This window comes from Apostichopus japonicus, chromosome 15, assembly GCF_037975245.1.
Source record: "Apostichopus japonicus isolate 1M-3 chromosome 15, ASM3797524v1, whole genome shotgun sequence".
NCBI lineage: Eukaryota > Metazoa > Echinodermata > Holothuroidea > Aspidochirotida > Stichopodidae > Apostichopus > Apostichopus japonicus.
This window is the reverse complement of record NC_092575.1, coordinates 24,408,342-24,480,430: the sequence shown is the minus strand read 5'-3', so window position 1 is coordinate 24,480,430 and position 72,089 is coordinate 24,408,342. Positions and strand designations below refer to the sequence as shown.

The following is a 72,089-nucleotide window of genomic DNA, read 5'->3' as shown; positions in this document are numbered from 1 at the left end:
TTAACTACTAGTTAAAATATCCCCATGTCAACGTGGGCCTTAAAACCACAGGGGTAAGTGCTTTAAGTTTTGCAGACAACAAAGGGCACTGTGTAATTAGTGTCAACTTCCTATGGCAACCTTGGCGGTAACAATGTTCCCCCAAAGACGATCTCTCTTTCGTTAAATATCCTTCTCACTAACACATCCCTGGCGGTGTGAGGTTTAAAATTTAAAAAAAAACACCCCTGCAATATATTTATCAATGATAATGAGAGATGTCTGAATCATTGATCTGCCTTTTATCAATCAAGTGTCTTAAACCACATATTGTAGTCATGGTGCTGTAAATGAGCAGGTCTTGCCTTTATGATGTGATTGTGTAGAGAATTGGTCATGAATCAAATATAATGTTTTAGTGATCATGTATCTCACCTTATGATACATCTGTAAAACTCTGAAATGACTGTAATCCATAACATGTCTCAAACATATAGTGAAATGTTAAATAACTTTATATATTTTTTATAATTTGCAAAATATGAACTATCTGAAAGAATATCAAGTTTTATTAGACGCAGTTATAGGTTCGGTGATTAAAGTTATCATGATGGTGTAAGTGTGTGTGTGTGTGTGTGGGTGTGTTTAGTCTGTTTTTCATTTCAATAACACTTTCTTATGGCTGCGTTTCTGTTTGTGTTGCAAAGAAATTATATTGAATGTAAATTCTGCTATCCCATGCAAGCCATTTGCGTCACCATTTTGGCTGTTTACATTATCCAATATGTGAAAGGACTCCATTGTGTAAATATTACCTCGCCCGTATGGAAAGCCATTTTAACATTTAATTGGGAATTTCAGATATCTTAAATTGTTTCTTATTTTAGATATCTAAAATTCTATTTCAGATATCTAAAATTAAATTCGAGATATCTTAAATTTAATTCGAGATATCTGAAATTTTATTTCAGATATCTGAAATTGAATTCGAGATATCTAAAATAGATTTCGAGATATCTGAAATTCTATTTCAGATATCTGAAATTGAATTTGAGATATCTGAAATTGAATTCGAGATATCCTAAATTTGAATTCGAGATATCTGAAATTCTATTTCAGATATCTGAAACTGAATTCGAGATATCTGAAATTGAATTCGAGATATCTGAAATTGAATTCAAGATATCTGCAAATCTAATTCGAGATATCTGAAATTGAATTCGAGATATCTGAAATTGAATTCGAGATATCTGAAATTGAATTCAAGATATCTGCAAATCTAATTCGAGATATCTGAAATTGAATTCGAGATATCTGCAATTGAATTCCAGATATCTGTAATGTAAATGCAGAAATTCCCGATTAAATGTTAAAATGGCACGTATGGAAGGCCATTTTAACATTTAATCGGGTATTTTCAGATATCTGTAATTGAATTCGAGATATCTAAAATTCTATTTCAGATATCTGAAATTGAATTCGAGATATCTGAAATTGAATTCGAGATATCTGAAATTGAATTCGAGATATCTGAAAATGAATTTGAGATATCTCGAATTCAATTTCAGATATCTGAAATTCCCTTGTATTTCGAGATATCTGAAATTGATTTTCAGATATCTGCAATTATTTGTAGATATCTTAAATAAATTGGAGATATCTGTAATTTAATTTGAGATATCTGAAATTATTTCGAGATATCTGAAATTCCTTATTAAATGTTAAAACGGCTTTCCATACGCCCGGCGCTGAACTCTACGTTGCATGGATGCGTCTGTGTGTGTGGAATTTTGCTGGTGTTAATATGGTGCAGTCTATTCATGTATGTTAAAGGGATCTGTCCTTTTAATGTATAACACAACAGAACAATGGAAGATACATGTGACTCACACAACTCTCTACGCATCAGAAACTTTATTAACAGTAGAAATAATCATCATGAAAAAATAGTCATTTTTTAATTATTTTATTTATTGTTTTATTTTATATTTAGGACTACCAGCAATTGGAGCAATACTCATATATTTCTTGGATCATGGTCATGATTACGAGGAATCAACAGATTAGTAAGTATTATTTAAAAAACAAAGACTTTCTTTTGTTTTCATGGCTTTGTTTCTAAAGGTGACTTACTTTACCACGTCAAATATCTTACCTTCACACGACAAGATGAAGCAACGATTTATGGGGCGAACTAACAATCAGAATGGTGTACTAAAATCAATAGTCAAACAATGTTAAAACGATATGTGTTACCCCTCACTATTTTTTCATAACAAGCAACAAACTCATATTTTCATATCAAATGCAATATTTTTTTAACAACCTACATGATTAATTAGACACATTAAGTGCATACTTGAACACCGAAATCACATCATGACTAGAATATAACCCACAAATGTTGGGTACTACCTTAACTATGAATATGCAAATTAAAAGTGTCCCGATGTATGTTAATCGATACAGAACGGTTATAAAGTGTAATTGTTCATTCACAAACAGGTTAAATAAACGAGTATCAAGTAATTATTCCCACGGTTAAACACAATTTGTTCTTAATTAAGGTTAAGCAATTGAAAGTGCTGTTCTCATTGTTATTTTACGACCAATGCTGAATGTTAATTCACGGTATTATGGTACTAATACGTCCATAACGTCCTGCTATTTTACAGATCGAGCAGTGAATGTAAGTTAACGATCAAGCACACGCTACATAACGTTTTCCTGTTATTTTACCCATTAAACACTGTTATACTGTAAATAAAAACGGCGTGCCACAGTAATATTACGTCAACAGTTCACCTTTTATATACAAGTTTTGTTTTAAACAGTGCATACCTTCTTGGATAGATGACAAGGTTGTCTATTCATGTCACATTTAATTTATAGGATCAAGACCATGAACATATTTGGTAACCATGAGCCCAAAATTTAAATTCTAACGCCACGACAATCGGTTGCAAAGAATCGTGTTAGGTAACATATCTAAAAGATGCCCCGCTGGGCGGGCTTTCCCTAAGATATGAGTGCCTCTTTAACTGATTGATATACTGAGACTTTTGAGGTGGATTGGGACCAAGGCTACCCTCTCCAGACCTCCATAGTCAGTCGAGGAGTTTTCACAATCAGTCGGCGAAGAATGAGATTACTAATCCGGGTGTAGACCCCCCCCCCTCACCCCGTACCCTTACTTCCCGCCTACTCATTATCAACCTAATAACAATTCAAGACTTATTACTAGTCAGTGGGTATAAGCTTGCCGATTTAAACAACCCCAAACCCCCTCCGGCCTTAAAAGGGATACCTTTTCAGTCGCCTCTGGACCCGCTTAACATGTTGATTCCCCTACCTTAATCAGTCGTGGGGGAGGTAGAACCGCCCCCCCCCCCTCCCCACATACATACATACATACATACATACACGCACACACACGCAGCTTTGTGAATAATATGTAGGCCTACATCTTTATACGGGTTAACAAAATGTGTATAGTATGTACATTGCACCGTCCAACCCCAACCTGTCGTTAAAAACTTGTTGAAGTACCGTATACGTTACGGCTTTAACATCATGTGATCATATACACGCAACGCGTTTATGTTCTTTCATCACGTGAAATGACATTCTTTATTTTCCTCCTTTTCACAGTTGCTTTCTACATCCCGGACCAGTTCTCTATTTCGGATTTCTGCTAGATATCTTATTACTATCTGTCTATAATCTCGTGATATTCGTCTTAGCGACATATCGCGTCAGCTGTCGTAAGATCAGACAATCGGACAAAGTAGAAAAGAAGAAAGAGATTATTATTCGAATCAAGAGTACTTTCCTCTTCTGGGTTCTCCTCGGTATGGCGTGGACCTTCGGATTTCTGGCCACATTTCAAAACCCTCTCAGCCTTGCTTTTCAGTTACTCTTTTGCGTTTGCCTTTCTCTGCAAGCGTTCTGTATGTTTTATATGCTCTTTGCGCAAAATCCTGAAATGCAGAAAAGCATAACAAGCACTGTTAAGCGAACCAACACTACTTCGTACCAAGTTGACAGCGGTGTAAAGACAGCCCGTAGTCCGGATCAGTCTGTCGACATGCACGATATCCCAGTTAGCTCCAGTAGCAATGATTACAGCCCTGTTGCACCTAAAACTGGTGAAGAAAATGACGGAATTGTTTCGGAGTGATTCTAGCAATGATTTTGAAGAATTTTTGATTTTTGAATACGCAATTTACCCATCACTGTATAGTTTCTTTTTCTTTTGCAGACCATGTATATATATATATATATATATATATATATATATATATATATATATATATATATATATATATATATATATATATATATATATATATATATATATATATATATATATATATATATATATATATATATATATAACTCTAAATTAGACCGTTGGGCGACATAGGATAAAAAGAGCACTTAGGGCAACATTGGCAATTTAATGTTATTGTGACACACTGGACCATTGTAAAGACTCCAGTTTGAGTGCTTTTAAAAATAATCCTTTTGCAAAATACAAATACCAAGGATTTTAATTAAATAATTAATTAATTGTACACAAACACACTTAGGGCGACATATAGATGTCGCCCTAAGTGCATCTCAGTGAATTTAACTGTGAAACAGCACTTTGGGCGACATCGCATCAAATAACACTTAGGGCGACATTGGCAATTTAATTTAATTTCATCACATTGAAGTCCAGTATGAGTACTATTTATAGTAATCCCTTTGAAATATATATTTAGGAATTAAATTAATTAATAAATTAATTACACATATACATGTAATACAATACTATTTTGTCACACTGGACCACTGTATAGGACTCCAGTGTGGGTACTATTTATAGAAATCCCTTTGCAAGACAATAAACCAAGTAGTTTAACTAATTAATTAATTAATAACACATATTCATGTTGGCATATGTGAATTTAGCTCTTTTCACAACACTTGGGCAACATATCATAAAAACAGCACTTAGGGCGACAGTGGCAATTTAATGTTATTCCATCACACTAAACCACTGTTAGGACTCCAGTATGGGTACTATTGATAGTAACCCCTTTGTAAAATTAATATAGAAAATAATCTAATCAACTAAATAATTAATTACACTAATACAAGTTGTCCTATGTGAATTTATCTCTTTTCACAACACTTAGGGCGACATAGAATAAAAACAGCACTTAGGGCAACATTGGCAATTTAATGTTATGCCATCACACTGGACCACTGTTAGGACTCCAGTATGGGTACTATTGATAGTAACCCCTTTGTAAAATAAATATAGAAAATAATCTAATTAACTAAGTAATTAATTACACTAATACAAGTTGTCCTATGTGAATTTATCTCTTTTCACAACACTTAGGGCGACATAGAATAAAAACAGCACTTAGGGCAACATTGGCAATTTAATGTTATTCCATCACACTGGACCACTGTTAGGACTCCAGTATGGGTACTATTGATAGTAACCCCTTTGTAAAATTAATATAGAAAATAATCTAATTAACTAAGTAATTAATTACACTAATACAAGTTGTCCTATGTGAATTTATCTCTTTTCACAACACTTAGGGCGACATAGAATAAAAACAGCACTTAGGGCGACATTGGCAATTTAATGTTATTCCATCACACTGGACCATTGTTAGGACTCCAGTATGGGTACAATTAGTAGTAACCCCTTTGTAAAATAAATATAGAAAATAATCTAATTAAATAAGTAATTAATTACACATATACAGGTTGTCCTATGTGAATTTATCTCTTTTCACAACACTTAGGGCGACATAGAATAAAAACAGCACTTAGGGCGACATTGGCAATTTAATGTTATTCCATCACACTGGACCATTGTTAGGACTCCAGTATGGGTACAATTAGTAGTAACCCCTTTGTAAAATAAAAATAGAAAATAATCTAATTAACTAAGTAATTAATTACACTAATACAAGTTGTCCTATGTGAATTTATCTCTTTTCACAACACTTAGGGCGACATAGAATAAAAACAGCACTTAGGGCAACATTGGTAATTTAATGTTATGCCATCACACTGGACCACTGTTAGGACTCCAGTATGGGTACTATTGATAGTAACCCCTTGTAAAATAAATGTAGAAGATAATCTAATTAAATAAGTAATTAATTACACATATACAGGTTGTCCTATGTGAATTTATCTCTTTTCACAACAATTAGGGCGACATAGAATAAAAACAGCACTTAGGGCGACATTGGCAATTTAATGTTATTCCATCACACTGGACCACTGTTAGGACTTCAGTATGGGTACTATTAATAGTAACCCCTTTGTAAAATAAATATAGAAAATAATCTAATTAACTAAGTAATTAATTACACATATACAGGTTGTCCTATGTGAATTTATGTCTTTTCACAACACTTAGGGCGACATAGAATAAAAACAGCACTTAGGGCAACATTGGCAATTTAATGTTATGCCATCACACTGGACCACTGTTAGGACTCCAGTATGGGTACTATTGATAGTAACCCCTTTGTAAAATAAATATAGAAAATAATCTAATTAACTAAGTAATTAATTACACTAATACAAGTTGTCCTATGTGAATTTATCTCTTTTCACAACACTTAGGGCGACATAGAATAAAAACAGCACTTAGGGCAACATTGGCAATTTAATGTTATTCCATCACACTGGACCACTGTTAGGACTCCAGTATGGGTACTATTGATAGTAACCCCTTTGTAAAATTAATATAGAAAATAATCTAATCAACTAAATAATTAATTACACTAATACAAGTTGTCCTATGTGAATTTATCTCTTTTCACAACACTTAGGGCGACATAGAATAAAAACAGCACTTAGGGCAACATTGGCAATTTAATGTTATGCCATCACACTGGACCACTGTTAGGACTCCAGTATGGGTACTATTGATAGTAACCCCTTTGTAAAATAAATATAGAAAATAATCTAATTAACTAAGTAATTAATTACACTAATACAAGTTGTCCTATGTGAATTTATCTCTTTTCACAACACTTAGGGCGACACAGAATAAAAACAGCACTTAGGGCAACATTGGCAATTTAATGTTATTCCATCACACTGGACCACTGTTAGGACTCCAGTATGGGTACTATTGATAGTAACCCCTTTGTAAAATTAATATAGAAAATAATCTAATTAACTAAGTAATTAATTACACATATACAGGTTGTCCTATGTGAATTTATCTCTTTTCACAATAATTAGGGCGACATAGAATAAAAACAGCACTTAGGGCGACATTGGCAATTTAATGTTATTCCATCACACTGGACCATTGTTAGGACTTCAGTATGGGTACTATTAATAGTAACCCCTTTGTAAAATAAATATAGAACATAATCTAATTAACTAAGTAATTAATTACACATATACAAGTTGTCCTATGTGAATTTATCTCTTTTCACAACACTTAGGGCGACATAGAATAAAAACAGCACTTAGGGCAACATTGGCAATTTAATGTTATTCCATCACACTGGACCACTGTTAGGACTCCAGTATGGGTACTATTGATAGTAACCCCTTTGTAAAATAAATATAGAAAATCATCTAATTAACTAAGTAATTAATTACACATATACAAGTTGTCCTATGTGAATTTATCTCTTTTCACAACACTTAGGGCGACATAGAATAAAAACAGCACTTAGGGCGACATTGGCAATTTTATGTTATTCCATCACACTGGACCACTGTTAGGACTCCAGTATGGGTACTATTGATAGTAATCCCTTTGTAAAATAAATATAGAAAATCATCTAATTAACTAAGTAATTAATTACACATATACAAGTTGTCCTATGTGAATTTATCTCTTTTAACAACACTTAGGGCGACATAGAATAAAAACAGCACTTAGGGCGACATTGGCAATTTTATGTTATTCCATCACACTGGACCACAGTTAGGACTCCAGTATGGGTACTATTGATAGTAATCCCTTTGTAAAATAAATATAGAAAATAATTTAATTAACTAAGTAATTAATTACACATATACATGTAATACAATACTATTTTGTCACACTGGACCACTGTATAGGACTCCAGTGTGGGTACTATTCATAGAAATCCCTTTGCAAGACAATAAACCAAGTAGTTTAACTAATTAATTAATTAATAACACATATTCATGTTGGCGTATGTGAATTTAGCTCTTTTCACAACACTTGGGCAACATATCATAAAAACAGCACTTAGGGCGACAGTGGCAATTTAATGAATATTTCATCAAACTGGACCACTGTTAGGACTCCAGTATGGGTATTATTTATATGTATCCCTTTGCACAATACATAGAGCAAATAATTTAACTAATTAATTATTTAATTGCACATACACAAGTTGTCCTATGTAAATTTATCTCTTTTCACAACACTTAGGGCGACATAGAATAAAAACAGCACTTAGGGCGACATTGGCAATTTAATGTTATTCCATCACACTGGACCACTGTTAGGACTCCAGTATGGGTACAATTAGTAGTAACCCCTTTGTAAAATAAAAATAGAAAATAATCTAATTAACTAAGTAATTAATTACACTAATACAAGTTGTCCTATGTGAATTTATCTCTTTTCACAACACTTAGGGCGACATAGAATAAAAACAGCACTTAGGGCAACATTGGTAATTTAATGTTATTCCATCACACTGGACCACTGTTAGGACTCCAGTATGGGTACTATTGATAGTAACCCCTTGTAAAATAAATGTAGAAGATAATCTAATTAAATAAGTAATTAATTACACATATACAGGTTGTCCTATGTGAATTTATCTCTTTTCACAACAATTAGGGCGACATAGAATAAAAACAGCACTTAGGGCGACATTGGCAATTTAATGTTATTCCATCACACTGGACCACTGTTAGGACTTCAGTATGGGTACTATTAATAGTAACCCCTTTGTAAAATAAATATAGAAAATAATCTAATTTACTAAGTAATTAATTACACATATACAGGTTGTCCTATGTGAATTTATGTCTTTTCACAACACTTAGGGCGACATAGAATAAAAACAGCACTTAGGGCAACATTGGCAATTTAATGTTATGCCATCACACTGGACCACTGTTAGGACTCCAGTATGGGTACTATTGATAGTAACCCCTTTGTAAAATAAATATAGAAAATAATCTAATTAACTAAGTAATTAATTACACATATACAGGTTGTCCTATGTGAATTTATCTCTTTTCACAACACTTAGGGCGACACAGAATTAAAACAGCACTTAGGGCGACATTGGCAATTTAATGTTATTCCATCACACTGGACCATTGTTAGGACTCCAGTATGGGTACTATTGATAGTAACCCCTTTGTAAAATTAATATAGAAAATAATCTAATTAACTAAGTAATTAATTACACATATACAGGTTGTCCTATGTGAATTTATCTCTTTTCACAATAATTAGGGCGACATAGAATAAAAACAGCACTTAGGGCGACATTGGCAATTTTATGTTATTCCATCACACTGGACCATTGTTAGGACTTCAGTATGGGTACTATTAATAGTAACCCCTTTGTAAAATAAATATAGAACATAATCTAATTAACTAAGTAATTAATTACACATATACAAGTTGTCCTATGTGAATTTATCTCTTTTCACAACACTTAGGGCGACATAGAATAAAAACAGCACTTAGGGCAACATTGGCAATTTAATGTTATTCCATCACACTGGACCACTGTTAGGACTCCAGTATGGGTACTATTGATAGTAACCCCTTTGTAAAATAAATATAGAAAATCATCTAATTAACTAAGTAATTAATTACACATATACAAGTTGTCCTATGTGAATTTATCTCTTTTCACAACACTTAGGGCGACATAGAATAAAAACAGCACTTAGGGCGACATTGGCAATTTTATGTTATTCCATCACACTGGACCACTGTTAGGACTCCAGTATGGGTACTATTGATAGTAATCCCTTTGTAAAATAAATATAGAAAATCATCTAATTAACTAAGTAATTAATTACACATATACAAGTTGTCCTATGTGAATTTATCTCTTTTAACAACACTTAGGGCGACATAGAATAAAAACAGCACTTAGGGCGACATTGGCAATTTTATGTTATTCCATCACACTGGACCACAGTTAGGACTCCAGTATGGGTACTATTGATAGTAATCCCTTTGTAAAATAAATATAGAAAATAATTTAATTAACTAAGTAATTAATTACACATATACATGTAATACAATACTATTTTGTCACACTGGACCACTGTATAGGACTCCAGTGTGGGTACTATTCATAGAAATCCCTTTGCAAGACAATAAACCAAGTAGTTTAACTAATTAATTAATTAATAACACATATTCATGTTGGCGTATGTGAATTTAGCTCTTTTCACAACACTTGGGCAACATATCATAAAAACAGCACTTAGGGCGACAGTGGCAATTTAATGAATATTTCATCAAACTGGACCACTGTTAGGACTCCAGTATGGGTATTATTTATATGTATCCCTTTGCACAATACATAGAGCAAATAATTTAACTAATTAATTATTTAATTGCACATATACAAGTTGTCCTATGTAAATTTATCTCTTTTCACAACACTTAGGGCGACATAGAATAAAAACAGCACTTAGGGCGACATTGGCAATTTAATGTTATTCCATCACACTGGACCACTGTTAGGACTCCAGTATGGGTACTATTGATAGTAACCCCTTTGTAAAATTAATATAGAAAATAATCTAATTAACTAAATAATTAATTACACTAATACAAGTTGTCCTATGTGAATTTATCTCTTTTCACAACACTTAGGGCGACATAGAATAAAAACAGCACTTAGGGCAACATTGGCAATTTAATGTTATTCCATCACACTGGACCACTGTTAGGACTCCAGTATGGGTACTATTGATAGTAACCCCTTTGTAAAATAAATATAGAAAATAATCTAATTAACTAAGTAATTACTTACACATATACAGGTTGTCCTATGTGAATTTATCTCTTTTCACAATAATTAGGGCGACATAGAATAAAAACAGCACTTAGGGCGACATTGGCAATTTAATGTTATATCATCACACTGGGCCACTGTAAGGAATCCAGTATGGGTACTATTGAAAGTTATCCCTTTGTAAAATAAATATAGCAAATAATTTAATTAACGAAGTAATTAATTACACATATACAAGTTGTCCTATGTGAATTTATCTCTTTTAACAACACTTAGGGCGACATACCATTAAAACAACACTTAGAGCGACATTGGCAATCTAATGTTATATCATCACACTGGACCACTGTTAGGACTCCAGTATGGGTACTGTTGAAAGTTATCCCCTTGTAAAATAAATATAGCAAATAATTTAATTAACTAAGTAATTAATTACACATTCCATTGAATTGATGCATTTTCACTAAAAATCAACTTAAGGTTGCAGCCATTTGAGGAAGATATTTGATATACATGACAGATAAACTACCAAAAACAGGTTTCACCTGGCTTATAACGTGTTTCTCCTCACTGCAGCATGCATTTAACTGTCAAGTGCTGCAGGAACGAAAAATTAGCAAAATTTCCTAAAATTCAGAGTGCCCCTTTAATAGTTGGCATGATTCTAGAAATGACCAACTTTGTTTTGAGTATGAAAGTCACCTTGAGACCTTTCACCTTCTGCAAAGTTACAGGTGTCTATACAAATAGAAGTCTTTGTGTGATTTCTTGAAATAATGAGTGTGGACATGTCCCATCAGTAACAGTTTTTTAACATTTGTTTTAGTCATAAGCCAACAGAATGATTTTAGCTGTTGTTGGGGGTCCATCTATCTAGTACTACTCAAGGCTTAATCTGGCATGAGCAGAGATTCTTCAATTGTGTATAGGGTTATGTGCAAGACAACCTGAAACTTCTGTCCCATCAGTCACAGAATTAGGCTGCATGTGTGGTGCAATGCAAAATGGGGAAATCCAGTGCTGAAAGACAGCGAAACAGGAGGGAACGTTTGAAAGCAGAGGGGAAATATGATGCATATAAAAAAACACAATCAGCGTATCGCAAACAGTGGGCCCACAAGAAGAAGCGGGAGATGTCTTCACAACAGAAGCGTCAAGAACGTGAACAAAAACGCAAATCAGAATACAGGTACAGTATATTTCTTCAAATTAATTTGTTAGACCATGTTATTGAAAGCAGATTGTGTCACTGACATGATGGTGACATGATGAAGTGTTCATTGACCTGTGAAGGTTATCCTGAATCAAGATTGGTATACATGTCAGATCTTTGGATTTTACTGTCCCATCAGTCACAGTATATGGTTCAGATAGTATAGCCTATATTGGACAGTTTGCAATGCCTAAAAGTATTAGTACAAGAATAGTGTCGTTCCATTCATACCTAATTTCCTAAAAAGAAATGACATAACAACTATTATCATCTACAGCAGTGGCATGCACAGAGGTTTGTAGAGAGGGCTGGATCACTGCATACAGGCCCTTCTGTCCAAAATTTGAGGAATGCAATATTCTTGGATCACAGAACAATGAGGCCGAGTTGAAGGAACTGGTGGGTCTATCAGGGGGAAAAAGAACCTGAAGCACTGTACAACACACTCCTGGTTGGCAGTATCACCACAGGAGTACCCATCACACAAGTGAATTAGTTTTCACAGAACCACTAGGCTGTAACTTAAATGATGTAAGGTCCAATCCAATCATTGGTAAGGCCAGGTGGATCCTTTTTAAAGTATATGTATGCCCCTTTGCCTATTAGTTTTGGCTCTTTCCTCATGGGACGTTGACCACTTTAGTATTTTGAGGGGAAATGGAGAACATGGCTCAAAAAATTTGTATTAGACTTTCACTATATGATGGGCAGATTGGACCCTTTAAATCCACAGTTGAGAGTATCTCGGTACTTTTGCTGCCCAGGGTTTAGCTCAGCATATTGTCAAAAGCTCATGTGACTTAAATGACTTCATCAATGTTGTATAATTAGTATCCTGTTCATTATCAATGTTTGCATGTTTCAAGGCTCAGCTCATTCTATTGTTGTTAATTAAATAAAATGCAAGTTTCAAATGCATACAGATTGTGTTTCATTTTTCCAGATGTCATTACTTGATACACCGAAGTGGGATGACATGAGTCCCATACATGGACAACATACCTCACCAAATATGGGCCCAAACAGCTTTCCCAGTGAGGCCCCAACAAATCACACACCCATGACTCAGTCATATGGGGCTATATGAGACAGCAAGTGTGGAATGGAACAGGTTTTCCCATGGGCCTGTGTCTGTTCTACATATGCCAGTTGCTTCTATGGGATGCTCATATGGCAAACCATTGTGGGACCCACACCCCCATTGGCCAACTCGAGTGGGCCCTACCTGTGATGACTATGGGTGGCTAGAGCCCAGATGACTCAAGTTTAATGCTAGTTGGCACCATATGTGGATGCAAACTGAAGTTAAAGCAAAACAAAATTTGCTATAATTTTGGAGGAGATACTGTAGCGTCCCATCAGTCACAGAGCTTCTGTCCCATCAGTCACAAGGGAAATGCCACTGTGTGAAATAGTTAATGCCAATATTCTCTCAATGGTGGTGCTCTGATATAGCTACATTAAGTAGCTACCAGGAGGGGTATTCTTTTCATTCTGAGATAGCGCTTACAAGTTAACTAAATGTACCTAAAAATGGTGGTCCGCAAATGTCCCATCAGTCACAGGGCTACTCTAAGTGCTCCCTATCTAAAAGGAACATACTTATGTGAACAGTTCTTCAATGATGGACCACAGGACAGGGGCATGCACATACTCAAAAACCACTGCAGTGGTAGTCCAAGATGTCTAATTTGTTAATCATAAAATATCTTTTGATACCTTCTTAAAAATAACAGTGACCATAATAATGTGAACATTTGGTGTAAGTATATACTGAGAATAAAAAGCTTTGAAGAGGTTCAATCCAAATCATAATAGCAAATGAGGAAAAAACCTGTCTTTATGTTGATGTGACAAGGACTTACAGAACCAAAATAATGGCAAGTTCTTCTCAATGTCAAGAAATATTTAAAAACTTCTTGAATATGCAAATTCCTGTCATACCCATTAAACAATATTCAAAGAACACAATTGTTAGAGGAGATACTAGTTAGGCTTTTTGAAAATCTAAAACTTGAGCACATGCTTGAGTATAAAGTGCAAGAATGCCTTCACTCAAGATGTTTTCACTGAAAAAGATTATAAAAAGAGGGAGCACCAACCTAAAAATTACTGAGTTTATAGATACATTTATTATCTATTACTATTGTTAAAACATTATGTTGCAAAGGTCCCTTTGTAAGAAAAGTAAACTGTGACCTTTGGGTGCATGCCCAAAGAAATTTCAATGATAAAAAATGTTGAAATTCATATCGAAAATATTTCCAGGTATGTTCTTTATAAAGTTGTATGAACTGGTCTTCTTAACCCACCCCCTCCCACCCCCATCCACAAGACAAGGTTTTTTGGTGGGGTGGAAGTAGATCACTTTTGCATATTTTAGTGGAGCTATGTTATGTTTCTCAAAGAATTGCATAAAAAGTTCATGTTTTGGTCCCTACATTCACTCAAATGTCCAATGAATTCTAAAGCGATTCTAACACCTGACGTCACACAGTCACATTCTGGAGGCAAGGGTGTCAATGGAGCATCAATATAGACCGGGAGCCCATAGGGTTTGGTTAGCTGGGAAGGTAATCAATTGCCTTGTACATCACAATGTTCACAGTGTATTCCTGTATATGAAACCAGGCGACTGGCAAACCGGCTGTGGTGGGTGCGGCTGGGAAAGCAATTTTAAAGTCACCTAAAAGCTAACCTACATCAGCTTTCATGGTAACCACATCAAAGTAAATACAATGTGTCAGGTATGGCCCCATGAGCAACAAATGGCCATCGCCAGTAATTATTGGTGGTGGGGTAGCTTTGCCAGCCTCACGGATGACCTAGGTCAGCTCATGAGGTAACCACTTGAAACCTATTGTAAAATGATGGTCAGGACTTCAGTTACAAGGGATGGGCATTTCCAGTCATTTTTATTGGTGGGTACCCCTGCCAGTAGACCCCCAAAATGCCCATCCCGTCATTGACCTAGGTGAGCTCATGAAGTAACCAGTTGAAAACTACTGGAAAATGATTAGCAGGACTCTATATGTGAGGGATGGGCAATTCCAGTAATTTGTATTAGTGGGGTACCCCTGCAAGTAGACCCCCAAAATGCCAATCCCCCCTCATTGACCTAGGTGTGCTCATGATGTAACCAGTTGAAACCTACTGGAAAATGATAGGTATCACTTGATATGTAAGGTTTGGGCATTTCCAGAAATTTCTATTAGTGGGATACACGTGCCAGTAGACCCCCAAAAAGCCAATCCCCTCATTGACTTAGGTCAGCTCATGAAGTATCCAGTTAAAAACTACCAAAAAATAATTAGCAGGACTCTATATGTAAGGGATGGGCAATTCCAGTAATTTATATTAGTGGGGTACCCCTGCCAGTAGACCCCCAAAAAACCCATCCCCTCATTGACCTAGGTCGGCTCATAAGGTAACCAGTTGATACCTACTGGAAAATGATAGGTATCACTCATATGTAAGGGATGGGCATTTCCAGAAATTTCTATTAGTGGGGTACCCCTGCCAGTAGACCCCCAAAAAGCCACTCCCCTCATTGACCTAGGTCAGCTCATGAAGTATCCAGTTAAAAACTACCGAAAAATAATTAGCAGGACTCTATATGTAAGGGATGGGCAATTCCAGTAATTTATATTAGTGGGGTACCCCTGGCAGTAGACCCCCAAAAAGCCCATCCCCTCATTGACCTAGGTCGGCTCATAAGGTAACCAGTTGATACCTACTGAAAAATGATAGGTATCACTCATATGTAAGGTTTGGGCATTTCCAGAAATTTCTATGAGTGGGGTACCCCTGCCAGTAGACCCCCAAAAAGCCCATCCCCTCATTGACCTAGGTCTGCTCATGAAGTATCCAGTTAAAACCTACCGGAAAATAATTAGCAGGACTCTATATGTAAGGGATGGGCAATTCCAGTAATTTATATTAGTGGGGTACCCCTGGCAGTAGACCCCCAAAAAGCCCATCCCCTCATTGACCTAGGTCGGCTCATAAGGTAACCAGTTGATACCTACTGACAAATGATAGGTATCACTCATATGTAAGGTTTGGGCATTTCCAGAAATTTCTATTAGAAGGGTACAAGTGCCAGTAGACCCCCAAAAAGCCCATCCCCTCATTGACCTAGATCTGCTCATGAAGTATCCAGTTAAAAACTACAGGAAAATAATTGGCAGGACTCTATATGTAAGGGATTGGCAATTCCAGTAATTTATATTAGTGGGGTACCCCTGCCAGTAGACCCCCAAAATGCCCATCCCCAATCATCTCCACCCAAACTACTTTTCACCCAAAATGTTATATCTATAATTATATATATACATGCAAGGCATACTTAAAGATAGGATATAACAAAGTTTTGTGCAGCTTCAGCACTTTCGGAAATATATTTTTAAATTCATATCAGAGTCAATACAATATTTGAATGTTTGTTAGCCAATATATTAATATTTATGGTATTAAATAATAATAAAAGTCCAAAACCAACATAAACTTTGCTTACAAAGTAATGACCTTCAGTACAATACAACATTTGTGTAATCAGGGCTCTTATATCGCTTACTGAAATATTCAACTTGTCTCAATTTTGCCAACCAACAATTCTCCAATTGTGCAGCATCAGCCAATACTGCAATCCTTATCATCCACAAAAGTATGTGACTTTGTGAGCTTCGGAATTATCATCCTGGCATTTTTTAAAATTAAAGGTATAATGTCATGAAATTCAAGGCAAAATGCAGTCAAGTGTTAGTTTAGTTTCTAATTATTGGTTCATACATCAGCATCCTAAACACATGTGTTTGTTGTACCATTTATGTTGCATGATCATGTGCAGTGGAACAGGCATGATTGCACAGGAGAATACTTGTCAGCCTACAGCTGGTTTACAAGCACCACTTGTTAAACGCTCATACTGGCATTACTGTTATTGAAAGAAGATGCAATATGAACCACAGAAAATGATGCATATTTTTTTCATTAGATGCAGACATTGAAGAATTTCATTGATTTCCAATGCATATTTATATACTCTCTTCACAACATGTGAAAACAATATTCTGTATGTATAATTTGTAAAGGTGTTGTAGAACTAGGTGTTTAGCATTAGCAGTACATCAGTTAGGAATGCATTATTATGGGCTCTGTTTTGGTGTCAACACAATAACAGACTAAAACCTGCTAAATGTAGCACTTTATCATCAGGTTTCTAGTGCAATTATGTTGAAATGACAACCAGCTAAAAACTTGGGTTCTAAATTAAACTGCATAACTTTACCTTTACTTACTTACCCTCAACCATGTACATGCCCCTATTCAGTATTGTGGGTAATGTCAAATTTAATACACATCAACCAGTCACTAGTCAACAACTTCACACATCAACTTCCAGTTGCAGTATTATTGTACTTTCCATAACCTCATTATTCTTTTTGAAATGAGCGCCAAATGCAATGTGGGTTCATCTACTCAACCATCTACTCACCAAGTACGAGAACAGTCTAACTGACATCAGATGCAAATGCAAATACTATACTGTACATATGAGATTAACTACTGGCAGTTGTAACACATATTTTAAGAGAAGTCAATTATAAACTACTTTGAAAATCTATCTGCTTTAGTAGAAGATTCCAATTCGGGCTTTTTGTTCAGTGTATAGTAAAGGTTTTGAAATTATAAAAACAGAAAAAGAGCATCAATTCAGTTTTAATATGCAATACATTTTTAAATTGAAGTAAAACATTATTTAAATTCAATACAACTCATCAAATTTGTAATATAAACCTGAATGCAAATTGGTATAAAAGGGAGTTCCAATGCCCTAATAATGAAGTTTTGTAGATAAAAGGCAATAAGGATCATTAACTTAATATGATCAAATATGAAATATGACATTGTGTTTACAATTTAGCTGTATCTGGCTTACTTCTCTCTGGTGCAAACTGTTCATAAATTATTATTGAGATGATGCTGTCCCCCATAAATGGAAAAGTGCAGGATATTGACATTTTATTAATTTGGAACAAGAATTTATAATGATGTGACATGGCTTAATACTCCTTAGCCAGGTACAGTAACTCTCTTTTCTCTGCAATCACATGGTATTACAGGGCTTCAGGTTCAATTAACATACACTTAATTTGGAATACTAGTTTGTAGTATAGGTAAGTTCTTTTTCATTTGCAAAAAGGGACATCTAGTCAGGGGTAGCATGATCTATGCAGGGATTGCTTGATTTGTAATTTGAAGTTGTAACAACATTCCATATGTATGCTATTGAAAATGTACAACCTAAGCAAATCAAATATCATTTTGTGTTACTATTCTGTTTTAATAGGAGACCTGTTCAATCATGGCTGAACCAAATTGCTTAATAGTTTTCCAAAACTACAAAGAACATGAATAACGCTTATCAATTTGAAAAAAACAAATAATGTACATGAATACAGTGGTTCAGTTTCACCTTAATTACTTTGTGTTAGTGGTTGGTAATTTTGAATTGGTGTCGATAATATGACATACTTCTCCAGTTTTCCAAAAAAAATAGGAAGATTATCTCATTAATTTCTTCTCTCACTAATTGGTTGTTTTCCTGAGACTATAACTTTAAATCTTTGTAATATTTTACAGGATCAACACACAAGATTAAATTAATCTGCCAACATACTTAACATTCTTTTCTCTGCCAGCTTCATTTATAATTTTGGTTTCACAATAAACCAGTTGTATGGGACATCTTCGCCCTGTGTCTTTAGGAAGTCATTAATCTTTTTTTGATCTAGGTGCAAAAAGAAACATCAGCAAAGTATTAGCGACTTCTTAATATACAAATAAAAAAAAATGGGAAAATCACCCCCTACCCCAGCCGACAAATTAAAAAAAACTGACTGAGGCAATCCCCCATTACTAACATCCTAGTAAAAACACTGCACAACTCATGAATAATTGATGACATAATGTCCTTTCCCATATGATCAATTGTATATCATTATTCACATGAATATTTAACAGTTTAATTCAAGTGGTTTTCCACACTATACTTAATTTTTACATATGTTATCAGAAAAGACTCGTAGATGACCTCGTTCTTTAACATCATAGATGAGCCACTACTTCATCGGCCATGTTAGGTAAGAAGCATTTGCAAAACGACATTTGACCTAATATTCATGTAAAATAGCTGAATTAAATATTATAACTAGGCTAACCATTATGTTTCAATACATGCCAATAATTAATATCAACACAAATGTCCACAAATCATCTGATCATGCACATTTCAGGGTAACATAGGGATAATTTGACACATTTGTTTACCAGAATAATAACAACATGGGTGGGTGCTAAAATATCTGATTGTGACTCATCTGACAAATCTCTCTTGCAAGTTTCCTTCTGTAGTGAGGGTGTTAGATTAAATTTTGAAAAGGAATGGGCTTGAGAAGTTAGCCTATGTTGGCAAAGGCTCTTACTATGTATATCCACCCCCCCCCCAAAAAAAAATGTGAAACACTGACCTGTTCTGTGAATTTTGACAGATTATTAACAATATGAACTATACAGTGATGTCACTGAACCCCACATGGAATATTGTTGCTACTGAAAACTAGCTTACTCTAAGATACAGATACATGCAGTAGTCAACAGTATTGTGCCTGGCTAACCATAATTATGATATGATGGTATACATATATAGCAGACACAGTTGTCAACAAAGTTCTTGTTATTGAACTCTTTACTGTCTAGCTTGTGACTAATATGCCTAATATACATGATTACAAATTGAAACTCATGGTTTTAGTAAGTGGAATGCTGGAATGAATGATTAAAAGTAAATGGTCCATTCCATTAATTGAGGTTCCAGTTACTGACATTTTATGTGCCATTTTATGTGCCATATAGTCTTCCATATTGTTATGCTTTTAAGCTTTATGGAAGACTTCCCTCCACTTTGTACTTTTGTGGCAAACAAATAAATAAATAAATAATTAACTAATACTAAAGTCAAACATGGATCCACAATTGATTGAAGGTTTGATAAGACTTCCTGTGATTTAAGCAGATTTTTCTACCTTGCATCGTCTTTGAGGTTCCTGTGATGTATTTTCTTCTCATGGTTCTTTTCCTATATGGTATACTTCCTTACTGTAAGAAATAATATCATATTACATCAAATAGTAGAAGGTACTCAGTACTAGTAAATCACAGTGAAAACTTACAAAAAACACAAACTATTTTGAACTGACGTACAAGTGACCCTTGATACAATCTATACTCTCCTGCACTTCCATGAACAGGCATCTCTACACATGGAAGCACTTTCTATAACTAAAATGTCATGATTACTATAATTGCCCAAATTCATGCAAAAGCATTCAGCTTTGATATTATATGATATCACAATGCACAAGTGCTTCATCTGTCCCCACAAAGAGAGACACTGAACAGACACGGACCCATATTTAAGTGATCTTCAGCAGACCACAATAAGAGCTGGGGTGGAGTCTAGAGTAATATCTATTTGCTAGAATTGAATGTGTAGGAAAATTCCTCTTGACAAACCATCCCTGGTACTGTTGTACCACAACCACTTTGGGGTTGATTGGTCAAGATGCCCAAACAAACAATAATTTTGGCATCGGTGGGTAAGAATGAAGTACAACTGGTAGTCTGGTAACCAGTGAGATTTGGCCAAATCTTTATCCTTATATCACTATGTGTAGAGAACCATAAGATGGTAAACTATGTTCACAGTGTTTCAAAATAACAATTTCAGAGCACCAGATTGGGATTGAATGTCCATACAACAAACAACCACCAGTCATTGCCTATCAGTTGTTAGCAGTGGAAGACTAAAACCTAATGAGCAGCACTGCTAAAATATACTTTGCATGTGATGAAATGATATGTGATCTAAAAATAATTGAGTAAACATAAAAGGAATTAACATAAATACTTCCATCACTCCTATATATATATATTGTAGTATAAATTTTTGCTTTAATGCAAATGGTAGAGATTGCAGTCCATACCTTTTTGACCCTTTGAAGTGTTGCGACGGTTGCAAACAGGGATATGATCTTCATCTCCATCACTCTCCTCATTAGTTGTTACAGCTAAAATTCAAAGCAGAAGACAGAGCTGGTTTACAGCATTATATAAAACAATATACTGGCAAGATAGTCAGAAATGCATGTTATTTGCTCATATATTTATGATCAATATCAATTTTATGTTTTCATTCCAATATTTAGCAAATATGCCCAATACAGCAGAACTTTGTCATGTGATTGTTTATCAATTGATATGCCATGTCAAGACCAGCTGTTGCACATAGGTGTAAACAGGTAAATCTTACTTTCCTTAACAATGCATTCAATTTGCTGTAACAATTGAGTGGAATATATGGTGTAATTATAATAGCACCCATACTACCTTGATTTGTCTCCACCTCTCCCTCACAATTTTTTCCAACATGGGTTAGCCATATCCATAACATAACATTCTTCATTCAATTAATTTCCAAATGAATAAAGACATTCCAAATGCAATGATCATGTCACAAGTTGAAATATTTTAATGAAAAGAATATTAAAAATGTGGATAATTCACATTGGAGCTTCATGGTGGAATGTTGGCTTAAGTCAAAAGTAAAGGCAATTGATTCCACTGGTCCAATTTAATGAAAAATGATGGTACAATTGCTCATACAAATTCAACAAAGCATTACAGTATGTATCATGTACACAGTAATAGATGCATGTAGACATACACATGCAAAATGCTTCAGACAAGTGACAGCCTACAGTACAGTACAGTATATAATAAATATAGATCTGAAATGCTCTTAGTTTAATAATATTCTTTCATACCTGTAAAATTGTGCTTCCCGTTAAGAAATACAAAAAGAAATTTTACACTCTAAGATTTTTCTGAAAGTGCATCTTTTTGTTTTTATCAAATCTATTGTGGCCCTTGCTCACACATCTCTGGTCTGTGTAATGTTCCACTGGGACAAGTCCAAATTTTCCAAATCAATTATCAATAACTTTTTAAGTGTGTAGTGTACTTGATATGAAGTTGTTGAAAGTTTAAAATCTGTTCAGCTATTCAATGTATACTAGGTTGCTGCATGAATATGGAAGAATTCTCCTTAACCTATTCTCACATGTCCAACAAAAAGGACGGACTGCCTCCAGTTGACTATTCACACCATGCGCATGAATCTGTCTTGAATAGGTCTGTTCATTGTACAAATCAACAAAACACTCATTGCTGCAGGAGTATAGCTCTCGAAAGTTATTGTACAAATCTCACAGCCCCACACTGAGACGGACCTACTGTACCACAGGTACAAGTACCATCGATAAACAGCTCTCTAAACCACCATGCAACAGCTCAAACAATTTGTTTGTTTCCTTTTGACAGATGAGATCAAAACCTATGTTCAGTTTTCCCCCTTAACACAGAATCCCACCACGCATACAGCCTCACACAGGTCTAAACAAAAAAAGAAGTTTCAGAGCACAAGTAAAGCAGGTTGGAAGTGAAAGTCCTAATAAAAAAAAAACAATGCTAATTGCCCATTAGGTGTTGTCGGTGGATAAAACTACATGCTTATACCTCTGATAAGTAGTAAAGTTGTAAAGTTCTGTATTTTGTCAGGGAGTGTCACTACTCAACAAGCCCCATAGGGTTTTTAGTACACTTCCTTTCACAGGTTTTGGTTCATATCTCCTATGTTGTTACTGTATATCATACTTATGTTATAAAACAATATAAATGAAATGAAAAAATGAAAGAAGCACTTCAAAAATATAGTTGCTCTAAAAATTACTATATGTGTGAAATAAGAATAAGCAAGATATCAGGTGTTCGACACATTCATCTACTTCTCTCCTGTATATGTGTACTATTAATTGTGGTTTCAATGCAAATGGCAGAGATTGCAGTCCATACCTTGTTGACCCTTTGAAGTGTTGTGACGTTTGCAAACAGGGACATGATCTTCATCTCCATCACTCTCCTCATAACTTGTTACAGCTAAAATTCAAAGCAGAAGACAGAGCTGGTATAGAGCATTATATAAAGCAATATACTGACAAGATAGTCAGAATAACGCATGCTACTTGCCCAAGTTCCTTCAAGACAGTTGAGTAAATATGATGGGTGACAACAGTAATAGAGGGTATTACTATATGTGTGAAATAAGAATAAGCAAGTTACCAGGTGTTCGACACATTCATCTACTTCTCTCCTGTATATGTGTACTATTAATTGTGGTTTCAATGCAAATGGCAGAGATTGCAGTCCATACCTTGTTGACCCTTTGAAGTGTTGTGACGTTTGCAAACAGGGACATGATCTTCATCTCCATCACTCTCCTCATAACTTGTTACAGCTAAAATTCAAAGCAGAAGACAGAGCTGGTATAGAGCATTATATAAAGCAATGTACTGACAAGATAGTCAGAATAACGCATGCTACTTGCCCAAGTTCCTTCAAGACAGTTGAGTAAATATGATGGGTGACAACAGTAATAGAGGGTAGAGCAGGTAACTATGATAATGGAATTAGATGAAAAGCAGGACTGCATTGAAAAGCTATGAAGAAGGAGAGGGACAAACAGTAGTTGAAACTGGTTGGAAAAGCCTTAGGGGTTGAGTTCATTATAATAAGCACTTCACTTTTATCATGCCATACTCAATGGTATCAATCCTAAAATACTGTACAGTATTACAAAATGGGGTCTATGGCCTCAGCTACTCTACCCCATCCTTTTTCCTCATGGTACACCTTTTCCCTCTTCAGAGCTTCCTTGTGGGAAATTAGCTCTCCACAATATTCTACTAGGAACTCCCCTATGATGAACTTCCTATGTGCAATACTCCATAACCTGTAACCACAAAATATGCAGTTACAGTTGGTCAAGTTAATATCATTTTCTGGCCATCATAGTACTCACAATAATATGAGAGTTGATTACAACATGTAATTGACATTTAAAGGCATTCACAAGTAAAGCCCTGTCAACCTAATAATTTGGAGACATTTTTGAATCATCTGTTGTACCTCCAGGTTTACGTTATAGTTTGTACCCATGCAATATGACATAAACCTACATGAATGACCCACTTTCAATTATTTTTTGTACCTGTAGCTGACTTAAAATGATTTTGTGCAACAACAGTTAAATAACTAATGACATAATGTGTTGTCCTACCTAACACTATCAACTACTAGTTTGTACCAAGTAATCTATGTAATATATCATGCTTGCAAAATATTGGAAAGATAAACTATTGGAAGACCTAACGATAGGGCTCATTTGCGATTCAAGACCAACATAAATTTGAGTCTGATGCTAACATACTGCCCTTCATGTACAGTATTATCATGTTTATAAACACACATGTAGTACATAGGCTATCTGACTGATTTTAAATTGGTGGCACCACTAATATGAGATTTTGCCATGTACTATATAAATTCTTGTTAAAGTATAGCTTCATACCAAATATTATGCAGATCATTTGCATAGGATCATGCCAAATTAAATTGAAATTTTACATTAAGCCCCACATTAAAGGGAGCAGCTGCACAATGCACATATCTACTACCCCTGACCAACATGTATACATTTACTGCAATACAACATGTTTTAAGCATATATTATTACCATTCACAACACTGTTCGTCAAATACTGTGAATAATTCAAAAAGCTCAACTAACATACACACCAGTGCTGTTGTATTTGAGACAAATTTAGACTCAACAATAAAGTCATCAATAAACTGGACTGAAAATCCCCATTTATCAACATTGTTAGTACATTAGTGAAAAGCCTTTTTTAATGGCCCCAAACTTCTCTTTACACGACATCTAAGTTGCATCGGTTAGAAAAATATCATAAAATTATAATGCTTTTGCAATAAACATTTCATGGTGCAAGAGCGGATTTAAAACAGCGGAACTACTTTCAAAGCACTGAAACATCCACATACCTGTAGGCACTAATTTTTATTTTCTGGAGGTATAGACCCAACCATGCACGCATCGCCTGACGTTAGGCTACTTCTGGGCTCGGTCTAGCGAAAGGAGGATCACCCGGATCGAATGTTTGGCTCATCGCTTTGATAAGGCGTCATACTGAAGACAACATACTGAAGACAAAAGTTTGAACTTTGCATCAAGATGGCTTAACTTAGTTCAAGACATATCTTTAGTTGCCATCTGAGGCTTGAAGTTAGATTTGCAAAGAAAATCATAGGAATATTTCCACTCCCAGAGATGACAACCCTGAGGATCAGAGACCAGACCAGAGCTGATGTTTATTTTTTTACCAGTGGTTTTTAATATTTGTGTAACTTTTTGATGTGCAATTGGCAATTTAATGGGTGAGTGAAACCATGCTGTCTCCATTTTTTTTACTCTCCCCAATGAGATCAAAGCATAACCGTGCCATAAAGTATTATTTTAAGCAAGTGTTGTAATAATATTGTAGGGTAAGTGTATCCTAACCCAGTAATGTTACTAAAAAATTAGGTCCCGATCGTACAACAATTGCATTTATTTTTACTGGGCCCTAGTTGCTATCGTATCACTTCCCAATCCCATACTGTGCAGATATATTCTACACTATAGGGCAGCTGGTCAAGTACTGTACCTTACTAGCTTCACTGTTTTACCTCTGTTCGCCTGTCCTGCCCCTTCAATCAATTTTCACCGCCCAGTCCCCCATTCATTAGCCCTTATATTTGTACTTCCCTGTCGCCAACTCCATACAGTAGGTTTATTTTTTTCTTGCTAAATTCCACAGTTCACTATTCACTATTTGTATGCGCATATCGTAAGCCTGTTTGAACTTCAGAGTTTTAAACTACACATGCGCAAAGCCTCAAAACCTGATCCAATATTTACCCTGGGCTCTTTGCAGTGTCTGTAAACAACCAGCTCCACGAAAATTACAGTTACCCAGGGATAGGCTATATCAATAACTTTCTACGAAATATGCATTAAAAAAATCCTTTAAATTTGACAATGCAGGAAGTTCAGTAATTTACCCAGGAACCTGTTTTAAAAGTTACCAAATTTATTGTATGCATGGTTCACCACAAATAAGCATATTCTGAAATTTTAGTTGAATTGCTTCACAACTGGTCTGATTTTCATTGTGAATTGCTTCCCAATGGGTTTGAAATATTCACTAGAAATGCCAGTTGTTGCATCTGTACCTGTACTTGAAGTTCCTCTTTTGCATAAAAAAAAGGTTGGTAGATTAGAAACTAGAAAGGGAAATTGTGAACCCCCTTTAGAGTTGTATATTCAACCTCAACCATTGACAACTAGAGTGATTCAAATGAAAACTAGTCACATTTTTTAACAAGCAGATTTGAGAGCTATGAAATTCATTCAGTTGCACGCACTGATCAAGGTTTTCAGCTCAAAATGGGATGTTTAGATTTGCAGCTACAGCAAGGGGCGGGTCCATTCTTTATTAATTTATAATATAAGACTATCATGATATTCCACCCAGTAATGCAATATCTGCCAGAAGTAGTTGTTCACAAGCAGAAGATATTTATTGTGTAATGGATTGTTCAGGAATGTTTTGCCAAAACCAAATAGTGGATAAAGTCATGTGTATTATGTGTACAGAAGCAGTTTAAATGGCATAGTTTGTATATGGGCCATTCCACACTAATGGGGTACTAATTTGTGACATAGTGGGTGAAAATTTAAAGTCATAGGGAAAGCATGAAACTTGGTTTGAGTAATGACCTAGAGTGTATAGCAACTGTATATACCCTCAATGAGATAAGTTTTTGATAAGGTTGGCAATGACAGCCAAGCAAAGTATAATATATGGCGTGTATTACGTACGTAACAAGGACAGATATCTGAGCATAAAAAGGCCACAAACAACAATTGTACATGAGTTTTAACAATTTTTGTTTATTGCAGTCTTTGTAATTATAACAATTAACAAAGACAAAATGGATCCAAGGGTGAAAAACTGGAAAAAATATGAATCTTTGATAATACAACGAGAGGGCATTTCAACATTCCCTATGCACAGAACAAATTTTAGTGCCACAAGTACCTTTTTTCCCTGAGTATTTGTTACAATATATCTCACATCTTAATGAAAACCACTGCTAGAAGCTTTAGTGCAGAAAATGATATGAACTTGCATAAAGGTAGGATTTATGGTTACCATGTTCAGGGTCTTACGTACGTAACAAGGACAGAATATTTTTCAATCTCCACATTAATTTGTCATCAGAAATACTATGGATTACAAATTATTATTTTCAATTGAATGTGCATCTGGGCACTCATTTGTAGCTGTTTCTTTGCTGCTGTACTTTGGAATTATCATGAAATTGTGATGATATATCATATCCTGTGGGAAACAGCAACTAATCCAGAGTGGTCTGTTTAAGATTGTAAATGTCAGACTTTAATTAAAGAAAACTTAAATAGTTGAATGAATAGTTGTAGGCTTGCATGTGATTAATTGCATATATCTAGCAAAGTTAAAAAGATACTACTAATACTGACACCTCTAGTGTAGGTCATTGAATGCATTGTTGAACTGAAAATTGAATAGTTAACAATTGAATATTTATAAAATTCAATAATTTCAAAATTGCATATGAATAGTGAAAATCCTAAAATTTCATATAATGGAAGGATTGTTAAGCTGTAGACTTGAATACATTATGTCAGAAATTTTAAAAGAGTAAACTTGCATACCATTGGAAAGATATCAAATTACAAGAGGGTATTAGATACCAACAATATTAGCACCAATGCAACACTAAAATGTACCAATATGTACACTAATATCATGTTTGAAACATGGACAGACGAAAAACCATAAATTGTTTTTACTTTTTTATCAAACTGGCTAATGATTAAATGTTTACTTTTCAAACTTTCTGAAATGTATCAGATGAAGTGGGATAGCCTCACATGTCATGGAATGGAATAAACATTTATAAATTTGAAGATGTTTTCAGAAAAAATGCTAAAAAGAAAGCACACACTATCACAAGCATATCTGACTGTTTCTTTTTTGCTCTTTCCCATATAGTCAAGCATGCAGTATATTGAAGACAAGCAATCAAGCAAGAACCTAAAACATCTAAGATTCCTGCAGAATACTGTAGATGCTGTCAACTGAAACTGTACACAGTACAATTAGCTAGATGGAAAGCAAGAGTGTACTTGTTAAAACTTTGAAATATATACAAAATATGCATTATGTGATTAGCATGGGAATGGACAAAGACTATGCTTTACCACTTTACAGCTCAGCTTGTGTTATTGCTTTCATTTCAGCATACTGTATGCTTTCTCCACATTTTCAATTTCTTGCACAGAAAATGGTCCACTGCCCACCAATGTAAGGCGTCCATCGATAACGAATTTGCCTAAAACCTTCTCAGAATCTGACCTTATAGGCCAATCATACATCTTAGATGCACTGCGAACTCTATGGAGAAACTTAAACAGATATTCCTCCCCATCTTTCTCAAGCAATCGTCCAATATAGAATTCGTTGTCATAGAAGACAGCATAATACTCTTCAAGGCGAATTTCAATCCCTCTTTGCTGTGGTTTTAGTAATGCCTCATGCTTGTTCTCTGGTAGGCAGACATCACAGAAGAGATCTTTTAAGACCTTTTCATTCAACACATCCAAGTGTGTCTGGACAACTTCAGATTCATCATAATCTGTAATTTATGAAAAGAGCAAAAAAAAAATTAAATAGGAAATATTCACTAGCTGTCTTCAATCTTGATGACTGCAATGACCAACCAAGTGGTATGGGCAATCCATAACAACTATTCCAGCATTTTTCACGAAGAAGTGAACTTAAAGTCCACGACTCACCCCACCCTCACGTTTGATTAGAGTTCACTGATAAGGAGTTTCAATCTAATTAATGAAATCAAGGCCCTTAATAAAGTTAAGTGACATATCATTTCCCATGAAAAGAAACACTGGAATATGCAACATCAAACATAACACTTCTGTTGATGCATTTTGTTTTTGATTCTGCAAATAGAAGGAAATCTCTTTCAATGTCATGTTGCTTAGCACTTAAAATTTAAGTAAAAAGGGACTGACCCACTTTGTTGGAAGTTAGTATGCCACCTGCATTACCCACTTCAGATAAGTCCCCTGTCTCAGATCTTTCAGATGATGATTTACCCACAGTTGCTCCAGTTGCATTATCAGTTGCACTCTCAAGTATACAGACCGGATTCTCATCCATCTCAGCGTGACCTACATCTGCAGCTTCCATATCACTGCTAGTAGTTGCTTCAAATGAAATCCCTTTAGCAGACATCTTGCATTCACTCCAAGACTTCACAAACTCCAGATTGATGCACGGTGCTACTGAGTTCAGATCCTGACAGGGTGAACAGAAGCATGAAAGACGCCTTTTGGGCAATTAGTATGGAGAGATCCTAGCTACAGCATGCAACTTTCACATTCCAGCCACAGTGTCAACATTTGTTCTGGTTGGCCTTTCCCTCTGTATATCACCTTCCTTCACTAAGTAAAAAGTACGACGAGAGTGGTTGCACGATCCATCTGGTTTCACTGGTGCCTTAGCAAGATTTTTGGAGCAGAAGTCATAGAACTCCCAGGGTCCATCAATGGTGATGTTGACATCAGACTTCACTGACCTTGTGACTGCATTTTTAACCACCCCCACCCTCTCCATCACATGGATTTTTTCCATGGCATGAGCCAAAGAAATACCGCTCAACTTGCACGCCAAAATCTATGTTTCCAAATGAGATGTCAGCAAATCCTGTGCGAGATTTGTATTGTGCACCACACCCATCAGTGAACTGGATCAGTCTGTTAAACTCCACTTTCCCCTCCACCTTCAGATGTGTGCAGGCCAGTTTACAGAAGTGGGTAACTGCATGTGTATCATGTATCATATCCTCGCTTCCTGAGACAGGGTTTGACGATATTCTTTCACTCGCTCAGTCTCTTTAGCTTGATACTGAACATAACATTCCTGATCAGCTTTTATGCGGCCTCGATACCTGCGCATATACGTTGCTGCATTGCTAAAACCAGTTATTCGTTGTCCTTCAATATCCTCTAGTTGAGGTACCGTCCTGTTTAAGGAACGAAGGCGAATTTTCAGGCTCATCTTACCTGAAAAGAGAATAATTTGTAAAACAAAATATCCTGGAGCAAATAAGGTAACATTTTCCATTTTAATATGGAAGTTAAGGAAAAGACAAAACTTGGTTTGTTTCAAAATACAGGAGAAAGTTGTAATCCATGGTATATGGTAGAAGAAAGTTTCAAACCTTCAATACAGGAGTGTCAATTTCAATGGTGAAATTGTTGCCTCCATAAGCTTTTAAATTAAAGAGATTTGTCATCCACTGGAATTTGCCAAGGATGTTATTTGTGTTTGATAACAGTTAGTGCTTACATGATAATTAAAAGCAGCCTGTAGGTAAGTACGTGTTAAGACAGATGCACCTCATGCATATATTATATTGTAAGCTGCCTTAATATGGCAGAATGTTGTGTATGGAATTAGGCTGTTTTGAGATAAAGAATCAGGGGCAAGCTGCAATGAAAACTACCACCAGAATTTTTAATAAGAGGTCCCAAGATACTGACATTTGGTGGCTAACTCCCTAATTAGGCCAGCCTGTCCCTGAGAACAATAAATACACTGTGGGTTCTTTAGGCCATAGATGGTTCTTCTCATTAAAGCAATTACGATGAACATGCCCATTTTCAGTCCTCGCGGATCAAACTCAATGGTAAGTTTTAATTAGAAAGCAAGATGATACATGTTGATTGTCGTTTTTTGTTTGTACTAAAAATGAGAGTTGAATAAACAATTTTTTTTTTTTTTTTTTAAATTAGAACTAGTCAGGCCTAGCCTACACATTATATGCATCAGTAATGAGAAAACCCAGTGTTAGGCTTCGCCTACCTGTCGGCCTAGTTGCAAATTAAAATACGTAATAAAACATGAAGCATCATCTATTGTCTGTACTGCATTTGTTTAAAACCTAGGCTAGATCTGCACGAAAATATAACGCTACACTTAACGTTAGGCTAGTAGGCCTAAGTTAGTACTCAACCAGGGAAGATACTAACGTTCGTAAAACAGACCGACTGGGCAAATATGTCTCACCACAGTTAGATTCGAACGTGAGCCTTTTCAATTGAAGCCTAGCATGCAGGTCTAACCTAACCTTTGCTTAATGAAATATTGTTAACGTTATATTTACGGAATCATCGTATGCACTCAGTTCATTTACATCGGTACGTCGACATTAGATTATACATCAAAATACCGAAATCGTGCTAACGTTCACACGAGTGACCGAATCTGAAATCTGTCTACCAACAATTACGTTTGAACGTAGGCCTAGGCTAGTTCATTTTAACTAAACTGCTGTTAAATTGCACTTCAATGCCAATGCGAGATGAACATTCGTGCCCAGTAAACATTTAGCAAGTTTCATGGTATTATCATGCACCTTTACATCGAACTTAATGAATAATGGAGGTCTTTTGCCAACGTTCGTAACTTCAGACATATTGACTCAATCTGTCTGCAGTTACGTGCATTAGTTGTGTTTTCTGTCTCACGCAGTGCAATTATACCAAAGGTGGCAACTGCATCTACGAATCCGCTCACCTAGCGGTGTAAGAACTTTCACTTACTGAGTGAGAAGTCTCTAAATTGAACCATACCTTGATCACATTGCAAAGTGCTTTATTTTCGGTAAAATTGGTAGTGATTTCGAACGCTCGTAATTTGACTTGCGCTCGTAACTTACCGAGATTCAGAAGACAGATCTCAAACTTCCCTCCATGGTTTTAAAAGTCGGTGGGTGGCCAGGTTTGTTGTTTTCTCTGAAATACGCATGCGCCCAAGGATGTTTATCATACTAAACACTCACAGTATCGCATGCGCGATTTCCGTGAAAAGTGATGTAAAAGTACGTTCGAACGTAAGCTCTCTTGGACAGATTTTTTTTAAGCTAATTTGGCCGTCGTTTTCCGGGGGATTGGAAGACTCAACTCCCTCAAAACCATGTTCATTACTGAGATACGATGTTGTAACAAGGCACAACATTTTATCTCCGCCAAATGTTTTTAGATTACCTTACTCATGGGGCAAGTTACGCTCGTAACTGTTAGGACAGATGTCAATTACGAACGTTTATATATTTTTGTGTGGTCATTTTCTCAATTTTCACGAGTTGGACAAGAAAGAAGACAACAACAGCATTCAGATGATTGAATTCTTTAATCATTATGATACATTACATTGGTCATTTTTGTAACTAAAACATAAAACAAGTGGATTAAAAATCTCCATTAATGCTCTGTCACATATTCCTTGCACAAATTGGTGAGACATGCAAAGAGTTTTTTTAAAAATAATTACCAATGAATTGACATAAAGACTTCCAGCTGTTAACACTATTTTGCAATATTAAAGTATGGAATCAAATACTTCAAACCATGCAGTTTGTTACTGCCAGGAAGCTTTGTAGACCGATTTCCAACAAGGCTTTGCAGTAACATACATAAGTACCCCATTAGTGTGGAATGGCCCATATAGGTTATAATAAAGGGTTAGCCTGTCATTTTCTATGAGTTACTGTGTATGTACATTACCAAAAATGTTATTTACATGTATGCCTTTAATGAAAAAATATAGGAGTTTCATATTGTAGCTACTGTAGGCCTTTTCTTCATAATAGTACCAACCATTGGCAAATGTGTTTCACTTTGTACGAAAGAAATACTTTTTTGAGATGTGCAGATGAGTTTTTGCATCTCTCAAATGTTTCATATTGATAGGTCAGTATATACCGTTTAAAAAACATGTGTAGATTTATTTTGGTGTGATGTAGCATAAAATTTGCAACTTGTGGATTTGGCCAACAATTTACTCAGCGATTAAAGTTAAATTTATAGTGGATATTAGTGAAATTACTAGTAATTGCTCGAAAAGATTGGAGAGTTGCAAGCAAATCTGCCAAACCAGTGGTGACATGTGAATACAAGGGGTTGACAGCACCAAAATTAATGCATGTAACTTTTGACTGCATGTTACTTAAATAGCTTACATGTGTGTGCGCACGTGTGCATGCACACATGTAAGCTATGTGTGCATGTGCATGCAAGTAAAATATTCAGTGTCCCGAAATGGCCTACATAAACAAAACCCAGGAGTAACTTTGAAAACACCCTTTTTGTATTTTTCACTTGTGGTGCAGGTAATGATTTGTTTGTGCAGGTAATTTTTGTTTAACCTACATGCACATGTGCATGTACAATTTTTTTTTGTAATTGGAACACTGGTTGACAGTCACCAGTTTATTACACCTCTGTTTATAGCTCCATGATTACACATTCAAGAAAGAAAACAGCCTCAGGCCATACCAATTACAGGTCACTACATCAAACCACTATACATCTGTTGCATTCAATTCAATACTATGAATGCCATAATATATTGAAAAATCCCAAGACTTCTAGTCATTAAAGTTACAGTAAATTCATCAAATCTTTGACATGGCAATGTGTGCACCTACTCTAAACAATGGCAGTGAGGGAAGATCTCACCATGAAATGTATAAATGTCCCAATGCACCAACTCACATATCCATGAATGTAAACACCTGTTCCAACATGCATGACCATAAACATAATACTTTTTATAGAACAGGTTTAGCAGATGACTCTTTAGTTCTGTTTCTCGATAGACATAAATTTGGCATCCTAATAACCACATCTTAGATAACAATTATTTTACCTCTGTGTGAAAGCATCCGTGACTAAAACAGCTATGTAAATTAGTGTACTGGTTTCATCTTAACAAGTTATACGTGCTGGGCAGAAGAGCAATAGAGACAGAAATGCCCTAGGATTGATTACAGATAAAAGTGAATCTGTGTAAGAATGGCACTGTATACTGCGTGGCACAGTGCAGCACAGTGTAACAGGAACTGGAATAGATACTTACAGTTGGAGTAGTTTTATGTGGTTTGAGTTAGTGTTAATATTTACTAACAGCTGTATGCCGTTCTATTCCATATACTGTGTAAGGTGGGAGAGGGAAGGGGAAAGGGTAACTACAATGTTCGCTCTACATTAGCAACGTAGGTCTCTGCAGGTTGATATGTACATATGCTTTTACTTTAACCTTTGATTTGGTCCATGACACTTGCATTTAATAATTTATGTGTAGTGGATTATGTGCAAAGACTTGATGCATCAAGTACTGTATAGTAATGCTCAGTTAACAGAGACAGCAAATGAATATACTGTTATCAGTGTTCTTTCTGACAAAGTAATCTTGAATTTCAAGGTAATGATTCTCATGTCTGTAAGTTGGTAGAATACTGTACCTAGTTTTGCAGTACTTTTCTAGGACTTATATTCCGAGAGCACCATTGGTATTCATGTGTAGCCTTACCTATGGAAAATGGTGACATATTTTTAGTGTGTTTCACAGAACATGAGTCTTGAAAGTAGAATGCATAAATATGCTATTGTTTAAGTGTAAAATACATTTTAAAAATTTAAGGGTTTGAACAGCCCTTTTCCTTTCATGTACATCAAACCTCTCATTGACCAAAAATCTTTCACTTGTATTCTTTTTTATCATATGCTTTTTACATTCATGATGTAAGATCCTTTTATAATGAAATTTGTTTGATGTAACTTTGATGTTTACCTACTTCACAAGTTAAAGAGAAATTTGTTCAAAACTTTCTCAAGGCAAGAGGGATGTTATGAAGTGATATTCTACACCCCCCCCCCTCCCATGTACTTAAAGTTCTTATCAAACAAGATTATTTATTCCTTTGCACTATTGACCTTCAACTTTCCCCTTCTAGGGTAGGGTACTACAGTTCCCAAAATTATAGATATACTTTAGAAATTGTTCTGTCCATTTCCCAGATGTATACAATACTGTAAGGAAGGTTCAGACAAGGAAAATCAACTAAAAATTAGGATAAAGAGTTGTTTTCATTCTCACTTTGTGATATTTGGACCAGCGAAGACTAGAGAATACCCAGAGTTTTAGCAACTGCCTAAAACTGTATGATCTGATCTATTATTTACGTCAATGAGTTTCATTCAATCTGGGATCAAACAATATAAGAGAAAACTAATTAATGATAGCCTTTAAACTTTGTTTCTAAACAGATATGCTTGAATTACAAATAAAAGAAAAAAAAAACCCATAATCAATGCATCTAATCAATGCATATACATATACATACATAAACAGAATAATTTGAATTCGCGCAAGTGAACCCTGCACTACATTAGATCGAAAAAGACGTGCAATTATACCAAACTAAACATTCTAAATTTCCCGTTACTTCTACATAAAATATCAATACAAAAACAACAACTTACTTCTTTGGCAGTATACTAAAATCACACGCTATAATAACTTCAGACTATCAAGCTTTCCTGAGAAAAAACGGTTAATAGTTCTTACAGTAAACAAATCGACCGTGAAGGAATGTCGTAATTGTTTCCTGAGCGTGACCGGAAATTAAATGCTAAAATATGATAAATGAAAAAGTTAAATAGAACTGAAGCATGCAGTAATCCCGACTGCTCGCAACATCATTCATCAGTGATAAATTTGAAAATGTTCTTTCTGTTCAACATTAGGGTATATTGAACCGGTCACTGTTGAGATGCACATCATGTGTCCGTCCAAGCTTTTACAAATTTCGGATTGTTTTTCTTGGGATTTATTATTTCTGGAAAGTTAGCAGAATCAATCAGACATATCAATTCCTTTCTTTCTAAAATGCACACTAAACATCCTTCAAAATAGCCCTCTTACTGATCGACGCGTATGACTCATCACCTGGACCGAAAATCCTGTGGCTCTGTGCGGACAAGTTGGTTGAACTATTCCATTCATCAGAGGGGGTCTTAAACAGTGTTTCTATAATTAGGATTGCATTAGATAAGTTAATTGGTAATTACTTGCTTCAACATTTAATGATGCATATTCTACGGTCATTTTCTTTGAAATAATATTAAGTTCGATACAATATGACGTTTTGAAAGCGAATCTCGGCTGTGGCGTTGTAGGTGAACACTGTGCATTGTGTGGCTGTACCCTATTGCAGAGTACAGGATACACATACTGTATTACGTAACGGCGTGCCCACCGAAGAAAGCGTAACTTGTATTTTTCTTAGAAGATATTCGATTGGATTGTACTTGGTCCGATTGAAGATAGTGACCAATGAAAATGAATTTAACATCAATTTAAAGTTATTATATATAAAGAAAAAATACTTCCCAAAACCGTTTGAACTAAATTTGTCAATGAATATTCAAGAGGAAGGTTACGCAAACAAAGTACGGCTATCAAATGGTGATTTTCTTCAGTATTTACTGTGTGTTATCAATGAGGGTTTTGAGTTTGATATTTATTAACCTTGCACCGTAAATCACCCAAGTCCGGTGGAATTTTAAACTGTATTGTTAAGAAAAGAACAGAACTTGAGAGACAACACATTTCTCTGTTTAGTGCAGTTTGAACTAAGTTTTTTCGGTATCAACTTTTCACATTATGGCTGTAGGAAAATGGTCTATATGGTTAAGTCATAGGCCTAAAACTGTGGCGGTCGAACTCAGTTCGGGTGCCGCACAGGGAATGGCGCTGAGGAATTGATATGCTTACAATGGTTGTTATGGGTATGATTTTTGTATTACAGAAAAAATGATTTGTGTTGTCAATGGAACTCTTTGATCATTTTTTTTTGAGTGGGACTTCTTGGAGCATTATAATAAATTTCCCCCGCGGGCAGCGATAATGCCATATTTTTCCAAGCTTACAGGTGGTATTTGCCACATAGGCCAATAGTATTGGTGGTATTGTTAACAGGTGATTTGAATTAGTGCTTTCAGAGAAATCCCAAGATAAATGTTTTGTTGCAATTAATGACCTTTTTTTCCATACAAAATGCAGTAGGCACTAGGCCTTTATAATTAGGCTAGTCCAAAATCGGTCAAATAATGAATCATTGTTTATCAATGAAGCTCAACCTAGCTCAAATATATATTCATATGAGTGCTCAGCAAAAAGGAAAACAAAATTGTGAAAAAACCTATCCATACTCCAAACACAACTCTCTTCTAAGTTTCTGAAGCCCTGACGCGAAACGTTTGGAATTGCCCTAGTACTACCAAGTACTAGGCTAATAGTAATACACGATAATATCAATTAGGCTTATGATAAGCATAGTTACGTTTTAACTAAGTTAGGCCTAACGTTATGCACAGCCTATAGACCTAACCAGCTGGCGTAATTAGGAGAAAGCCATAAATAATAGCCAAGGAGAGTGTGCTTCGAAAATATAATACGGCCGCTTATGCCATTAAATGAACTACACAAATAGTTAACTTACCGTTCTTCCCGCGCCGTGTGACTCGCACATCTGCATTTGGATGAACTGTATCTAGGCATATACTCGATAGGCTAGCTAGATACGATCGAGGTTCGCGTACGTACGTATAGCTGTACTGCGCGAAGAGCGTAACGTAATAGAGGGCCGGCTTCTCTTCGGTGCAATAAGATACCGTGCAATACAATATTGACAATATATCTTCATTTTCGCGATTCATTGCTTAAAAGAGGCTAATATATTTTTCCTTTGGGTAATATGTTTAAAAGGGTGATTTTATAATAAACATATACATATCGATTTTCATTTTAAAGGCCATAATCAAAATGTTGCCGAAAGTGCTGTTTTTAACACACGCACATATAGCCATATCAGAATGCCCATCTTCAATGCTTTCTAATTTACCTAGTTTTTAATTAATCTTTATAAATCTTTATAGAAACGAACATTTTTCAACCCCCCTTGACTCGCTTCCAACAATATTTGCAGAATGTAACTCTATCGTTCCAATTTAAAAGGCAGAACTTAGGGCGACAGTATATATGTCGCCCTAAGTCAAATGGTGCCCTAAGTGCTATTTTTTTCACATGAAGTGTTGCCTAACGGTCGGATTTATATATATATATATATATATATATATATATAACGGGACGTGAGTGTTAATTTTGCCTGGGCTCTTTTTTAAAGAGGTACCAGCAATGTAAATTTTCGAAATAGAGAACACTTCTTTTTAATTTTAAAATCACTGGAAATAGGGTTCTTGTTTTTAACAATGCAGGGTACTTTTTACTTATGTCTCTTTTCACCTGTTCAGTGTTTTGTCTAGGTCCGCCACTTCTGGTGCTCTTCCGCTTAAACTTTATTGATAATCACGTGATCATTTTACATAAGTTACCCGTAAATGATATAGTCATTGTACTCAGAATTTATACCCCTTTTCCCCCTGTAGAAGCCCATTTGCAACGTTAGAAACGTTTTGAAAAGTAACACAATTTTTTTATAATTTCTGATAAATGAGGCTGTTCTGATATATTTTATGCAACTTTTTTTTCAAATTCTACATGATGTTATACTTTCCTTTTTTTTCTTCTTTTTTTTTTACTTTATCGTCAAGGGTAAGGAAAATGGAAGTTAAAAACTTCAGATTTCTAATCACAAGTGAAAATGAGAAGAAGCTCAAAACACACATGAACAACTATGCAAAGTTCGTATACATTTTGTAACATCATTTGGGGATATTAGATTTGTGACAACCTGATTAAATGTGCTATCTAAAGAATATATGTTGTCAAACCAGTAACTAAGATAAATTAAGAAGCCAGTTGTATTTAAAAATAAGCTACCGTGCCTATGTAGGCTAAAACAGATTCGAAAACAATGATGTATTGTTACCTTGTTGAAATAATGTCAAAATAGATAAAATATGACGTATTTATGGACCTACAACAGTTTTATGGTAGATTAATGACGATTCCAAGTTGAGACAGTTTACTTCGCTCCTCCTTATCTGTTATCATTCTACTTGTTCCCTTTCCTATTCTACCTAACCTTAGCTTGGTATCATTTTAGAACTGCGCCCCCTTCACACATAGAGTTCCTTTATAGACCGCCCTCTATTTCTATCTTTTCGAATCTACCATTCTTGAATCTAAATCTTGGTAGCTCGCATCGACTTGATGTTGGAAGTTTTCATGTCATGCTTCACAGCACTTGTGTTGTCCGTACGAGCTGTATGAAAATCAAGTGTCTATTATAGATCAACGTGTTTGGAACTGTTCATACTATCAATTGGATAATACGAGTGCTTTGAAGCATTAGATGAGAGCAATGTATGAAGCATGGTATTATAATAGCGTTAGAAAATCGTCCCACCTGGCTGCACAAGGATGTTTTACATATCGCTCTATTGGAAGTTTGTCATTGTTATAAACACGTTCTAATGATATATTAATTAATCTGTTGTGCGTGTGGGTGTGTGGTGGGGTGGGGGGGGGGGGGTAAGGGGTTGTGGGTAAACATCACAGCGTTTATTGAAGAACATTACACTGGTTACATGGGCGTGCCAAACGAGACTGTGGGTCATTAGGGGCAATACGGCTCCGGGGTACACATTCATGCATTCATGCATATAATTACACACATCAACATATACCTATTACGAACATGCATATAAACCGAACACTAGAAGTTCAGTACAATTGTTATCGAGGCTGGGGACCTTCAAAGAAAAAGAATCAAAGAAATGAAAATTGAAGTACAGAAACGTATAGTATGAAAAAGAACAATACATGAGAAGTAGTTAAAAAGATGCATGCGTATAAAACAGATACAAATAACTTCATCGGAATATTTAGAAATAAGACAGTTCTTTAAATGTTGTATTAAGAAATATACACGAATTGGATTTTTGAGGAAAAAATATATATCATTTGGAAGTTCATTCCAGAGTTTCAAAAACATAGTTATTCAGCAGCGGTTTACCATGTCTAGAACTGCGCCTAATGACTCCAGGAAAGTATATTACTCCTATACGGTGTAACTGGACACATGTAAACAATCTCTAGGCCTGGGAATGTTACTGAAAGCAGTATTGAGAGCATTTTTGTTTAACGTATCTTTTATTTATAAAAACACACATGTTAAGAATACCAGTGACTTTATAACGACACGATGGTTAACTGTGCAGAGCATTGGTAGCATAACGGCGATGGCTGAACTTAAAAAACCTTTTAGAATTCTGTTTTTGCAGCACCTGTAAAAGGCTTAAGGATTTAGAGCATTAGCCAACCCTTAGAGACCAATATCATGTTAAAGAGTTCTTGGAGTGTGTATACACAAGAGAAGGATACAATTGAATTAGCAACAGCACGGGGAAGTGAGGCTCTAAGACAATACAAAACATGTCGGTGTATTTAAGAAAGTCTGAAAGACAGCGCAGTTCTTTGTACAGATTGCCCAGCTGGGAGAAGTTGGTGCAATTTAAAAGTCAAGAAATTTGTGATATGAATGATCAACACGTTCTTTGGAGTGGAATCAATTCTACCAAGATGCAACGGGTGAGTTTGTGAGCAATCAAAAACAACAAGTTTGAAGTTCCCTAATACATATTATACCTTCCGAATGGCCTAATTTTTATTCCTAGGACGGATAAGGGTTTCAGGTTTTTCAGGAATTTACAAATTCGTTTGAAATCAGAGTTAGGGTTTAGAAAGTGGGTTAAGGACTATAGGGACTTTAGAAAATGAAGGATTGTCGTTCATAATCTGGGGTCAAAACTAGGAAAAAAGATTCAGTACATGTTTTTTGAAAAAGCGTCACATGTTTGGAATCCAGGGATTTGATTGGCCGATGCCCTTATTCGTCCTAGGGAAAAAAATTACGCTTCCGAATGAGGTTCATAAAACTTATACGTCATGAACAAACATATTCATAATATCGGCTTATTAGTAATGCAGAGACAGGATTGGAAACCATTTTGTTTTAAATATTATTAACGTAACTGAAGAAAAGCAAACTAAGGTGCAATTAGACCCCCCCCCCCCCAAGGAACGCCAGTGGTAATGTTAGTATAGTCAGAAGAAATAACAACACAATTTACATACATTAAATGTTTTCCTATTTGAAAAGTATAGCTGGTCATAACATTGTATGCCTTACCCACGAATACCATAACTATATATACAGCATGCTTAGAAGGATATAATGGTCGACTGGTATCGAACGCTTTCTTCCGATCTATAGGCAGAGATCGAGGAAGTTTGCACATCTGTCTACAGAATACACTGATGCAACGGTTACACTGAGAGCATGTCTAACAAGGGCTACCCTTTCAGAAACCAAATTGGAAGTCAAATAGGGTATAATTTCTGTCTCGATTGATACTTGTTATGCGTTATTTTCAATGGTCCTTTGTTTTAGTCAGGATAAAGGACTGATTAGTTTATAGTTCTCTGGAACGGTCTACTATCGCCATTAATTCTTAAAACAATTGGTACCGGCAAGTAGTAGACGACATATAGGTAAGAATCAGATTGACGATATGAGATAATAACCAAAACAAGGAGCCTGGGCCGGGGGGGGGGGGGCTTCAACACTTTGGGTGAGATGCCATCTAGTAACACTGCAGGTAAAAAATTAATGGCATCGAAATAGATAGGAAGCCAGAATAACAAGTAATTATCTGACTTGGTCAATCCTCCCACGGGTGGAATTATTTCCCAAAATGCCGAGAAATTAGGATGCTACTCACACCAAAACGCATATATAATCGTGAATACTAAAAAGTTGGAAAACAAATTTCTTTATCAATGCACAAGATCATTTCATCATAATTGAAAATCCACAGAAGGCCCTGTTTTGCGCCCTCACATGACGACAAAAAATATATTTCTAAAAACAACTTTAGTTCACCACCATTCAAGCGTTATGTCCCCAACATTTCAGCAGATTTGGACAAACGCTCTAGGAGGAGTAGCAAATGACCTTCAATTTATAAAATGTGGTCGCATGTATTTGAAGAAATAACTTCTGCTTCTGTAATATACTCGATAAAAACCCCTCTCATGTATAACAATGAGGATGTTGGTGCGCAGCGCAGCAGTGCTAATAATAATGTGTGGGCAATCTTGTCTTAAACACCTCAAGACTATAGGGCTCTCTTTAATGGCCAAGGATTGTGTATTCCAGTCTTTTTTTTATAGTCCTAGGATAGAAACAATACTGAAAAGCACGATGATTATGTGGAATTTGTGTACAGCGGCCACGCCTCCCTGGTTTCAAGAAGGGATTAGTCTCGTTTGGGACTGCATTTAGGCCATAAATAATTTGGTAAAAGAGCATAAGTCTGGCCCTTTTCCTTCTTTCTGTGGGGGGTTCCCACTTCAAAGTCTTCAAGATCACAGTGACGCTGGATTGCCTACGGAAATCACGAGTTACAAAGCGTGCTGCCTTCCTTTGAATTTTTTCTATTTTCTCTTGGTCTGAGACCTTATAAGGATCCCAAATCTGAGCTGCATATTCAAGAGTAGAACGACACATATACATATAGGCCAATTCACGTAATTCTGGTGGGCAAGAGCGCAAATTCCTATTAAGGAAGCCAAGGCTTCTGCTGGTCCTAGAGCAAATCTTATCAATATGAGTAGAGAAAGATAAATTGTCACTAAACAGGATACCAAGATAAGGTTGCGCAGTGACGCACTCCAATATTTGATTGTATATGGAGTAAAAGAACACAGATTTTGCCCCGCTACGCTTTGTAGACATCATGAAGCATTTAGAGGGATTGAATTTCATGTCCCAAAGCGTAGCCCAGGATTCAAGAGCCTTCAGATCTGTCTTTTTCCCACAGTTGTTTTCTACATGCCGGACCAGTCCTCTATTTCGGATTCCTGCTAGAAATCTTCTTACTCTCTTTTTATAATTTTGCGGTGTTCGTATTAGCCACATATCGTGTCAGCTGTCGCAAGATAAGACTCACAAACAAGACGGAACAGAGGGCGGAGTTCATAACACGCCTTAAGAGTACTTTCCTCTTCTGGGTTCTCCTCGGTTTGGCGTGGACCTTCGGATTTCTGGCCACATTTGAAAATCCTATCAGCCTTGTTTTCCGATTGCTTTTCTGCGTGTGTCTTTCGTTGCAAGGATTCTGTATCTTTTACATATTGATTGCTCAAAATCCTGAAATGAAGAAAGCTTTCCAATTCGATCCTACCAAGCGATCTGCAGGGACAAGTTCAACTCCCATCGTCGGTGGAACTAAGTCAACTTATATGAAGAAAGACACAGGCCAGTCTGTCGATATGCAGAACAACCCTACTTATGTTAGCAGTTCGAATGAGTACGAGGATATTATAATTGATTGAAGAAAACGGCGGAACAATTTCAGAGTTGCTTACAAGTTTCTGGAAATCAACTATCGAATTCTGAGTAATCCTGGCCAAGAAATTTATAATTCGATCGCGTGATCCGGCATGATTATAGAGGTTTATACTTGGCAGGAAATATTTAACTTCGAGAAAGTACTGCAGCTCATTTGTTTGCATTTGTTTGTATGTTAATTTTTTTAAATTATTTTATAGTATGAAGTATAATCATTTCTGATATACGAATCAACAACTAGGCATCACTTTAGAGGAGTCTAATTATAACAATCTTTAGTATGATGATATCCGGAAATATGTTATTTGAGATCAGATTTTACATGTAGCCCTATATGTCTTTCAGTAGTACTTGAGATGCTCTTTATAATGATCTGAACGATAAGCTTTGCTAACATTAGAAGTGAGTTACTTCGAGTATCGAGCATTCCAAATCAGTAAATTCTCAAAACCAAAAGTTTTATTGAGAAGGTAACTTGCACTGTAACGGAATATAATTTTCGTTTTTGTTTGCGTTTGCCAAAGACTGTCGTCATTTTGAGTGAAACCTGTTAAATTGATTTCTTTTCGAAACAAAGAAGTCATAATTGGCGGAGGGGAGGGAACAAAGGTAACGAGTGGTGGGGGAGTGTTGTGGTGGTGGGATAATTCCTCTTCTCAAGTGACCATGTACTTATTACGAGTCAACCAGTTATTCATTATTACTATAGAAACCAGTTTGTATATATATAATGAGATTATGTTTTGAAAATTGTACCCAGGTAAAGAAGATAATTGTTATGACTTTATACCCTGTCTGAAATACTTTATTCAAGTTTAGAAACAAAAACTGTGAATTTTTGTGTATAGAAATCTCCACCATGCGGTGGTTCTGGAGGGACAGAGATTAGATTTAGACTTAATTGCGTTTAATGGAATAAAACGACTTGTGGAGAACTTTCGTCGATGTGTCAACACATAGGCCTACGTGTCTGTGTGTTGGCAACATATATAGGAGCAATGTAGGGACTCGACATATTGGATTTATTGACAAATATAAGTCGACGACTCGAGAGCAGAGGCGTTGGGTATTTCTGAATGGGAAGACGGGGAGGGGTGGGCGGGGGGTCGAGGTATTAGTTGTGAATCATAGTGCCGTCAAAGGGATTAGAGCCCTAGTGATGATCCAGGGGCGAGGTGAATGGGTCAAGATTCCTTTTATATTGTGTTTTTTCGTATATATTTTCAAGTACAAAAATAAATGTTCTTGCTTATTTTCTTTTCTTTATTGAAAATTATTTCATGTATTTTTCATTTTGGCTAGATATTTGTTTATGATTATCCATCCTCTCCTCACGCCCGTGCATTCCTAAAATATGGATTATTGAAAAATTAGTTTAATTATTTGTGGGCCATTATTGGAACTAAACGCAGACAGACGAGAAATGAGCTAATTTTCACCATAGAAAAGAAAGAAAAAAGATTCCTACCATGGTACTTCGACGGCATACAGCTTTACATGTTATTATAGCAAGAATTGATGTCATCACCAGTTATTTATTTTAATGATATTCAAGTATGACAGACACGTTGGAAGGAAATCAACAGACAGAATAATGTATTTCCAAACTGCGCCATCGAATTTATATTACGAAACAATCCGTCAAATGAAACAGAAATTAGACAGGATGGGCGAGGCAAAATACTCCAAAATGACTTCAAACATGTTATTTTTTACCCCTGTAAAGGAAGCAGTTTTTTCTTTCAGTTTTTATTTCGGAACGCATAACCTGAGCATCGTGTTGTTATATAGGGCATTTCATGCATTAACATTCACAATTGTTAAAATGTACCGGGCTTTTCCCTTCCTCCTAAATATTATATATGCTCCCTTCCCTTCTCGATTTGTTACAGGGTTTCATAACAATAACTTATTATTTCAGGTTCTGGTTTCTTTTCTTCTTTGCTTGTGATATACTTGCAGGGTACTCAAAAGGTAGCATGTGGGCCACATCTGGCCGCCTCAAAAGATTGCAATTCAATTCTCGAAAGAAAAACATATTGGCCCACAATCATTCGCTAATCTGGTAGATCTTTCGATTGAGCATGCCCCACCTGTCTCTTGTTCATTTCTTTGTCGATTTGCGATTTGTTCCAACCAACGTTTATTTCGGCCCCCCACATCTCAGTGGCGGAGCGTCCATACAGTCAGCCGATGGACTCAAATGAACTGCTGGCGCCCTTTTCAGCTTTTTTTACCACTTTTTACTTATTCGCGATTACTGACTTTTTTTTTGGCGCTCTCATCTACCTATTGACATTTGTCACATTAGCTACAAATTAGCAAGGCCCGGAAAAGGTCATTTCCGGCGATCTATAGGGTAGTATCTTTACTCAAAAAAATTCTGTACGCTCCGCGCCAATCTGTGGTGGCGCTCCGCTTAGATAGTGTCCAGAGCCTTATATACAGAGAGTTGCGACAACTGAAATTTGGGCGCCATTTTGGGGCCAAATGGGCAACATACAGTATGTGTGGGAATGGGCGTTCAGGTGGATGGGGGAATTTTTCGATGGCATTGTAGAAGTGTGAGCGGGATTCTGGGTTTTATTTTTGGCCTGCTCATGTTGTGGTGCTTTTATGCGCCGAGGCTGTGTAAGTAGGGCGTCGAGTGTCGAACGGGAGGGGGGGGGGGAGGGATTGGCTGCGCTCAAATTCAAGGGGATGAGGTTGGCACATTTGGAAGTGCAAATTCAACAGTTGATATTCTGGTACGGTAAAATTATATTATGACTGGTTATATATCATATTGTAACACATATTGCACAGTTGCGGAATAATGTACATTCTTCCATTGTTGCCATGGTAACCAAACAAAGCCTGTGATTGGTCAAAATTGGGATTAACTGTAACTTGAGCTAGCAATGGCTGATGAAGTTGATATTTGGACATGTGACTGGTACTGACATTGTGCACAGAATCATGAAGCTAGGTCTTTGAAAATTGGTTGCTATGGTAGCTAAATGGACCAATCACATTTTGTCTGTGTTCCAGTCCCACAAAATTTAGAGCGCAGGGTTAAAGGTGACATGTGGGGCAGGGGAGGGGGATTGTTTCGGGGTATCACAATTGGTCTCGTCGGTCGGATATAAACAGCCACGTCGGGAAAACATGAATTAATCCCTCCCTCTCCTCCAGGTTCAGAGAACGTGGTCGGTTCCTGGAGTACGCTGGAGTTGCCCGCCAACCACGGTAAAATGCTAGGCCTAGGCTCAGTCAAATTGAATTTCCTGGGTTATGTCCTCTTTTGCTTGCAACTGCCCGGTTGTAAGAATATGAATTAGGATCTGTATACCATACCTATGTATGACATGGACAAACATGATTCCTGAGCCTAATTAGGCCTATGGTTTTCAGTTGACTCTGTTAGTTTACCTGCTATCCTCTAACAGGACACAATGTTCTAGGAAATATTTTTACCTAGCCTACAGTGATATTTTAGTAACCTAATTTTTCAATATTATTTCATAGAAGATAGAGGAGTTATGGACCAGTTCAATTCAAATCATTAAGTGCAAAGCAGAATGATTAATCATTTCAATGGTCTGCCAGATCGCCACCCCAAATTTTCATAAATAATAATCAAAACAAGCTCATGACTCAATGGAGCCAAGCAGTTTTTCATTAGGGGGCTAGGCTAGCCCTTGGTGCTTTGTATTGCACACTGTGCTTCGTAGATCCCCGATTTGTCTTGCCACACTGGAGCCTTCAATTTAAGGAAAATACTCACTAAACTTTGCAGAGATATTTTTATGCACCTTATGACAGATCTCATCCCAACATCGCAACTTTCTTGATCAGAACTTGTTAAAATAGACCATTTTCATGCCTGAAATTTATGCTCTGTTTTCTGTGCTGTTAACTATGTGTGTATGTACACTGCACAGTGCACCATACATAGCTGTAAGGACTGTGTGGTGTAACCCACAGTCCTGGTTTTGGACTAGGCTAGGCCTAGTGTTACGAATCTTAGTTCATTGTACTAGGCCTAGGTGAAGTACTCACATCGCAAAGTTGGTGATTGGAGTTCGCCTTCCAGTGAAGCCTGTTTACTTTCGCCTCCCATGTTTTCCTCCGATCTGGGTTTGTTGGGAATCTGAATAGCTTTGACCCATTTTCGGGACGATTCGAACAGCCCCACGCTGAACAGCCAGGCATTCTGTGATGGCAGCGCAGATGTTGACTGCTAGAACGTACGTTGTTGTCGATATTACGGCCAGAATTAGTTGGTCCCAAAATGGTGCCATGAGGTCACGTGATCGAAAATTCCCGGACCCGAGTTGTCGCAACTCTCTGTATATAAGGCTCTGATAGTGTCGAAAGCGCCCCTACAGACCATTCTGGTCCCCCCTAACCAAAAACACTTAGCTCCGCCAGTGCCACCCCCCCCCTCCACCTCCACCACTCTCTCTCAGAATATGTGGCTGTGGGTCTCTTGGAGTCCGGCCCAAGTCCGAAAGGCGTGCAGGGCTGAGAGTGAAAAAAAAAAAGGTGTAGCATGCATGCACATAACATTTCACTTGAATATTGATTCAAGCCAGGAATCGAGGACAACTTTGACACACCTTATTCTAACGTGTTACAATGAGACGCAATAGAAACTGAAATACTAGGTGACTTACAAAGGGAAAATCACGAATCTCTTATCTAACTAATGACTACATTCAAGCAGTAGAAAGGTGTGAAGAGGAAATGATTCTATGCAAACGACCTATGTTTACATTGTGGGTTGTTTCGCTGCACGGACGTCAGGTTATAAAGTGGATACTAGTGCGGGGTGTTCATATAGTTCTATACAGTGGTGGTGATTAGCACTGCGTAACTGACGTTATAGCATAAACCACGGGGATTTACGAAATAAATTCAAGTTATATCTTTCCATGTATTTGCCGCTTTTTTATTGGGACTTTTAAGAAACTAAGAAACTAGGACTAATCCTAAAGAAGAAATTGAAATTAACGGTGACTAATATTTGACATATACTTGAGAAATTATGAAGCAAGGAAGAATGATTCTTTGGAGACTTGTGTTGGCCGCTGTAACAGGTGTGTTTCTCTTAATATTATGGCGATCGGTTTACATCCGTTTCTGCTTTCATGAGCTAAGCTTTTAGTTTTACTAAAGTTTTATTTTGGGAATATATCATACTAATAGTATGCTTACACTGTTTGGTATAGGCTATACAGTATGTTAAGTCATGTATGCATGTAGCATCTTTAGCGAAAGTAAAAAAAAAGAAGAAAAAAAAGTGAATTCGTTTATTTTATGTAGGAAGCTATTGCTTACAGTAACCACCCCTATACTTCCCTCCTAACCAGGTCACCATAATGATTCATATGAAATTAGAAATATTATGATAATACAGCCAAAAGAGAGAAATACCACATAATATTAGAAAAATGTTATGCCAGACGTATATAGTAGACCGAAATACTGAACCTAATTCCTTCCTTGTTGATCATTGAAAGGATGGCCTAGAAGAACGAAGAACATATACTGAGCAATTCTGGTGGCATTTTCATGTAATTCCTTGCAATTGTCACAGCTGGTATTATAAGTTGAACTTTGAAGCAAACAGGTGTGATGTTAGTATAGTCGAACACTGAGAGCAAAGTGTTTAACTTTTTATGTTAATGTTATTACTTAATCGTTTGGATTGGACAGGGTTTCAACTTTACTGTAGGGGATGTGATGTGAAGATAGCAATACCCTACCCCCTCCCCCCCCCCCCGCTCTCCCACTACACCACCGAAACTGCCACCCAATGACTGTAGTGTACTCATATGTTTATGAATAATAATTTTGAAGAAGAAAATTCGCATACATACATTTTAAAGAGAAGCATAAAACAAAATTTATGAAATAAATTTGTCGCCTTTTACTATAGCCCTTGAACTTGTAGTCCATGGTTCTATAACCAAGCCACGTGGTTCATTTGGACATGATTTCTTAAAATATCCTTGGCGTTACTAGTTATATGGCATTGAAGAGGGGATTGGAAACGTGAGCCTTGTGCATATACCCAAGAGGAATTACTTATCCCCGATTTTACCTAAAACCACTTTCCATTTTGTATATAGAAGCTTATCTGGACCGAAATATATATCTTGTCCCATGTCATATCTTATTTGATTGTTTATTGAAATACAACAAAAATGTATAACATTCTTTGAATTAAATTAAATTTCTTTATTTCTTTTTTTGACAGTTACACTGTGCTATGGCCAAGTAAATAGTAAGTCAACAACTGTCTGTCTGTCTGTGTATCTGTATGTATGTCTGCTTGCTTAACAACCTTTGTGACTGTGCATATCAAATTGTTCCTCTCGCCTCCGCCCCTATATTTATGTATTTTTAAATAGTAATTTAATAATAGCTGATGTGGACTTCGGAATTCCAAATTACATGCTATATTGTATTTAAAATCAGCACACTATATATGTTGTGCTATGGCACGGAAAGTCAAAGTGATCCCATGACGTCATAGGACCCATCCGTTCCTTTACATCGAAGCTGTGACCATGTGGCCGTGTCGATGATTTGCTTCAAATGCAGAATCACTGATTTTCTTTCTCGCATATGAAATCACTTTCAAGGAGACACACACTCAACCTTCATTATTGGTCTATGCTATAGAGATAAATATCATGAAATCTTCACAAAACAGTTAATTCTATTCGAAAGATATCACATATTTGAAGGCAACACAAACCAAAATGTGATAGAGATACCAGTGATAAACAACGTCACCAGACACCAAAGAAATGTCTCATTCTATGTGGGAGATATCACAAATTTAATGTCTCCACACACAAATGGCTGAAGACTTGATCAAGTCAGGTATGACGTCATCGAGCCTCATTTGCTTCAGTTTTATTTACGTAGTTTTTTTTCATCTTTGTTCATTTACAGTGTTTATTTTATGTAGCAGAGATAGGTTTTTCATATGCTTTAATCTAAAATATTTGACCTCTTCACATGTTCTAATGGTAGCAGCATTGGTTTCAATGTCAGCACTGTCAACATCAATCTTGAAAAAATTTAGCAGAAAACCCGAAGATAAAGTTAAACAGTTTAAGATCCCAGTGCCGCTATGATATCATATACTTACAACATGAGAGCTCTCAGATAAGACTTATGAACTATAGAATATAGCCCTTGAGCGGAAGAAGATTTTTCTCAGCCGTTTGGAAGAGGTTATCTTCGCAAAGATTTTTGTCATACAAGCCAAAGAAGATGGTTGGATGTGTCCAACTCAGGCGCGAACATATATGGTTTCCTGACGTTATTAACTTTAAATCTTTTGCAATACTTTTATTTTCTTCATCATAGGCACATCATGGGGGCGAAGGTTATAAAGGGCAAAGCTAGTAAACAATAACTGTTGTTTTTTGTTTGTTTTGTTTTCGCATTACACTCTTGTCCAAATGTAAGAATGTCCCGCCATATTCTCATCACCCCTGTAGATAAATAAGACTATGATTTGTATCGTATTCAATTAATAACAAAATGTCAAAGGTCAGGAGTTAAATACAGGTCATTTGCAAAAGTTGGTCTTACTACGTGTGTGTTGTTGTAGTCAGTGGCGAGCGTCCATACAGTCAGAGGGCGGATGCCCCCCCCCCCCCTCTGACGGACTCAAATGTACTGCTGGCGCCCTTTTCAGCTTTTTACAACTTTTTACCGGTACTTATTCGCAATTATTGACTTCTTTATTGCGCTCTCAAATACCTATTGACATTTGTCACATTTTGTTAGTGTAATTTTCTGACAAAATGGCGATGACACCTATTTATTCTTCGTTTATCTGCAAATTAGCAAGGCCCGGAAAGGGTCATTTCAGGTGATCTGGGGAGTATCTTTACTCAAAAAAAATCTGTATGCTCCGCGCCAACCTGTGGTGGCGCTCCGCTTAGATAGTGTCGAAAGCGCCCCTACAGACCATTCTCGCCCCCCCCCCCTGACCAATACCCCTAGCTCCGCCACTGGTTGTAGTACCTGTCATGCACCGCGAAACCAGAGGGCTTCAGTAATGGAATAGGTACATGTATTTTGTGTTTGTGCTATTGAACCTCAATGAAATAACCACCAAGTTTTTGTTAAAGTTTGTAACATTCATAGGGCTACGTACTGATCAGTGGCGCAGGAAGGTACTTTTGAGTGGGGGGGGGGGGGCTGAAGACTGATTGCCTGCCTGGGGATGAGTCTAAGGGGAGGGGGTGCCCCCCTCCCATTTGGATATTTTTTGCATTTCCAGGTGGCCTCAGATGCAATTTGGTGCAATATAGCACACTTCAACCCGCCCACTCCATTTTGTATATAATTTTATTTTCACCTGGCATTAGATGCAATTTGGTGCTCGAAATGAGATTTTTTTCTCATTTGAAAATGAAAAAGGGGTTTTCTGACTTGCGAAGCGGGGGCGGAATGATACTTCCGCCCCTCCATATTTTTCACTGGGGGGTGGCGTCCCCAGCCCCCGGTTCCTACGCCCTTGGTACTGATTATTTGCTCTCTTTACAGAAACAGTAAGAGTATGTGAACATAAAATTCTAACCGTGACTTGCGATGCTGGAGAAGTCATACATATTCATGATGCTCTTTATGGCCGAATGTCAGACACAAACTGTACGAGTCGAGTAAGTTAACATACCGAAATATAGTGCTTCATTAATGCTTTACACACTATATTCTTCACTAACCAATTTCGCTATAGAGCGTAGATCGAAGTTATTAACGGATATATTTGCTATACCCACCATAATTATGATAGCTGTTGGCATGGACTATATATCAAGTCAGCAGGATTTCATCTCATTGACCGTTTGGATTTTGACCTATATATATATATATATATATATATATATTATTATTATATATATATATATATATATATATATATATATATATATATATATATAAAGTTGAGTTGGAGAATCAAGAACAGTGAAAAAACTTCCAGCCTCCACCGGGATTCGAACACGGGCCTTCCGCTTTGTACGCGGACACCCTAACCAACTAGGCCATGGACACTGATTGTATGTCCAGAGGTTCTAAACCGGTAAGGAAGGTCATAATTACTGTAGGCGTTTGTCACCTGTATCGAACAATATGTCTGTTACCACGATCACTTTGGTCCTTAGCAGTTTGTCGATAGAGATTTAATGGTGATCATTCGTGGGGATAGATAGCCATGTAATGCCACATGGAGGTATACCCACAGTAGGGATACATGATGGGGGACTGGTTGGGTGTTGAGTCAGCAAGCAAAGATACCACTCAGCTAATATATATGGCGTAATGCTAGTTCTTCATGTATTTTCTTATGGACTGTATCAGTTTCAAAAATGTAAATAGATTGTTAACCTTCAATTTACGTGATCGCCATCAGTTACCGCTGGAACGTTGCAACATAGGCCTATACTAAACGTTTTCTTTTGACATAAAATGATATCCCTTTTCCCTATCTTTTCCATTTAGCATTACATGTACTACCCACCCTCTCATTAGCCTGGTTTACATTAAGATATTGCTAAGTATATAGTGGTATTTACATATTAGTCGACTTTCAGCATGCACTTCATACTCTTTGACCATAAATATATAAGGAAATTGATTTGACAATTTGTAAACTTTTATGAAATACAAATATGACAGAGATGTTAAATTTAATCTGACGAAATACGTAAACTAACGATAGAGCCCTTATAATATACATAAAATAACGATAGAGTTTTCATGAAATACATCAAATAACGATAGAGTCCTTACGAAATACATCAAATAACGATAGAGCCCTTATGAAATACATCAAATAAAGATAGAGCCCTTATCAAATACATCAAATAAAGATAGAGCCTTTATGAAATACATCAAATAAAGATAGAGCCCTTATCAAATACATCAAATAAAGATAGAGCCCTTATCAAATACATCAAATAAAGATAGAGCCTTTATGAAATACATCAAATAAAGATAGAGCCCTTATCAAATACATCAAATAAAGATAGAGCCTTTATGAAATACATCAAATAACGATAGAGCCCTTATGAAATACATCAAATAAAGATAGAGCCTGGATAAAGGGCAACTAATCATGTCTACATCGTGTTCATCTATGTTCATCTATGTTCTTCTTTTGTTCAAATCAGAATCCACCGGCGGGTGGTTGTAAAGCAGAACATTCACTATCAAACGTTACGGAAATGTGTGAAAACCTAACTAGTTGCTCTGTGCATGCGAGTAATGATGTTTTTGGTGATCCGTGCAGAGGCTACGTAAAGTACTTAGAGGTTACCTACTCTTGTGGTAAGTCTTACTTGCCTTACTTAACCAACTTAAGTCTTACTTAACCAAGCATGATGAGGCGGTTGGGGGGGGGGGCAGGGGGTGTAACAGCTCTACAAAAGCGGGCCTCTAGAGTAATTTAAGCGGTCAGAGTAAATAAGCGATTAAAGAATGTCTTCTCAATTTTTAAGAATACTTATAGGAAATAAAAGAACAATTTGAAACGGGGCGCGATGGGCCCGACCAAAACAAAAACCATATCGAAGCAAACAACGTCTTTTGTAAAATAAGATAAAGTATTTTTCCCGTAGTTGTCGAAGAACTCTCTCCCTTGATATATAAGCTGGGGTAGCCATTTGGGTCAACCTGATATATGTAGTGACGCGGGAACTATTATTTTGTGTTCCAGCCTTCGCTTGAGTGTACCTTGAGTGTATAACAGAGTAGACACGTTTGCTAATACCAAACGCCCAATATGTATGAGGATAGATTTGTTTAAGTTTTTTCTGACATTCTTTTTCTGAACAGTAAGAATATGTGGTCTTAACGACAAATGCAATAAAACAACAGAGGTCTGCATGAGTGATGGCGGCGTTGACGTTCTTTGCGACTGCGGAGAAGACTACGAGAAAGTCGAAGGTGTTTGTAAAGGTAAGTGAATTTGCTGACCAATATATGACCCTATATATATATATATACACATACATATATATATATATATATATATATATATATATATATATATATATGTGTATATATATATATATATATATATATATATATACGTACATTTATATATATATATATATATAGATACATTTATATATATTTGATGATCGCTCAACGCGTGAAACTCAGGGTTACAACTACTGTGTTACAACTACTAGTGTTCCACCAACTCTATATATGTATACATATATATATATATACATATATATATATATTTATTTATCAGAGAAGGGTTCCAATAAATCCCCTTATTATGATTTATTGGTTGTTTTCATTACGCTCACTTCCCCAAATGTTTCAGAACTAGTTATATCCTGATATGAACGTTTTCTCTCATTACTTTAGCGACGGGGCTTGAAAATGAACTCATGGATATTATTAATGTAAGTTTTAACTTCCGTCGTAAACTTTTTTAATGCTGCTTTCGTTTTTAATTTCTCCGAAAAACAAAACGTTGCTTGATAATTAAAACATTTTGAAATATATGGACAAAGTTGAGCTTTCTCTCGGAGGGGGGTGGGTCATATTGTACTGAAGTGTTGATAAGGTGTGTGGGGGGAGTTTGGTGACCCTCTTTTGGGACATCTTACATAACTTGAATTTTCCAAGGTGTGTTTTCTGTTAATAAGCATTCTTATAATTTGGTGAGGAATAATATTGTTAACCATTATCGATTCTTATCACATTATTGCCCGGGTATTCCTCAGTCCTCAGAATCGATAGCAGAAATATCGGATGATGAAGACTTTTTGGAAGAAGATCCACAGAGGATAGAGTTGCTCATCTCATCTCTGGAGTCAGTCGTGAGAGCAGGAGAGGCCTCTATTAACGTAAGCAGATCAACAAACTGTATCATGAAATATAGTGCATATGCTAAGTGTGGGGTAAATGAGAATCACAAGCAACTCGCCATCATATCTTCAGAAATATACGGAGTCATGTATGGCTTGAGTTTGGAACGGTGCCATGGTTAATTGGGATGGGGGTGGGAAAGGGAATATGTGTCGGGAATGATGATGAGAGGGGAGAGACATAATAGAGGATGTCACGTATAAAAATATAATTCAAGTACAATCTACAGTAATTTTGCGTTATTCAATTTTCTTTTTTCTCGGTTATAGGTGACGGACCCAGTGGTAAGAAGCATCAACAATCTTATGAATCTAGACCGAGATGTATTAGAGGATGGCATGATTGAAGGAGGAAGGGCTGTGGCTGCATTAGAGGGACAAATCACAAATTTTCAGACAAATGATGGAAATTTCTCCACAGTTCTTGACAACGTTGGGGTAACTGCGGTTAAAATAGATGCAAGGAGTGTCGGTAGTAGCTTAGCTTATGCAAATATATTGCCGGAAAATGAGACACTGTTAGTCGATGGCTCTCTTCAAGAAGGTAATACTCGACTATTCTCTGATGGAGACGCGATACCTCTCGAGAGAACGGCTACATCCATATCGGTACCAACAACGGTTTTAGACTTGCTTGGAAGAGGTAAGAAAGTCTCTTTTACACATCAGTGATACTTTACAGCAGTTACGTAACCAGTTTTGCAAAATGATGATACTTCTTTAGTACATTAATATGAAGGAAAATTGGAAATAATTCAAATATGATGTTAACTAAGTTTAAGGTAGCTCATTTTAAGTATAGTAAAACTGTATATAAATTTTTCCAATTCCAGCTGGTGTCGAGTTGACAGCTGTTCCAGTAACTTTCATAATCTATGGTAATGACGTTCTGTTCAGACCATCAATGCCGACAGAGGCAGAAGAGAATATTGAAGAGGAAGATAAGTCCACAGTAAATGAAAGGGTTGCAAGTCAAATCATCTCCGCCATTATACGAACTGAGAATACCAGCATCGTAAAACTCCCTCAGGATTCACATGTGATCGCAACATTCCTATCAAATCTGGTAAAATGATTTCGTGTGAAAAGAGTTTGCAAGTCCCAATCATATAAATATCTTTATCTGAAAAACTCTGCAATCTGCACTTTTAAAAGCTTACTGGTACAAATACAGTCCACAACGCTCATCCCAAAACTTAATTCTTAATTAGAATTATCTACACATATGTAGTTACATGTCTGTGAAAGTTTTGCCAACTTTGACGGTAATTGTTTCACAAATTTCAAAATGGCAGCAAACTATACATATTATGCATTTATATTACATATTTATATATGAAATGAAATGAAATAAAACTGTTAGCAAACTGCTTATCCACTAGAGAGCCTGTGTAATAGAATGTGTAAAAGTAAGTTGGCCTGACGTTTCGATCCTAGCAGGATCTTCTTCAGAGGCTAAATGACAAGTTACAGTAACAGAGGGGACAAAAACACGCACAGAATACAGACAGGTTAATGAGCACGGTGAACACAATGAGATGGATGAAAGGGGATTATAAGTAGAAAGCAACAGGAGAAGAGGAGAGGAAGGAGATAAACTGTGGAGGGACAAAGAGAGGATTAAAGGCACAGGGTGAGGAATAAACTGGAGAGGGACAAAGACAGAAAGGTGTGAAGAAAAATGGAGGGGAAGAGAGCTGTAAGAGGAAGAGTGAAAGGGGGGGGGGGAAGGGAGAAAGGGGAGAAGGAGTAGGGAACAGAGGAAAGTTAGTCATGTCCTTCCTGAATGTTCAGCCCATGAGGTTGAATGGTACGAAGGCGTTGCATCCAGAGCCTCTCTCTGCTGATACGTACTAGGTCAGGACGGCTACCTAAGGATTCAATCCCCTGTAGGGACATGTCGTTAATGGTATGGTTGGGAAGGTTAAAATGTTCTCCAACTTTATCTCCTGCCCAAAATTCACAAGCCTGGTAACCCTGGTAGGCCTATCATCTCGGGCAATGGGTCCCCCACTGAGAAGATATCCTTGTTTGTGGACCACTTCATCAAACCTCTTGTTCCTCAGATTAATTCTTATATCCATGACACTCCAGATTTCCTCAGGAAACTTGAAGATATCAAAAACCAAATCCCCAGTACAGCCATCATCGGTACTTTCGACGTCACTTCTCTGTACACTAACATCCCTCATGCTGAAGGTATCGCAGCCACGTGTGCAGCCCTGTCTAAGAAGGTCCACCCTTGTCCACCCATCTCTGACATCAAAGCTCTCATGCAACAGGTTCTCACCAAAAACAACTTCACGTTCATGGACAAGCATTACCTTCAAAGACACGGGACAGCCATGGGAACCAGGATGGCTCCTTCCTATGCATGCCTGTTTATGTCTAGCCTTGAAGAACGCATGCTCAGTACGGCTCCCTGTCGTCCCCTTATCTGGTGGCGCTACATCGATGACATCTTCTTCATTTGGACCAGTGATGAGGATAGCCTGCTCACCTTCATCAATCATATCAATTCTTTCCACAGCACCATCAAATTCACCTCTGATTACTCTCACCAACAGGTTAACTTTCTCGATGTGACTGTTCGCAAGGAACACGGTTCTCTCTCCACAGACTTATACACCAAGCCCACAGACACACACCAGTATCTCCACATTCTTCAAGCTGCCATCCCCGTCACTGCAAGTCTGGAATTGCCTACAGTCAAGCACTACGTCTTCGTCGCATTTGCTCTAACAATTCCTCTTTCATTCGCCATACAGATGCTTTGGAAAAACACCTTATTGCCAGGGGCCATAGTGCCAGAAGGGTGCGTGAAGCCATTCAGAGAGTCCGCTCCCTTTCCAGATCATCTACTTTGGCAGTGAAGGACAAAAAGGGACGAGATTGCGACAACAAGCTGCCCCTCGTTGTTACTTTCCACCCAAATCTTCCTCCCCTTCAGAAAATCACCTCTAACAACCACAACATTCTCCTCACTTCAGATAGACTCCAACGAGCCATCCCTGAAAAACCCATCATCGCCTACAGACGACCACGCAACCTACGAGACCTTCTTGTACGTGCTGCTGTTCCACCTCTTACTTCTAACCCCACACCCATTCAGCATGGTACCTTCAAATGTGATCGTACTTCGAGATGCATCGTCTGCAGCCACCACATTGTTGAATCCAATTCCATCACCAGCCACAGCATGCAACTCACACACAAGACTAAGGGTCACATCACTTGCACTACCACCAATGTCATCTATCTGATCTCTTGTAGAGTTTGCGGCATCCAGTATGTTGGCGAAACCAAAACCACCCTCAAGAAGCGTTTCTATGGTCACAGATCCACAGTCAACACCATGAAGACTGAGACCCCAGTTGGAGAACATTTTAACCTTCCCAACCATACCATTAACGACATGTCCCTACAGGGGATTGAATCCTTAGGTAGCCGTCCTGACCTAGTACGTATCAGCAGAGAGAGGCTCTGGATGCAACGCCTTCGTACCATTCAACCTCATGGGCTGAACATTCAGGAAGGACATGACTAACTTTCCTCTGTTCCCTACTCCTTCTCCCCTTTCTCCCTTCCCCCCCCCCCTTTCACTCTTCCTCTTACAGCTCTCTTCCCCTCCATTTTTCTTCACACCTTTCTGTCTTTGTCCCTCTCCAGTTTATTCCTCACCCTGTGCCTTTAATCCTCTCTTTGTCCCTCCACAGTTTATCTCCTTCCTCTCCTCTTCTCCTGTTGCTTTCTACTTATAATCCCCTTTCATCCATCTCATTGTGTTCACCGTGCTCATTAACCTGTCTGTATTCTGTGCGTGTTTTTGTCCCCTCTGTTACTGTAACTTGTCATTTAGCCTCTGAAGAAGATCCTGCTAGGATCGAAACGTCAGGCCAACTTACTTTTACACATATTTATATATATATATATATATATATATATATATATATATATATATATATATATATATATATATATATATATATATATATATATATATATATATATATATATATATATACATTTATATATATATATATATTATTTATTTATATATATATATATCTATATATATTCTAACACAGTATTCCTTATTTGTCAATTATGAGTCATACATTATTTCTTTGCTTTTGTCTAATAATATTTTCTTTTGGAGTACACATTTCTTTATCGTATATACATATATATGGTATGTATGGTATGATATGACCACAATACATGAAGCAAATAAATATAGAATTAGCTTGTTTAAAGAAGCAAGGTACTACTAGATAGCCATGGCATTTCTTCAGAAGGAGGCATTGAAAAAGGCTCACAATAAAGTAATTCTTGTTATGGATGTGTACAGATGAATTACTCATTTCGTGTTCGAGTAAAATTTGGATTAAAGTTGTATCTCTGGATAGTTGTACGTCTGGAAGTTATTGATAATTGAGTTTTCTTAAAATCGGTCAGTATGCACTTGGATCAAATATAGTTGTGATATAATAGATGCACACTGACGAAAAAATAATTCTTATCTTGATTTATTTTCCCCTATTATTTTCAGAATTAGACTTTTAGGAATGAAGTTCATAAGATAACATTAAGTAACATATGAATATATTCTGTGACAAGTAATGTTATGAGCCTATTTTTCACTGCAGAAAATAAGTGTAGAAGAAACTATTGAAGCACAGGACTGTGTTGTCTGGAGTTATAATGAAAACACCGGGGAAGGGTTTTGGACAAAAGACGGGTGTAAGAGGATGTTCCACGATAATCGTGACCTTACCATGTGTTCATGTGATCGGCTGGGCAGTTTTGCTATCCTTATTGTAAGCATTTATTATCTTATATTTTTCAACTTTTGTTATTGTATTGGAAGCAGATGTGACACCTGCAAACATGTGTACATCTATTCACCCATAATATATCCACACACAAACTGCACAATGCACACGTAAATAATAGGTGATTTACTATAAGAAGGAGCAAATCGGCAAATCATGAAAAGACAATGGTCATTCAAAGTGAAAATAAAATATAATTAAGGTATACCTTTAAAGGAATAATCAATAAATCAATCTGAACAGAAAACTTTAGATTTAATTAGAATTAATCAGTTAATCAAATAGCAGGGTCGTTTGCTTATATGAAAATTTCATACAATACTTTCTTCGTCTTTATTGTTGTACACTTTTAAAATGCCATTGAACATGCAAACATTTGCTCAGACTTGAGATTTTACAGCAAATGGTTCATATAACCGTCTTCAAAGTACTTCTTTTATATCTTAATTTGATATCATATAATCAAGCGAAATGAACAATGTAACCGACTTTATCTAAATCTACATCTAAATCATCACAACTTCATCGCATTAAGGCGAAAAGTCATCCGCACCAGCGTTTCTTGGAAAACCATACATGCAATCACATGTGAAGTAAGTCATATAAACTGTACAACAATATGACTTAACATGAGGCAATGGCCAACGTTGAGTAAATCCGTTTACATTTTCTATTGTTCAACAGAGAGTTCGTAAGGGACCCGTGGAGGATCAAGTTGCTTTATACTATGTTACTTTGATCGGATCGATAATCTCGGGATTAGCTCTGGTAGGATGTCTGATAGTCTTTGTCTCCTTAAAGTAAGTTACTGAGCACATGAAGTCTATCATAGATGACGTTTTAATTAAGCATCACATCCCCTCTTTAGTGCTACTTCTGTCGCCATCTTACAATATTGACTCAGACCAATATCGTTAGTTTAACTGTCGTAGTAAAATGTTACGAATGCCATGAATACCGGCATAGATGATTGTCTTAATGTGTTTTTTAATGTAAATTAATGTAACATGTTCATATGTTCGACATTTATAAAGATCTGTCTTTCTCTATTGAGATTCGATATCGTATTTACTTCTTACATCGTACAAATGTCACCCAAGATAGAGCCTGGGCACACAACTAAGCAACTTGACCCATCCGTAACCCCAGTCACCTTACATTGCGACTGTAACTGTTAATCATCATCATCTCACGAGTCTCTTCGACTGGGATTCAAGTAGCTTCAATGCTAATAACAGGAAATCACTGAAGGTCTTTACTAACTTTAAAACACTATCTTTAATATTTTATGTAATGTTAGGCTTCTTTTATTTTAGATCTTTCAGGTCGAAGCAGCCAACTCATATCCACATCAACCTTTGTCTATCTCTACTGGGCTTCTACATCGCCTTCCTACTGAGCCCTCTAGCAGTGGGGAAGGATATCTATTGCACGTTAGCCTCAGTGATCATCCATTTCTTCTGTCTTTCTACTTTGGCTTGGATGTCCGCAGAAGCTGTGAACATGTACTATTTATTCCTCAAAACTGAAAGGACCACCGTTCGACACTTTACACCAATAGCTTGTCTACTAGCTTATGGTAAGTTAGTTTTAGGGACTTTTATAACTTTTTAATGGGTTGCAATCCGATCGACGGATTCCGACAGAATGCCACTGACCGTATCGATTGGACGGTTACTTTAAATAGGTAATGGAGAATGGTCCATAGAGTACTACCCAAACATAAAAATTGACAATTGGTCAAACTTGTGGTCCATATTTTTTGGTCACCAAAGGAACCTTGTTTAGCAATTAAATAATGAAATATAATTTTAAAAATCATCATGTTTCTGACTGTTTTTGTTGTTGTTACAATCAGGATTACCGGCCGCTTGTGCTCTTCTTGTGGTGTTCCTCGACAATAGCACTGATTTCCAATCTGCGAGCTAGTAAGTCTCAGACAGTTTTAATTTTTCAGCCTCTCTCTTCTTTATATTACGAGGTGTAAGCCACATGGCTATGGTGATGTTATATACCGAGGGTGCTCGTTGCTACCAGTTCTTTATCTTAGATTTGATTCAAGAAGACAATGTGAATCCAATTTTTGTGTCCCCTTTAATTAGCATGCAATGACCGACACAATTTAATTTACTAGCAAAAAGGGAAGGGTGTTGGGCAAGTGGTGGTGGTGGTGGTGGTGACGGTGGAGGAGGGTGTTGGGGCCGGGACACGTAGCGTAAATGGCGAAAGAATTTATTTTCCTGATTGTGATGTAATATTCCAATGTGGCGTAAATGGTGAAAGAATTTATTTTCCTGATTGTGATGTAATATTCCAATTTACGACAAACGTGCACAAAATCCATTTTATGCCACAGGTTGCTGAAATCTTTCTGTTATGATACATATTTGACATTGAAATATTGATTTAATAAGTGTAACGTACGATAAATATTCTGTAATTACATCTTTATTAACCGATGTAAGTGCCTAGCTGCATTAAAATATCGGATCTTGAAATTAACAATCTTAATTCTATTATTTATGTTTTGCATCTTTGTTCTCTATATCTATTTTCCCCTCTCCAAAGCTGCTTCATCCATCCTGGTTATGCACTCTACTTTGGTTTTCTGACAGAAGTGGGTGCCATGTTTGTGTTTAATTCCATCATCTTTATCTGGGTGATTCGTAAAATACTCTGCCGCCCTCTCATGGTCAGCCAAACGGCCAAAAACGCCAAACGCAATGAGATCATCAAGCGAGTCCGCCACGCAATACTCTTCTGGTTCGTATTCGGTCTGTCTTGGATTTTCGGATTTTCTGCTGCCGTCGATACCAAAACTCTTATATTTGATTATCTCTACTGTTTCTTCATCTCAATGCAGGGCATATTAATGTTCCTGTTATTGTGTGTGGCCAATCCTGCATTTCAAGTAAAATTTAAGAGAACGGGTTCTACGCAAACAAAGGTTACCAGACAGGCTACGGCGAGAAGCTTGCCATCTTCACAGCACAGGTCAAGTAGTCGATCTAACATACCTATGGATAGTATGGACAATCCGTCTACATCTGCAACCAAATAAAACCTTTGGTTTCGATTTTGTCTCCTATAATATCAAGTGGGAACTGCAAAGTTTACATTTCTTGCATTTTTTCCTTCACGTTCTGCATGGTCAGTTGCTTTGTTAAATGGAGCCCTCATCTCATCATTGTCCACATGCTTATGCTGTAATTTTGAAGTGTATGTTTATGACAAGCGTGATGAAGAATGTTTCATCGCAACAAACTACTCTCTCCTATAGCAGTTACATGCATGAATCACAACCTAGGATGTTCATATGTATGTGGATCACAACCATTTGTTCTTCGACTTAGATAATAACAGTGGTGAACATGACGTCATTCAGCACCATTGAGAGGTGTATTTCAGAACCTATGTTTATGGATGAAAGTTACCCACCACAAACTGAATGATGACAAGACTGATCTACTTGTTTTAACTCTTCCATACTTTAAGGAGAGGATCCCGGTCTCTATAATACAAGTGGGGAGTGATGTTGTTGAGAGCTCATCATCTGTACGTGACCTGGGTATCATATATGTGTCATCAATCTGCAGGGCAGCATACCATCACTTGCGCAACATCAATGCCATATTAAAGTCACTTGATATCAGAACTGATGAAACATTGGTTCATGCTTTTGTCACATCTCGTCCAGATTGTTGTAATAGTGTTTTAGCTGGCCTTCACAAATGTTGAATAAACAAGCTTCAGGTTGTCCAAAAGAGTGCAGCTAGAATTATTCTTAACATGATAAAACCTAAGCATATATTCTCAGCACCATATCACCTTCACTGGTTTCCAATTCAACAAAGAATCAACTATCAAATACTTGGATGAGCAAACACCTCAATATCTGTGTGATCATTATCTCCTCTCACAAGCCAACTCATATTCTCCGCTCTCAACATGCTAAACTCCTTATTGAACCTTGCTTCAAATTCAATGGATACGGTGGTCGTGCATTTTGTTAGAATTGGCCCTCGTTTATGGAATTCCATGCCACATGAACTGATCAGACATTTCCACTCCCTGAACAGTTTTAAGAAACAGCTTAAAACCTTTCTCATTCAAGGCGCTTTTGAAGTGGTCCACAATATCAGCGCTTTATAAATACTGATTGATGATGATGTTCATGATGATGATGATGATGATGATGATGATGACCACGACAATGACGACGACTGCATTTTCTCCACATTCAAGAGAAAGTAAATGAATACTCAAATATCAAGTTTGCCAATATTGTGTTGAAAAAATCACTTTTAAGGGAGTTAGTGTTGCCTTATGTAAATGAAATGTTTTTTTTTCTTTAGAACAGAACCTGACAGTCCTTCAAATTTCCAAAACAGCAGAGACATGGCTTTAACTCAAATGAAATAGGTTTAAAACGTCTTCATTTCCCTGTCACAGAGGATAGCCATTAACAAACGCTAAAGATTCAAGAAATGGTAGCTCAAAACCAACTGCAATATTTAATTTGTGCCATTAAACCCTTTAAAGACACACAATGGTATTTTAAGGAACTCTTCTATATGTCTTGCAATAATTAGGAGTATATTTTTCATGAGAAAAGTTTTGGGTAAATACTAATGACATGTTATTAAAGTCTGTGTTAGAAACAAAACTTATGTAAAATATCCTGGTTGGGAGTACGTCTACGTAGAAGCAGTGAAAATAAAAATAGGGTAACCAAAATGGAGGTATGCTATAGTGATCTTCCCAATCATGAACACAGAGTGTTTTATTATACATGTTCAGTGGAAGTTAAAACTCGACTGGCCATGGTGTGATTGTGACAGGCTCTGCTGCAATCTTGATATAGAGACGAGGCTCATAGAGAAGCTACAGCATGGAAGATTGTAAGCACTCTTGATAAAACTACAAGAACAGTCAGAGAGAAGAAAGTAAATATATATAAAGAAATCATTGCTCTAACCATTTATTTAGATCAAAAGCAGAAGGATCCATAACAAACCTAACTAAAATACCTCCAAAGCTACAGGATGTAATTAAAATTATGTACAGAAATCATTTCTATAGTGACTAAACTGTAACACATAACGAGACCCTACTGGTAAATATAACGTCATACTAACGTCATGCAGTAATACTACGTGAGGAATCTATTCACAATATTACATCCTCAGTTATTTTATGTGAATAAGATCTTTTTTAACTAAATTTTGCATCCATCATCTCAAGAGTAAGTAGCATCATCAGCATAAAGCAATACATTTTTTCATTTCACTTCAATAACAAAAAATGTACCCTGGTTCAGCTGATATAAATAGCCAAATATACACAGAGAATATAACAAGGTTTGAGGTTTTTCCTGTTATCAGTTTTTTTTAATTTTTCAACTTCTTGGTTTATTACTATTATGTTCATATTGATTATTGCATTTACATATACATCTTAATTTTTACTGTAAGGAATGGCTGAAGAATTGTAGGGAGGCAGGTGTAAAGATTTTTCTCCTATAAACTTTAATTTCACTTTTACACTTCTTATGTATTTATTATTTTCATATTGAACAGTGTACTGACAAATTGATTGATGTGTTAAAGGGGTACTTGAGTGTGTTAACATTATATCTTCGTGTTTACTTAATTTGTTAAAGAATGCTAGTAGACTTGGGGGGAGGAGGCGGGGGTTGGGCGAGGGGGATAGGGCGAGGCAGCATTATCAGTATTATCAGTTCATAAAAGCAAAACAATAAGTTCAAAAGCTATTGTGTATGTAATCATTTGATAATAACTTTCATAGAATGTATGTTGTACATTAAAAATGTAAGATTGGAGGAAGTGGAAATGCAAATATGGTTACCAAGATTCAAGCTAAAACTTTGAAGTTATCATGATCCCAATTATGAGCACGGAAGTGACTATTGAACACTGTGCAAGTTGTGATGAGGGCTATTGAAGAGTTCGAATATTAAATCTTAATTTATTGTATGTTGTTAATGAATGCTACTAGAGGGAATGGGATGGGGAGGGGGTGTAATATCAGTTCATAACAGGAAACAATAGCTAGAACAGCTATTTGAGTGTATGTAATCTTCTGATAACCACTTTCCATAGACTGTATCATGTTGTGCATTTTGCACATTAAAAATATGTCCATCGTGTTAGCATTTATACAAACGTTATTTGACTATTTACTCAGATTTATATACAAGTAAAGTAAACCTGGATAACTCCATTGTTTCACCTAGTTTCTTTATAGAATGTCTGTGTTTGTTTTGTTCTTTCAACTTTCATTTGATGAAGAGAAACAATGTTCAATTTTTCATGGTGTATGATACATGGACAACTAAATTAGATTATTGTCATACTTTCTGCATCGCTTCATACGTTAAAGAAGTATATTTTTACATTCCTCCTTTAATTTGGTAATCAGAGCACCGATACGGGTTTCTTATTTGTGGGGCGTGGTGTGGGCAAAACAGCCCGAGGCCAAGAATTGTCAAAATTCAACAACTTTACATGTTAAAATATGTTTATTTGGAAATCACTGCTTTGAAATTATTGAGGCCATGCCCCGCCCACAACCCGTTGTCGGTGGCTCTGCAAATTTCATTTCAAAATATGATACCTATATGCCTGGTTTCATTACAATTTCGGTTTGTTCATGCAGTGGAGTTCTTTAGTTCAATGTTGGTTTGCTTTGTTTCCATATCTTTGGAGCTAGACCAATATATGAAAAAACAAATCTTTCAACTTATTTCCCCTACAGGAATACCATTATAGTAATATCACAGTCAAGAAACTTATTACGACCGCCCTCTCCCCAGTACAAAACAAAGTATGGCATAAAGGTTAGAACATGCTTGTCGCATCTATTCAAAGTACCTAGACTGTACAAATGTGCCTAAACGACGGATCCTGCGTGATGGTGAGTAACAACTAAAGACTGACGTTCCATATGCCGTTCCCTATAATGAGAAACGCCTTTGAATGGCTCTCATCGGCTCATGTTATTTAAATCTGTTAACCGAGAACTGTGCACCGGCTGTATGGGCCGAAATGTAGGAAAATTTACTATAGCTTTGGGATCACATTACAATTAATCTTTTGTTTTCAATTGTGTCTATCAATCTGTAAATATAACAAAAAATCACTACGACCGTCTAATTGCAAATTCGAATAGACATGGCTAGAGGGTCAGGAAGCATGCTTTAGGGAATGGAAAATAGTTCAGTGAATTGTAAAAAGCTTAGGCGTTGCTGACCAGAACAGGATAAACATCAGCTTTGGTGAACATTCTAATTTATACATTTGTTTGATTTATACTGCAGCTATGTTTTCATTGTTTTTCATTATTTGTGTGGATAAAGACCTCTACCATACTAAGTAGTTTAATTCTATAGCTGACAGCAATGGGATCAAGAAATGTTCCACTTGATAAAGGTCATATAACAGCTCGTTGGCCTGAGGTTTTATCAAAGAAGTGTATGAGCGGATGCAAGCTTTTATCTGTTGCATTCCATTTTCGAGGCGATGTGTCCCTGGGACGAACGTTTCAAAATCCTAATAAAACACTGGTTCGTGAACCGTGATTGGTTTATGTTCGATATCAGATTACAATATTACGAATATTTTATTTCCTGACGGTCTACTTTTCACCTCATAAAACATGTTAAGTTGAGTTGCAACACTGATAATGGTTATCAGACAGGTGTAAAAGCTATCGCCTAACGTTGTTTCGATGATAATCGTCACCTTTGCTTTCATGATGGCGTATTTGTGTGCGCGTTTGTGACGCCCAGCTTGTAAACACGATATCTGAAAAAGGGAGCCCGGTAAAATTTCATATTTGGTGTGTAGAAGAACCACATTGAGTACATGAAGCCTATTGTGCATCCTGGAGATCATTTGGGGTCACCAGATGTCAAATTGAGACCTTGTAAACAAGATATCTCAAGAAGGTGAGCTTGGACAGATCTCATATTTAAGATGTATAGGAACAGTATTGAGTACAAGAAGCCTATATGCTTTGTATGATTTCAATGGTCATTTGGGGTCATCAAAGGTCACATTTTGCAAACCATGTAAACATGATATAACCATATTGTAGATATACCATATCAAATTTAAGGAGGCTTTATTGCTTTTAGTGGAGGTTAAAGGTCATTTGAAGTCATAAACGCCAAGTATTTACTTCACTCCCCTTTTACCTGTCTCTCTACACTAACGCACTTTCCAAAAAAAAAAAAAAACCAAAGGGAAGCTTGGACAGATCGCATATTTGGTATGTAATTGTACCACATTGAGTACAAAAGCCTAATGTTGTGGGCGGAGGTCAATGGTCGTTTGAGTTCACCAGGGGTCAAATTGTCCAAACAAATGTTTTACACAATATTACAACAAGTACAAACGTCATATTTAGTATGTTGATGTATATATCACATTTAGTACAAGAAGCCTGTTTTTGAGGTCTATGGTCATTTCAGTACAGCCTGTGTCATTGTGAATTTATTGTTTGTCACATCACACTGTATTACTAAGATCAAGTATGTTGTACAACCTCACTATACATTATGTCAGATGAAAGAAGAAAGCTGCTCATGTTACATCATCGAAACACGATGCGTTTTTGAATTCTGGTTTTTCATTTAGGAGCCAATTGCTAATTTTTTCCCCTTCTGTACAACACTGGTTATTAATGTTGTTTACTCGGTGAGATAAACCGTATTGAACCTTAGTTTGAGCCGGGCAATTTTTCGATCCAATCTCTTAGAAAAACAAGGACCATAGGTTGTATATAATGTATTTCATTTATCAACAAAATAATACATAAAAAAATGAACGGAGAATATCTAATATTCCAATGACCAAGTGCATTTTGATCTATGTTAGTAGATAGCATAAAGTACGAGAACTTTTTACAAATGTCACAATGTTATTTGATTCTATTCAAAACTTTACCAGACAAGATCAGTTTCTTGAATGGGAATGTTTTAGCGGCTACATTATTCACTATTTCCCCAGTATTATCTGTAAGACTATAAGGCCATATGAGATACACACAATATAGACAATTTACTTAAATATTATTCAGATCAGTATAACAGTCTCATCTTAGGTTGAATACGTTACTCGACATGTGAAGTGAATGCAGATACTCTGGAAATCTCAGAGTCAACACTCAAAAAATAATTGTGACAAGGTTGTACCATATTCAGAACTTGTGTTTTGCCGGGATGTGCCGGTATCAATCGTAACGTGGAGTTTAGAGAGACTCTAAAATTGTGTTAAGTTCCCTCCAGAATGAATAAAAACACAAAGATACAATAGCCTTAGAAAAAAAGAAGATAATTTGAGATTTCAGGCAAACGTTTATCTGAGACTCCTACATGGCTGCGATAAACATCTTTTGAAACCTTCCCTTCTATTTCTTAAGATGCTAAGCATATAATAAAAAACTTAACTTTGGGGGTAATTTTTTTAGTGGTTGTATTAATGTAATATTTGGAGACACATAACAAGTGCTATATGATACGAGTGTTAAATATGAATGATCATAGGTGTTAAGATGAAGCCCAGGAACATAATTATACAATTTCTGAAGTTGTGGTACCGTCGCATGACGTTTAATTCCTTTAAAACTCACTTGAAAGGATGGAATATCCTTATTGTTATACAGAGAATCCAAAATATATCATGCAAGCAATTATTTCAGTTTAAAACAAAATAAGTGGATTGTTTTCTGTTACAGTGTAGTTTTCGGTTTCCTGTTACGTCACCATATATTTAGCCATTTCGGTTACTTTCTCCTATCTCTGATTTCTGGGACTCTGTGGTCCTGTTGTCATTCTTTGTTGAATAAGGAGTAAACAGTCAGGTGTGTAACCACCATGTTTTTGGGAGTGGGGGCGGGTTGACTTAAAGATGTTATGACGTCGATGGAAGGTTTCAAAGGGGAATCGGTGGCCCCTCCCCTTTTTATAAAAAGTTCGCTGTAAAAATGTCCTATTTTTCAGCTCATGGAACAATGTTGGAGAATTTGTGAGGTTTTCAATCCAGCTGGGGCTATTATAGACGTGGGTGTTTAATCTTTACACGGGTGTTTTAATGCTTTACATGGGTGTTAAATTCTTTACATGGGTGTTTTAATTTTTACATGGGTGTTTAATCTTTACATGGGTGTATAAATCTTTACATTGGTGTTTTAATCTTTAGATGGGTGTTTTAATCTTCACATGGGGGTTTAATTTTTACATGGTGGTTTAATATTTACATGGGTGTTTTAATTTTCACATGGGTGTTTAATCTTTACATGGGTGTTTAAATCTTTACATTGGTGTTTTAATCTTTAAATGGGTGTTTTAATCTTGACATGGGGGTTTAATCTTTACATGGTGGTTTAATCTTTACATGGGGGTTTTATTTCTTCACAGAGGGGTTGGATTAATACGACAGCAATAGTCATACTCTTTGACCTTTATGATCGGGGGGTGTTCCCTTCAGCATGTAAACATGTTATTGTGTAAAGATATGATCACTGGACTGTATCAGTTCATATATTAGTTTCTATTGTTGCCATTGTGAGCAAGTTCTATAAGAGGGTTTCGTTGATATTTCAGTTTACTAAGATACCAACGAAGGGCAGCCAATTCCCATGGAGCTGTTCGTGTCAGCTCCCTGGTATAATAATATTGACCTAACCTTGTACAACCTCATATAAGGTTGGCATGTTCATTGAGTTAATCATTAATATCTGGGTATAGAAATCCATTTTCTCTGTCCAGGGATATCCCATCTACAGAGCTTACCGTTCCTGTTAGCTACAGTTAGGTACCAAAGTATACAGCCACATGAATGGACGTACAAAACCAATGGCAGCTCTCTATCCAATTTACACTACGTAGACCTACATAACTCAACGAGTTGGTTTCGGTCAACGTGGAGGCGGATGATGTAGTGAAATATTTAACTTCATACCATAATTCTAATTCTTTCCTCTAAAGATTAAGAGTTATATCTTTTCATTAACCAACTGCATGTTTACGATTTTCCTCAGATTAATAGAGTAATACCCCCCCCCCCCCCACACACACACACAAACACACTGACATTTAAGTAACTGGGTATGGTTGTAACAGCATTGTAGCCGATCTATGTCAGCATCTCTCGCGAAATTCTATTTCATTTCCAACGGGAACCGTGAAGCTTAAAGGACACATCACTAATGTAGACCTAGAGTGCACAATTCTATTTGATATTTCTTTGAACAATTTTTTTTTCTTGGGGGGGGGGGTATGTGGGCTTTCTTTGGCGAATATTTTTCAGGAACGCTTGAGTAATAAATCACAAACCACGAGATTGGACCGTGATCTTTGTCGTTGGGCCATTACCGTGATCCATTTGAAATTTGCTCTCATCCACCCATTCGGCCGGATGCCAAAAATTAATAAACTTCTGGACGGGGTAATTGTTACCTTGGCCCCTCCTTGGGGCAAAATGAGCAAACCCCACAGGAACTCTCTTGTGACTGGGTTTTGCTCGTTCAACTCGAGGGTAAGTTTCCCGCTTCCCCCCCCCCCTAGAAGCTCCGTCAGTACCTCTTCGGTGGTGTTACACTTTTTTAGGTTTACCTCTGATGTCGTCTTATGGTACTCTGTCATGTGCTGCTCCAGTAGCATCTCGATTTACGACAAAGCTTTGACAAAGAAAGCACCAGTTTGCATCTAGCCACCTTGCATAGACAAAAAGTTCTCAAA

At 36.6% G+C, this 72,089-nt stretch overlaps 3 protein-coding genes across 9 annotated transcripts; 1 reads left to right on the top strand and 2 right to left on the bottom strand.

Moving 5' to 3' along the window:
• Positions 1 to 16,431: 16,431 nt before the first annotated feature.
• Positions 16,432 to 39,669, bottom strand: LOC139980719 (uncharacterized). Of its 6 annotated transcripts, none has more exons than XR_011797651.1 (6): positions 35,690 to 35,872; positions 34,669 to 34,736; positions 23,549 to 23,632; positions 23,191 to 23,274; positions 21,264 to 21,347; positions 16,434 to 20,376 (listed from the first exon to the last, which is right to left on the bottom strand). XR_011797651.1 is itself a non-coding variant. In XM_071992586.1 (5 exons), the coding sequence occupies exons 1-5, from the start codon at positions 37,925 to 37,927 to the stop codon at positions 20,357 to 20,359; spliced, it is 489 nt and encodes a 162-aa protein (XP_071848687.1). In that variant the 5' UTR covers positions 37,928 to 39,650; the 3' UTR covers positions 16,432 to 20,356. The 6 variants fall into 6 exon arrangements, 2 of the variants coding, with proteins under 2 accessions (XP_071848687.1, XP_071848688.1); XR_011797652.1 differs by lacking the exon at positions 35,690 to 35,872 and adding an exon at positions 35,304 to 35,683; XR_011797649.1 differs by lacking the exons at positions 34,669 to 34,736; positions 35,690 to 35,872 and adding an exon at positions 37,711 to 39,651 and having other exon boundaries at positions 16,440 to 19,009; positions 20,304 to 20,376.
• Positions 26,914 to 32,119, bottom strand: LOC139980718 (uncharacterized). Its single transcript, XM_071992585.1, has 3 exons — positions 32,083 to 32,119; positions 29,372 to 30,424; positions 26,914 to 28,974 (listed from the first exon to the last, which is right to left on the bottom strand). Exons 2-3 carry the CDS (start codon positions 29,592 to 29,594, stop codon positions 28,571 to 28,573), a joined length of 627 nt encoding a protein of 208 aa, XP_071848686.1. The 5' UTR covers positions 29,595 to 30,424; positions 32,083 to 32,119; the 3' UTR covers positions 26,914 to 28,570.
• Positions 39,670 to 48,332: 8,663 nt separating the features above from the next.
• Positions 48,333 to 64,324, top strand: LOC139980712 (adhesion G-protein coupled receptor G2-like). 2 transcript variants are annotated; one of them, XM_071992572.1, is made up of 14 exons: positions 48,333 to 48,668; positions 49,832 to 49,858; positions 52,147 to 52,262; positions 53,775 to 53,931; positions 54,439 to 54,561; positions 54,985 to 55,022; positions 55,347 to 55,469; positions 55,761 to 56,133; positions 56,324 to 56,556; positions 60,140 to 60,310; positions 61,010 to 61,125; positions 61,642 to 61,904; positions 62,184 to 62,253; positions 62,894 to 64,322. In XM_071992572.1, the coding sequence occupies exons 1-14, from the start codon at positions 48,617 to 48,619 to the stop codon at positions 63,384 to 63,386; spliced, it is 2,355 nt and encodes a 784-aa protein (XP_071848673.1). In that variant the 5' UTR covers positions 48,333 to 48,616; the 3' UTR covers positions 63,387 to 64,322. The 2 variants fall into 2 exon arrangements, with proteins under 2 accessions (XP_071848673.1, XP_071848674.1); XM_071992573.1 differs by lacking the exon at positions 60,140 to 60,310 and having other exon boundaries at positions 62,894 to 64,324.
• Positions 64,325 to 72,089: the final 7,765 nt, after the last annotated feature.

Bases quoted from the DNA above. Each gene is read 5' to 3' on its own strand.
- LOC139980718 (XM_071992585.1), bottom strand. From the start codon at position 29,594: ATGTCTGCTAAAGGGATTTCATTTGAAGCAACTACTAGCAGTGATATG. The intron at 28,975-29,371 runs GTCAGTCCCTTT...CATAAATTACAG, and splicing joins ACTAACTTCCAACAAAGTGG to ATTATGATGAATCTGAAGTT.
- LOC139980719 (XM_071992586.1), bottom strand. From the start codon at position 37,927: ATGAATCGCGAAAATGAAGATATATTGTCAATATTGTATTGCACGGTA. The intron at 23,633-37,710 runs GTAAGTTAACTA...TTTGAATTTTAG, and splicing joins CACACGGCGCGGGAAGAACG to CTGTAACAAGTTATGAGGAG. The intron at 21,348-23,190 runs GTATGGACTGCA...TTTGAATTTTAG, and splicing joins CACTTCAAAGGGTCAACAAG to CTGTAACAACTAATGAGGAG.
- LOC139980712 (XM_071992572.1), top strand. From the start codon at position 48,617: ATGAAGCAAGGAAGAATGATTCTTTGGAGACTTGTGTTGGCCGCTGTA. The intron at 60,311-61,009 runs GTAAGCATTTAT...ATTGTTCAACAG, and splicing joins GCAGTTTTGCTATCCTTATT to AGAGTTCGTAAGGGACCCGT. The intron at 61,905-62,183 runs GTAAGTTAGTTT...TGTTACAATCAG, and splicing joins AGCTTGTCTACTAGCTTATG to GATTACCGGCCGCTTGTGCT.